We start from the raw sequence: 72,089 nt of genomic DNA on the forward strand, positions 1-72,089 counted from the left end.
ATTCAAGCGGTTACGACTGCAAGAAGAGGATAGGTAGAAGGAGGGATTTGAGAACGTGTTCTCCTTCCGACCGTATTAGGGAATTGCTCTTCTCTGTACTGAATTGCGCTGCATCCAGCGTGAATTAGAATGCTGCGGTGACGCAGCCGTGAATGCGTGTATTACCGGTATTAATGTGTGCCGCACGGTTCGCAACTGGTTAGACCCAATTTAATGCTCTGCTCGCTCTCCTTGGGTTTCAGATTTGGACACGATGCTGTATGGATACACTAACGGCATATATGTGCTGGACCACACGCCTGAATCCTTGCCGGTGAGTACGGTAATTCGGCGCGTAATGAGCCGCTTAGCCACAGCTGTTATTGCGATCCGTTCGTGAGATACGTTAAATAATGTGATTTGCGTTGCAATGATACGTATTGAATCGCTGACCGTCGTCTTTTGAAATTGTGCACATATCGATAAGATAAGTAAAGCTAGCGAAATAAATAAATAATTAATTATATAATATTTAGTTGTTTAATAGTATTATTCTATTATTTTTAAGCCAAATGCCTTTCTTATTTTATGTGAAACGATTGTTACGACTTAACGTACTATATATTTGAGAAAAATTAACTTGGCAAACAAGCTATCGCTAATGCGTGCAATGCAATATACATGTAATCAGATCATTAATCGCAAACATCACAGAATACACCGTTTACCGCGTCTGTTATCGTCATAATCACGTAAAATATCCCATAGTCGAAATAGTAAACAGGTTAAATAACAGTGCAAACATACTATCTAGTTTTGCTGTCGTCAAAATATTACTTTCATCTAATTGTAAGATTAACTACATATAACAATAAAATAAATAATTATTTAAAAATGCAATGATTTACATGTACATACATGTAATTAAGGAAACTCCAATCCTTTTTGTTATTTATCTCTGCAAACTAAGCAATTATTTGATATGTATTATTCTACGTTCTAATGGATATGAGATTCACGATTAGTCTCATCAATTAGTGCCATAATTGCATAACCAAACTATGTGTTGTACTGTGCATAATAACAGAATTTCAATCTCGATAACCGATTAATCGAAGTACAAATAACATAATTAATCAAACAATCGAATAATTGTAATTTTCGAAATTACGCAAGATTTCGTGGATCAACAGGACTATTCTAGTATTCAATTTATTAAATCAAATTATAGTTAAATTATAATTAAATTCGACAAAAAGAAATAGCGTTATTAATTAGATCGAAGTATGTATAGCAAGATTCTATTTTTCAAATTATCCGTGTAATAAGCAACTGCAAATTTTATTTATATTTTTTAAATTTGTCGATAAATATTTATCAAGTAATTATTCTAGAACAGCTTATGCAACTCAATTAGAAATTGTTAGATAGATTTATATTTATATATTTATTCACAGATAATATTAATTACTGTTATTAAGCAAGAATTATTATTATTACTATAATATAAACACATAATTTACTGTTAAGATATAAATTATTATTATTAAATTAAACTACTCATTACATTGGGTAAAAAAGTTTGCGATTATTCGTACAATGAATAAATTTAAATAAATAAATACACACACACACACACATATGTATATATACAAGATGTTTAGAATTTAGATTGACAAATTTTGGAAATAGATCACTTCAAAACAAACATTTTTTATTATTACTATTTTTCTCTATGATTTTTATTTCTCTATTTTTCTCCATTTGTTTAAATACTACATAATAGAATAGAAGTTGTGACTTCAACAAAAAACTCAAAAGCTCTTCCATTAACTTTAATGCAAAAATGAAATATTGATTGTGTCATACGCTCGAAAATTTTAGGAATATTTTGAATCTAATCTACCGCAGCAATTATCCGGGTTAACAAATCTGGTTCTATTTCAATGCGAGTCTCATAAATAAGAATTTTTATACATATTATAAACATGGGAGTTGTAAACATTGAAAGTTTCTTCTCTCTTATAAAATATGTTTTGTTAGCAAACAGAATTGAGAAATCAGAATTTAACTCAACAGACTTTGAAGGAAAAGAGGATTTGAAAATATACAATTTTTATACAAAAAAATGGCCAATTTTTGTCAATAATATTTCTCTCTGCGATGCTTTGTTTTAGTCTTATATTATATTCAAACTTTTAACAAAGTAAAAGTCTTTTTTAGTGTGTTTTGAAAAGTTATTTATGATTTTATAAACGTTTGTTTATAAAATCATAAATAACTTTTCAAAACACACTAAGTTTATGACATTGTAAACAGTTGCGATTTTACTCCCTTATATATTCTATGATTTATAATAAATAATTTTGTCTACTCAAATGTAATTGCTTTTATGCTAAATATTTCTTTTGTATTATTATAATATTGAGAGCCCTTACTTCACTAATTGTTTATGATTTATTCATTATTATGGAGCAATACACTTGAATAGAATTAAACATTTTTATATAATTGTTATATACCTAACCTACGTATAATTGTTATATCATTTAATTGTAATATAACTGAATATTACAACATAATATTATAAAAATGTTACCGGTAAGATACCAGTTTTTTGTAATTTTTCTATTTGTAAATGTAACATGTAATATAATATAACGTATGTTATATTGTTGTTACATCGTAGTTATACTCCATATAGGACTACTAATAGAGTGTGTAATTAAATAAATAAATAAAGTAAACTATATATATTTAATTTATAAAATTTGAAATTTAATTTATATAGAAATTTATATTTTCTTGCTTTAAATAAACTGTAAATGAATTATTTAACCGTCTAGTTTCAAATAATCTAATATTCTAATCTCTTGTTGGGAATGTATGTGGTAATGTGTCAGAAATTAAATTAATAAAAAAGAGATTTTACATTTTATGTTACTACCTGTTATAAGCTTTATATCCATTTCGTTAAAAATTAAATACAAGTCTGATTTCTGCTTAGATTTTTTCTGGTTAAATTTATCGTGGCAAGTAAAAGAACACATATAACAATATTATATTATAATGTTATATTATAACAATAATATTATAATGTTATATTGCAGTAATATTTTCTTACATTATTTTATAATGTTGTAAAATAACATGTATGATGTAGCACAGTTTTTTATATCATATAGCTAATTTGTGTTATATTATTTATTAATTTCACGTTATATTATTGCAACAAACACTGTTTACTAGATAACTAACATGCACCTCATTTATGGAGCAGCTAATTGTAATAGATGAGCAGCACAGAGATAACATATATCAACAATGATATCAACTATATATGTCCTGGTCACATTCCACTTTTGAGTCCATTTTATCGACATTTACGAGAAAAAAGTTCTTTTAAAAGATTGAATGGAGAAGGACGACAATGTTCAATAAGATTCCGATTTGAAGATCGAGTATTAGCACAAATAGAAGAAATTTCACTAGTACACGTGCAATTACATTTAACATTGGAACAAATCACATGTATAGAATTTTTTATTACACAATTATTACATTTATTTCATCGGCAACATGTAAGATTTAAATTTTGAAGTCTATCTATGATGTTTAGAATGTTAATTTGTGCAATCATACACAAATGTAAAACACATCCTAAATGTTGTTCCTTAATATTATTTACTGATAAAGCATATTTTGGAAAAGAAAGTATTTTTAAATCTCACAACTTTCATATTATATTTACACAATCACTATGCTATATTTATTCGATCACATCAGAAGAATAATTCACGTTTAATATGTTATATCATCAATAACTTTCTCATTGGATCATATATTTTGCTTTTATGATTGAATAGCAATTTCTATCGAGGAAATTTTGCCAGAACTTGTGGAAAATGTATTACTTATTACAAGAAGATAAATGTGGTTCGAATACGATGAAACATCTACGCATTTCACTGCCACTATGCACAATTATTTAGATCAAACATTTTAATGAATATTGAATAGATCCAGATGATCTTGTCGCATGGCCTTCCCGATCAAATTTATCTTCATTAGATTTTTTTTTGTAAGAGACATATGAAAACTCTCATTATGAAACTCGCATTGAACCAGAAGCAGAATTATTAGCCCGAATAACTGCTATATCTGCAGATCATATTCAAAATATCCTTAAAGTGTGTGAGATAATTAATGTTTTGACGATGTCATCTTTGTATTGAAATTAATAAAGGAGTTTTAAAATATTAACTGTAAAAAGAGAATCACTATGTTCCATTTTTTGTTTAAAGTTAAAATATAATTTGTACAGTATAATATATTGTAAGTATAAATAATTTGACTTTTTCATTTTTTGTTAAAGTGACGAAACTACTACTTTATGTTTAGTAATCATATATAGTATTAAAACAAAACGTTATAGAGAAAAATAGTATTAACAAAAAAATGTTTGTTTTGAAGTGATCTATTTCCCCTCAAATTTTGTCGGTCTATAATTTTTTTACATCCTGTATGTATATATATATATATATATATATATAATATTACTTTTCATTAGATAGTACTTTATAAATATTATAAAAATTATTTGACTCTAATATATTAGACAATAATTAATATAATTTCTACAAAAAAAATTCTTAGCCAAATACTTAGAAAAGAGAATATATAGATGAAAGAATATTTCTGACGCTTTTCTTTACTTTGTTTTATAATCAATTTTGTGTGTGTGTATGTGTGTGTATGTGCGTGTGTACATAATTAATCTATTGAAATAACATAAAATTCTTTTAAACTGTTTAATATGTATTACGAAGGATGTTATCAAAAAGATTTATGTTTCGTAGCGCATTGTGCGTATTTCTATTCGAAAACAGTCGTAATAAGTGTCACAAAAATAATGTCTATCAGAATCATGTTTACATATAATGACACAAATGTATAAATTGATACGAACTCGATCGTACGCTAATGATATGTGTGTATTATTATTCGAATAATCTATTGGCAACAGCGACATATTAATAAACGTGATTACAATATATTCGGGAATGTTGCAATTCCGCAGATGTTGCAAAAAACTGGCTAAACGTGTTGCTTTTCATAATGGGATAATTAATACGAAAAACATTTTGTTCTCAATCAAAGTTTATTACTTTGGATTCACATAGCTGCTTTAGTAATTTCATTGCATTAGTTAGTGCGAAATCGTTGACGCGATATGGAGATGTAACGCTCGCGCGTAAATTACTGCAGTTATCGAGACACGTATATATGACGGTACAAAAAAAGAAAAAAGAATAAACGATTTGTAATTTTCACAATTTACATCGAAGCACATTTGCTTATTGAAGCGTAGAAAAATGCATTAATTAAACGAATGTCACATCTATATCAATTAAAGTTCTTTTCATATACTGTTACAAATGCGCTATTTTTGCGCGTCCTATAAAAATATATCGAAACAGATTTGTTTCCGCCTTGTTCGTTATCTCATATATATATCCATGTTAGAATGTTTCGTACATGAAATGTTTTATATAAATTTACGATACATATATAGCGTTTTTTTGTTTTTCCCTTGGGAGACAGAGATATATTATCAATTTTATAAATAAATTAATAATTATGATGACGATGATATATTCTAATAAACATATAAATATCTATATCTATATTGTAGGTAGATTTGCTAGAATTCTTTCATAAATTACTGTCAACAATCTAGTGGATAATCATGGATAATACCTCCGTCGTTCGCACGTGACAATTATCGCTTCCGTGGAACACAAAGGAGGCGGATAACCGTCACTATGAACGAGATACGTGCAGACTCAATTTAAGGGAGCTTAATAAAAACCTCCGTGGCAATAAAAACGGATTTGCCACGCGCGAACTTTATTAATTTGATCGCGTAAACGCACAGAATGCCGAGCCGCAGTATTAATCGACTAAAGATTCCGGACCAATAATGTTTTTACCATTACTTGTCCATCGGCGTGATAAAACGAGCGTAATCATCCTGTTTCGCAAATTGTCCTGTATGTCCTTTCCATGTGCGAGCCCTCGTCTCTATCCCTTTATCGAAAGTTTCCCACAGTCCTGTATTAATTAACTTAATTAACTGGATTCTCTTCATTAGCGGCAACTCCCTTTCGATGGTGCCTGTTGACAACGGGGTTACAATGAAGGGTATTAACGAAGGCAGGAGGGAAAGAGAGAAGGCGAACATTGTTCTATGCTGAGCAAGCAAGATGTACTTGTATTATATCATCGTTGATCCTGTAGTAGGAAGTGATAAACGATAATTCTGAAGAAAAGACCGGAAAAGCCTGTACGCGAGCTACGGACAATAAAGGGCATTTGCTATTTAATAATGTTGTATTATTGCGTTGTACTCTGCGGGGCATATTTACTATTGACACAGAAGGGAATAAAATCATAAAATAATGAGACACATTCAAGATACGCTCCATAAATTATATAATTCTGACGAAAGAGATAGCTTCATGCAATATAATGTTAATATAACAGCAGTGATTCGATATTTAGAAAATTGATGTACGTTAATGGAAATACACGAGAGGAAGTTTCAACAAAAAGCTATTTTCGTTAATGTGTACTTATATAGAAGCTATCGCTTTTATTATCACAAAATTAATATTTTATTTTATTATCATAATATTAATCTTTCATTCTTAATACGTTCATTAATTGTAGTATAATATTTTGATTAATTAAGAAATAAAAGTATGAAATCCTATTTTTTTCATTCGCTCTCTTTATAAAATAAGAAACCTTTTTTCTGAATTATAGTAAGTGTATTTGTTAAAATAATTATATAATAATAACTGTAAAATTAATTAATATTTAATTGGTGTATTAAAATAAAAAATTAATTCCGATTTTTGTATATTATCACGCAATAATTTTGGTTCACTTTTCCTGGCTTCTTCGTTTTAATTAAAATTAACATAGTTTTGGATTCATTTATTGTACGTTGGTTGATAGATGCAAGTTATTAGAATGATTCATAAATAATTAAGTTAGCTGGGAATCAGATTGGTCACCGCTATAAACTATCGATTGATTTCTCTTGCAATAGGAACTCTTGCTTTATCTGATTTTCCATCGGTCAACTGTTTACATTTAATCAATACTTGAATTTAATTAACCAAAGTGTATCGGAAATTTACACAAAATTCAATCTCCGAATTGCCAAACATTCAATTCTAGTGAATAATGATTTTTTTTCAATGAGATAAGTAATTAGCATTGGGAAAAGAATGAATAAGAATAATGTTTTGTTCATTGATAAGAGAATTGGAATTTTAAATATTATTAGAAAAAGATTTCTTAAAAAAATACACATTTTTTGAATAATGTGTTATTTGAGGGATTGTATTTCTCTGCTCTTGTAAGAAAAAGTACAGTGAATAATATATCGGATTATCTTGCAGTATATTTTTCAACATCTCTCAAATAAAAATTATTTTGCCGCACACACATAAACTTCTTTCGTAGAATTCGCTTTCTCGTGGCAAAAAGCCTTTGTCAGTAGCTCTATCTAAACTCACCCTTTCGACCGGGCTATCTATCAGCGTCGAAGGATGCGAGGAAAGTTCACGCACGGCTGAAAATACATAGATGGGATATGCGTCCCGAGGGACCAACTTGGGATTCCCTGTCTTCTCCTGTACATTTGGTACATCGAATCAGCTTGGTGCTTGTTATCATCTACCATTTGATCTCTTTGTCATTTGCCATCGACTTCTTTTCTTTTGTCTGCTGTCAACTACCCTAAAGATGACGTTTCCTTTAGGCGTTACCTTGAACATGATAAGATAAAAATTGTGCCGTCGTCGTCGTGAAATGAGAAATGGCTTCACGGTCGAAAAGAAGTTTTTGCTTTCTAGAATATAATACGAGACGGAGACTCGATGACGGTAAAGAGTTAAAGATGCTTTCCAGGGGCGGGAGATGATTTTTTATTTCTTTTTTATGGTAGATAATATTAAGGTGGGTGTGAGAACGTCTCGCGCGACTGTGTAAAAAATGACTGTTATTTTTGTGGTCTTAAATCTCAGTGCAAGAAAATTTGCGGCAGTATTTCGGGTCTCTCTTCATTCGACAAACAAAATTTCTTCAAATATGATAAACTTTGAATAGAGTTGAAATATTTCTCGTAAATCAGTTATACAGACGTTTGTTTTTGTGAAAATTATTATCGGAAATTTACGTCACATTAAACAAATAAATGACAAAATTTTATGTTTTCTATGCTTGAATATACTCAAATGCAAAAATTTATTACTTTGCATAATTATTCCAAGATTAATGAGATATAAATGCTTATCACAGTTATCAGATAAATATGATGTATCTCTCTGTTTTGTTACATTGAAATATTAATATATGTACAAAACAGTGTATTTTACGATAGATTAAATTATAATACATGATAAACAATGCTAAACGATAATTGCATGCTTTTATCGAAGTTCCTAGTGACATTAATATACCGACGACATTTTCGTTAAAGTTGCGCTAACCGCATCTCTCTCAATGGCATACCCATCAAGAAGACAAGATGCATTTCCTGTCGACAAAGGAGTCGCTCGAGTGACTATCTCCTGTGTGTTCTACCGTGAACTTTCTAGCAGGATGCAGTTCGATCCCTATTAACCGTAGCAGTAATTATTAAAAGCTAATTTCTCTCAAAGTTTAGGACATCAAATTTATATTCATATGAATTTAGTGCGATACTTTAACATTTCTTTATAATATTTCTGTAATATATATGTTTGTCATTTTGATAATCTGTATATATATATTTAAAAAAGAATGAGAAGGAAAAAGTATGACATATTTTCTAGGATTGTTTTGTACTTTAAGTTATATGATCTTAATGGTTAAGATTGATGGTGTATCTTTGAGACGATTTGTATAATTAATGGTAATTTTATGTAAACATCTTGCTAGTACTAGGTTTTTTTAAGAATGTATTGCGTTTGCCTGATAGTTATAATACTTTCCACAATCCGGGATAATGCGAGATTATTTGACAAATCCTAGTTGCATCGCATGTGGTATCTCGCTGGCTTTTCCAGGGAGTTCCATTTTGCTCCTTGAAACCTTTCTAAATGTTGGTTGAGATACATTAAGCGTGGAGCTTAAGCGCTCGCCGACGCTCGTAGACGAAGCTTGCTGCACTCGCTAAGAGCACATCTTGCATTTTAGCAAAAGTTTACAGTGTATAGTTGCAGCGTATAGTTTGCGAAGCTGTCAGTCTGCCCTACGGAGAGAGTGCTTTTAAAATCATGTTGCTTCCATTTTGATTTTGCGTATCGCAACTAGTTTGAACGAGATTTTCAGCAAACTTGATAAAAAGTCTTTTTAATATACAAAGTCTTTTTAATAAAATATGACGTAAGCAAATAGAGCTGAACTGGCTAGACAACAGCGGAGAGCGCAAAGCGTATAATTATTGTCTTTTCGACATTTTGATGGTACCGATAAAGCGGAAAATTCACGTGCAAAACGAAAATCGAGATATCTTTATTCGAATTTCCAATTTCTCAAGTTGAATCCAATTATTTGATTCCAATTATTTTCTTTCGGTGAAACGATTTGGGGATCGGTGATATGAAAGCGCGTTTATTACCCGAATGCGCTCATTTTAGCAAGCGATTTTTAATGATCTGCACGCAATTAAGTAAGCTGTTCTTTAAACTTGTCGTCAACTGAATCTGTGGTTGGGTTTTCAATATATTCTTGTCTTGCGTGTGAAAAGTTTTCCTTTATAAAAAGTGATAAAGACTCGTACGTTGTTCCATATTTTTAATGATATGCTTACAATTTGCTTCTGACTGTAAAGAACGGGTTCAGGTTGTGACTAAAATATTTTTTCAAATATGGAAGTTTGATCATTACGAGCAGCTTTACAAAGTAAAATCCACAGACGAGTGGTCTGACGTATAGTTCCACAATTTTAATAACGTATCTACATTCATACTTTGGTTTTGAAATATACTTTATACTGCAAAAAGATGGAAGTGCGATGTAAAATGCCACAAATTGTCCTACATTTCTACGCGGATACATCCGTCAAGAGGAAACTATTAAAAAATAGAACTCCAACACAAGAAATCTGTATAGTCGGGCAACTTTAATAATGCTCTCACGTCTCAAAGATAAAAAAATATGAAAGGATTATCATTATGACATTTTTATTTTATACATATAAAATATTTTCCGCTGTAGAAAATGCGAGGAAATAATGTTCACGAACATCGCGTTTAGAGCGTAACAATTTTAATAACATATGTCATATCCGAGAGCATTTCTACCGTCTCGGAGATATACGGCACGTTTCTCGTTGTCATAATACTCGCGGTGCACTTGCCGTTGTTAGAAAAGTCTTTCGCCCGAAGGGGCGTCATGAATGGGGTTCTCGACGATCCGAAACGGATGAGATTCCAGAAAAGGAGATTCTCGTGAGAGAGTGTTATCTTGTTAGACGGACAGAACCCCTTTGATTCTGTAACAAGCGCCGTTTTTAATATGCTCCGCTGGACATTATCCGGCTAATTCAAAATTATACTCTTCTATAATAAAGCTTAACCGTCTTTTAAGTTTCCGAGAGAGAAACGTAATTATAACAGAATTTTTAAATTATCTACACTATACTAGTGAAAAAAAGACAATGTTACGCTCAAGAAGATGATCTTGCAACTTCAACAAAAATTTTCTAAGTGTAAAAAACTAACTGAAACAGATAAATTATTAGCAAATACTGTGATACTGCATATATTTCGCACTTAATCAATTTAAATGACAGAAACAGAATTTATTTCTGTACTGTTAGTGTAATTTAGACAGAAAATTTTTCTGTCATGCCTATCTTTAAGGGCTATCTTCAAGGACAATTATATTTGTGATTAATATTTGACAATGATCTAAATTTTCTAGAGGTATTGCTACAATATTGCTGTTATAAATTCTATACGTGACAAACAATATTTTAACAAATAGAAAAAGTAGCAATAAATTTTAATTGAGACTAGATCTAGAAATCTATCTACATTAGCAAAATATTTTTGGAGTGTATATTTTTGACATGTAAAATACTTTCTTTAAATGCCATTTTATACAAATGTTATTATAATAAAATATTAATAAGCAATACTTTTATTAACCGCCAACTCTGTATATGTGTGTGTCCTAAATTTAGATAAGTATAAATTATGTGCATATTCATGTACAGCATTTCCACTAATTAACGAATGTATGATCGTAGGACATGGATATGCTGCAACTGTTCGCATCTCCAGCAGGTCGAGCGCTGCTCACGAGTGACAATCGGCCAAGGGGATCGACGTCAACCTCCTCCTTGTCTCGAGATTCATCGTCGAGATTGAAGAGCGGCAGATCATCGGGCAACGGCACAGTTAGCGCACCAACGTCGCCACCAAGACGACGGAAGTCAAGCGCAGAACTCTATAAGGAGGCAGTCGAAATTCTTGGCCTCACTTGCTCACTAACCGATAGTTGCCGATGTATCGATTGCCAGGTAATTATTCACGATTAAAACAATTAATAAGCATATTGTTTTAACTTTTCTTTTTGTATAATACAATAGCTTTATCATTTTTTATAATTTAAATAAATAGTTTTGTTATAAATAAAATGTATTGCAAAGTTGATGCTCAGTTCACGCAGCATCCGCGAAATTTTCCTTATCATTTTTCGTCAGACTTTCGAAAATTTATAATTTAATAAATATACAGATATAACAGATTATTGATTTTGCGCTCTAATTATCCTAATAAATGCCAATTTTATATATATATATATAAAATTTTATATATATATATATATATATATATTTATAATAAAAATACATACAAAATTGACATTTATTAGGATAATTAAAGCGCAAAATCAATAATCTGTTTAATAATTCTATCACATATTGCATGTGTCAAAAATCTTATAATATTTGATGCTTAAAATTAAGGAAATGTATATGATCACTTCGCGGCTCTTTTTTGGAGCCCCATCTTCAGCATTAAGTAATTCCGTACAAAATCAGTATAATGGACGTATATTCAAATTTGTTAAGAGAACAATAGACAGAATAATATTATAATAAAGTCAATTAAGAAAGTCATTAACAGTTATTAACAATATGCAATTAGTCGAAAACAGAGTTCTTGAGGGATGTATAGCGAGCTCTACATAGTTTGCATCCCTTTCTAACTGACCAGTGCAATTTTATTAGCAAAGTGCATATAGTCAACTCGTCTGTATAGCCTCACTTGCTTCTAAATAACTGTATGTAATAATATGATTGACCGGACGAGCCCGAGCCTTCACATCACAAGTGATAGAGTTATACTAGACTAAAACTTTCGAAAATTGACCTCAGAGAGATACGTAATAATATGTTTTTTTCAAATGGAATAAATTATTTCAATACTGTTAATGTGATTAAAACTCTTTAGAATGTAAGGATATACTCAATATTATTTCGAGAACTGTTTTTAGATAAACAGAATTCTTCAAAATTGACTAATTGATTCAAAATAGAAATAAACTAATTTTATAGGAATTATTTAATACTGAACCAAAGAAGGTTTTAAACGTTCATACATATTTTTAGTAGTTTCAAGCTAGATATAGCAGATGTAGATTAAGCAAGATCTTTGATATTTGCACTATATGTAATAGAATTATTGAATAGATTGTTGTTTGCGTTATAATTATCGCGCTAAATGTCAATTTTTTATGCACTTTTATTATTGATTAAAATGAGTTTATATATCTATTATATATACATATATTTATATTTGAGCTTATATGTGAGTTTTAGAAGGAATTCTATCTTTTAAAAACAAAAAACGATTCAAATTAAATAGTCACAAGCGAATGCGTATATTTAGGAGCATCTGGATGAAACTACTAAATTTTGAAGAAATCTGTTTATTTAAAAATAGTTCTCGTATAATATTGAGCATATCCATTTTCTAAAAAGTTTTATCACATTAACAGTATTAAAATAATTTATTTCACCTGAAAAAGATATGCTATTATGTATTTATATGAGACTAGTCGAGAATTTTAGTCTAAAACACCTTTTGTCCATAGTCATATAGTTGTGTGTAGAGTATAGAGTCATGCATTTTCTAAGTTTTTTGTATTAATACGTTCGTGTATGTTTTTATCAAGTATAAATTATAATATGCATTTTAAGAATATCTAAATAATGCTTATAATTACAACTTTTTATAGGACGCATGAATATGATTACAATTAGATTTATATAGAATTATTTTAGAAAAGGCAAAACTTTTGAAAATTATCTGGTATCTCATTTGGATACTTTGTATATATGCGCGTTTATCATGACTATTTTATTGTTTTCTTTTTTTTTAAAAGAATATGTAACACACAGAACTATAAATCTCTTAAAATTTGATGAAAAATTAAATAATAAAGATATTCTCGCAGAACAAAGTGAGACGTTGCTCAAATTTGGTATCTTAATATGTTTTAAAACGTTTCTTTGGTTTAACGGCCAAAATTATTTATTTACACTATCAAAAACTATAAAATTATTGAAAACAAAATTAGAACTCTTAATTATTTATGAATGATACGTCAACTTCGCAACAATGTTTCATTTCAAGAATCTCTCAGAAACTCTTAATTCTTAAATCTTAAATCTTAAGGCTTTTTGAAGTAAAATGTACTTATAGTTGTTGTTATAATGTCGTAACTTTTCATAGTTAAAAAAGTCATAGAACAAACTTGGCACAAAATACTTTAGTAATATATTGTAGTTGTCCTACCTACAAAGTTAGACTTTCTTACATGTTACACGGTTCGTTACATTTGCTTATAAGCAATTTATTATATTTGAGCCATTTTGCAAATTAAACATGACAATTAAAAACTCTCTATTTAAATTTTTAACCGAATATTTTAAATTCAATTAAAATTTAGTTTATTTTTTTAAAGCAATTATACCGTGTACATGATTGCGGCGGACACAACAAAACACGAGAATATTCGTGCAAATAAAGTCGATACTAGCTAGTTTGTGTATTAATTGGATGGCTCTGTTATAGATTTACTCGTCGCGGAACAAAACTTTTTGCTGCTTTATTTTGGCTCGCACTTCTGAGTTTGTCAGTTTGCATCGTTAAAATTGGAAAATTATGATTGTATTAAAATAACAAGGTATTGTTATATTGTTATATGTTCTATTAAAATAGCAAGATTGATATAAATTTGGTCAGTTATGTAAATTTTTTTGTTGAAATTACACAATTAAAATTTTTAATTAATTAGAAGTAATTAATAATATTTCTTCAAGTTCGAGAAAACCATAATACATAAAGAAAACATTGATTTAGTAACATTTTCTACTATATTTTGAAATAAAAGAAAATATGTTATTTATAATATATATTTATATAATAATATTATTGCATTATAAACAAAATAAACATATTATTTAAAAAGCAAAATTAAAAAAAGTATTATATAAAACCTGCTTAAATATCACGTTGCGGTTCGAATCGGTCTTGAATAGGTTAAATTGTAATACTGTAATTCAATGCTGACATTCGATATTTTCTTTGTGCAGAGCAACTATTTCAACTGCGAAGACGATTGTGCCGACGCCGGTACAGAATTGGCTGCAGGTACTCCTATTTTATTGGACCACGCTCTGTCGCATCATCTGACTGTGTGTTCCATACAGTAGCAGGCGACCAGCAGATAAAAGACTTCGAAATCGGCCCTCTATTAATCCGCTCTGCCACATGTTTCACAAGAGGAAGATGACGTTATTGGCGTGTCGACTTCTTCCGGCAATTGCACAACATTCGCGTTAAAATCAGCAGAAATCAGCGAGACTGAGAATAAACAGAGCGGCAACGATATTACACAACAATCGAGCATATAATGGGAAAATAAAGTTATTTATTTTTTTGTTCCGTAGAATTCACGCAAATATACATATACATTCACTTGACCTAATTGTTTATCTAACAATTAAATAATTGGACGATTATTTGCTTAACAGTGTCCATCAAATAAACGCAGAATTGGGTTTTGCAGATAAATTTTATAATCCAAATACGCTCAAATACAATTGTTTCGTAATAATGTACCGTGAATATCGACGAATTCATGATGACATAAATGATAACAGAGTTTATGTTTGGTGTTATTATTTGAAAATGTTTCACGCATATTATTTTAGTGGCACAACGACTTTTGTATATATTTTCGAAAATTCAATTTCCAAAAATTGCATTTAGAAACGACGAGAAAGTACGGTTCAAAATTTAGATAAATAAAACTATGCCAAATAGCGCCAAATTTACGATAGGATACCTTAATTAATAATTAGTCTATGCCGTATTTGGTCATCGGATAATCGTATCGATACTATTTAATCGAATTGCCCACACATGCGCGATATGTGAATTCTACATTATATACATACACGTATGTATATGTGTATACAAACGTGCATATTATATTTACACTATATGTTTTATTATTGATATTTAATTAAGAGTCTAGCAAAATGCGATTGTGGAACAGTAAAATACTCGTAGTTAGATAAAAAAAGAAATGATCTAGGTGATGGATTGGAATAATTTTGCTCGAAATTATGTATAAATTTTACATACGTGTCATGCAGTTGATTATGATTAAGTTTTCTAAAGTACATCTTCTTCTACTGAGAATTTCACGTTGAATTAAGGAGGCACAATATAAGAAGATATGCATATATACGATTAGGTTTCTTCAATCTTCGGATCGTGCATTTCGCAAAAATTACAAAAAATACAATGTAATTGCAATGTACAATAAAACAATGTCTTGTCAGATTTTTCATCGCATCTAGTTATCGTAAAAACAATTAAGTAATCATATACACATAGAAGATTGAGGATACTTATCGTAGCATATAATTGTAATTGTAAGCGATGTAACGATAACCAAAGTGTTAGGCCTGAATTACGTTGTGCATTTCGAGTTGAATTATGCAAATTAAAGAGGTATGAATGAGAGCAAGTGCATCGTTCTTGCCGTGAAGGAATTAGATAAAGCTTAACAATACACGATAACAGGATTTTGAAGAGGGTCAAGTGCCAAATAACTCGTTGCTAAGCTTGCCAGATAAATAATCGAATTGTTAAGGGAACTTTCGCCTGTATGTTGATTAAAACATTGCGCTATATATTCGAACACTCCGATGAAATTTTATACCAAACTGGAATAAAGTATTTATTTCCAGATTTAATCTATAGGAATCCGCGCGCTAAACATTCTGCTCGCAAAACTTTTCGGCTGTGTATTAAATTTTTAGTTTGTTAAATAACATGTGTGTTTTATTGAATCATCGCAATCTGTTCCTCAAATCATATACAATACTATAATTATACAATACTATATCTTTCAAACATTTTGTATCTTATAAGATTTTTAAAAGATAAAAAAAAAATTGAATTCTGAACTTATAAATAAAGGAATACCTATAGAATTTCAATTAAAAGCTTTAATAATTGATGAAGAAGCTACTACAATTTCTATGCATTCGGTCTGATAAAACTTTCATCATGCCTAACTAAACATTTCGCACGGTTCAACATTTCAAACTCCATATTTGAATGTTTCATTATTAATCGCATGCGGTAATTTGATGCGTTAATTATTCTTCACGTAATTCTGTGTTTCTAATTTAATTAAATTTTTATCTTTATTACTTATAAATAGTCCGTGTGGTATTATAAGTTCTAAGTGAGATAAATCTAGTCCTTGCGCGTCCAAAACAAATTGTATGTAAATGGCATGGAACAATGGAATTCTTGCGTAAAAGCGAATGTGAGAAATTTGTCACCGGAATAAAATAGAGTGCAATACTTTAGTTTTCAGAATTTTATAATTTTGCAAAAACCTGTAATTTTATTACTATCATGTTTTGCGACGAAATACGCTGTTGATAGTAGCTGTAGATAATAAATAGTCATGACGACCTACTCAGCGACGTCAAGATTTTTCTGATTCGTTAAATAAGTAGGTTTCGTGTTCTTCTTAAACTATATGCGATTAATTGCCATTGTGGTTAAAATCATGCAAATCTGAAGAGAATTTTCCTAAAAATAATGTAATTTCTTTTCAGACGTGAAAAAAGGCACAACTGTACGAAATTATCATCGGAGATGCAGTAGCTGTCTTTAATGATCGATCTTTTCATTGAAAAAGCACTCTAAAAACAAAGAGATTTTATACAAATATCACGTAAAATTAAAGTAATATATAGTCAAATATATGCGAAATTCATGCATATTATAATTTTCGTCAGCTACAAAGAGGAGGTTAAAAATCTCTCTCTATTCAATGACATGATCAGGAGATTTCTATCATGCTGAAAAGTGTCTAAAATAAATGATCGATTATACCAGATGGGATTTTCTTTTCTGTGCATTAATGGTTGATTGATCAACAGCGCCGGATACCAGATGACATTGATGTACCTTTTTTCACTTCAAGGTGATGATTATTTATCTTCATTATAAGAAGACGCGCTATAACAAAGTGTTGGTATGATTGAGATATTATCACTAATGTTATTAGGTTATATTAGATAAGAAAAAGGAGCAATTTTTAAGTAGACGCGAAGTGGAAGAAAGCCGCGAAATTAAAATCAAATTTTTGCGATTAATGTATCAATTAAGGTATTCTGTGAAATTAAAATGTTTTTTCTAATTTTGCATATAAAAATTTATTATTGTTATACATTTATAGAATATTATTACTGTAAATATGTTTAGTATAAAAAATTATGTTTATACTACAATATTAAATATACATAATATTATTATTATTTGTAGATTGTTAATATATAAGCTAATTAATATTTTATATTTCGGGTTTTCTTCCGTATACATTCGCAGTCAATCAAGTTTTAGAACGCACATCCGTTACGTCGGATTGGCTTCTTCTCATCGACGAAAGTAACAGCGCAATTAATAATAATCTTTTCAAATATATTCGAGAGCCGCGAGAAATTTCGCGAGGGTATGTAATGCAAAAAATCTATGTGGCTTCTAACCATTTTATAGTAATGTAAATTGCGGAGAAAAGTACGGGGAGAAGGAGAGAGCCTCGCGAGCTGCTGCGCGACGTACTCTTGAATAAGACTATTTATTAAAGTACGATACAATATACTTGACTCTCGTTTTAACTGTGCACATTTTTAATTATCCTTTTACTTCCTTCCATCCTTGCAATAAAAAGATTTTAAATTCCTAAAATATATATAAATTTATTAATAAATAAAAATTATTTAGAATTTTTTCCCGGTAGTATAATTATATAGAATAATCAATAGAGACATCAATAAAGACACATTTTTTTATTAATAATAAATAAATCTATAATAAATTTATTATGAATGGAAGCTCTGTTTATATAAAAATATATACAAAATATATTATTACAAATGTGTTATGTTTAAAAGTTGACTTTGGTCAAATATTAACTAAATACAGATTAGTTTTATAAAGCTTTTTTTTACATGTTAGATATTTATTAAAATTTGCAATACTTTTTATTACTTATTTTGCAAACACCTAACATGTTGACAGGTGTTATTATTTATCCTTTTCGTACAATGGAAACTTTTTTCTTCCTTATCATTCGATGATAAAGCTTGGCTGACAACATAGAGAATATAGTGTTCACCAGTCACCAATGTAACTTGCTCTTTTATCGCTGGAGTGATAAAATAGATAATAATTAAAATTGCAATCATACTAATAAAAATAGAAACTTTGGAAAAAATAAACAAATATATAAAAATTTAATTTTTTATCAGTAAATAAGAAATTATTCTGTGAACATTTAACAATTAATTTAAAAAGATTTTCATTTTTATTCTAACAATTATTGTAATAATTATTATAAATTTATTATTAATATAACATTTTTAACAATTTAATATTAAAATATTTAAATTATTTTAAAGATTTTATGACTCAATAATTTGAAGTTCCAATTATATATTTTTAATCTATTGATTTGTGCAACAGTTGTTAAATATATATATTTTTTATATTATTTTTAATCTAATTATTTTATTAGTTTATATAATTAATATTATATGTATATAATATAATTATACATGTGATATAATTAATATATTATATTACATATCTATTTCCTGTTTCAAATAAACATACACATATGTGCTTAGCGATTTATTGTTTGCTAACTTATTTCATATATGTACTTGTTTCAATGTATCAGACAAATTCTTCGAAGTAGGAAAATTCTATATTTATATCATATCAGATATTCTCCGAGGTACTATCTACCAGGAGTCATCAGTCTCCAGTCGATATTTCGTCGCATAATATTAGAAATTTTAGTTTGAGAATATCGTAGTTGACCACGATGCCATTTTGGTGGTCGCTATGCGGCTTTCCATCCATGCAGGATCATAGCAGATGGCACTTTGGCGAAGTCAAGGATCCACCCCCGCGTCTTCAGAATGGGGGTGAAGCAGTCGGGATGTAAATTCGATTGGAGGCACCGGCTACATCGGGATACTCTTATTTCCGAAGATCCAAAGGGGGTGGGCGTGAGCGACACGGTAGGGAGGATCTGGTGTCCTCCAGCTCAGTCCTCCTCGTTTTCCTCGGCGGAAGGATGCCTCTGGGAGCGTCGCTTATATCGAGTTAGAGCCGTTTGAATACAGACACGCTCCTACGGTTGGAAGGGGCCCACCAGGCTGCCGGAGATATCGTAGGATCAAAAGTTGATACTCGACCTTCCTCGCGACTCCAGAGCTATCTTTATATGATTACTCGAGGACCTCCTACCACCGACGACTCCTCTCTCGGCGAAAGGGTATCGGCGCAGCCTCCTACCCCGACGAATCCTCCTCTCTCGCCGCCATCTTAAGACCGATACACTAGTCCCGCACGACGCGTAGAATACTTAAGGATCCGTGTCTTTCGCGGCCCCCTATACCATTCCATCCACGACGACTTCCATCTTTCTGGTCTAGGCAGTTGGAATGACGTGAAGTACGCATAAAGTATTCCTGGGAGACGATCCGTTTGGAAACTGAGTTACAGCTGCTACGTGGTCCAAGCGGCGATACGGTCCGCGACATCGACGCGAGATCGATCGCGGAATTATGCACGGCACCGCGGAGAAGACGAGGGATGATTATATTTCCATTTGCCACCGACGTCGACGGGACGTTACTCGCGGGAGCAATAAATACGAGCGAGTGGGAAAAAACTCGAGGAATGGCGGAGTTGTTCAATTGGATGAATCTTAACTTAATCAAATCTTCAATAATAGTAATGATAACTAACGTAAAGTAAAACGTACAACAGTATAAACTTTATGAAAAAAATATTTTCAACTAATATTAATTAGTATTAAAATTCAATTAGTATCAAAATGTGAGGAATGATTATTGTAATAATTAATGAAATTTCTTTTAGTAACTTATTTTAATTTTTTATTGACATAAAATTATTATAATTTTTTTTGATATCTTTATTTTCTAATTTGATGAATAAACAGCTCTTTAGAATTATCATCAACGATCAAATCACGTTGCAATATAATTTCTTGTTCTATTACCAAAGTTAACTGACCTTAGACATGTTAGTACTTAGATAGAGGCATGATATTTCTTTATGTGTTTCTACTTTTTCCATTTTCTTGAATATAATTTATTTCACATCTCACATTTATATATGTCAAAACATATTTATAAAAAAAAAATAATTTTTATTGATATATTGAATGATCATCTGACTCGTCTCGTAGTGTCAGCGTAACGTTGTCGTCACGTAAAACATCGCACGACGAAACGAGAGTTAAGATGCCGAAGGGGCGTGGAGGACTCGTTGATCCTGCTCATCAATGATGCAACCGAAGGAGATACACGATACTATGGTTGCTTCAGCAAAGGCACGATGCATGTCCTTGGGGGTCGATTTCGCCGAGGACGACATAGAATCGACGAATAATCACTTTTCCAAAGTATTCTCTGGCCAACATTCCCATGAATAGCCATCCGTGTCCGTGGATGATCATTTATTCAGGATAGGTAATGAATCGGACGCCCATGGGAACGTCGTCATCGCCTTCGTGTGGATCACCAAGTCTATTCGTGAATTTCATTGATTTCCGAAGACTTGCTCGGAGACTTTACGACCGGCCGAAAATGGCGTTGTCACGATATATAGTCTGTTCGATTCTTCTCGTTACTTTTATCTGCGGAATCTGCAATCGCAAAATTTCAGATTCATCTTTTTTTCAGCAAAAATATTTTGCTACAAAAAATCTTTCCTTAAACTTTCCTGATTCCTAAACCGACACTAACTTTAATTGTTTGTATTTTACAGATATAAATTTATAAACTGTATCTCTCTCAATTTGATCTATAATCTGATGTTAATCTATAAATTTTCACACAATGATGAAGTATATATAGATGACAAGTTTAACATTTTTTTTTTAAATATTGTGACATTTCGTACACACACAAATAGATCCATTATAAATATTTACAATGTTGTATACAAACCCATGTAAGTCGGAATTCAATCGATCTCTGACTGTATTAAGTCAGTCCGGCTAGAGACGCTTGATTGATCGCCGGGACGCGCGACGTGCTCTTTTCTTCCTCGCAAGCGTAAACGATCATTTGTTTTCCTCTTTCCGCTTTCCATGTCGAGCTATTTGTTTAAAGTCGCACGGTACACGGAAGAAAGAGAGAGTCGCCTCGTTATTAGAGAAGCCTACTGACAAATGACCGCATCTGCGACAGCTCGTCGCCTGATCGATCGAAGGTCATGCTATTTGCAGAAAAAAAAAAAAAGGAGCAGAGAAAGAAATTATCCTACATCTCATTATCGGCAGAATAGAATGCGGATGAGTTTTGCAAATTTGTAAAGGTCTGATAATTTTCGGAAGCCAAGCAGATTAAATCGAATATGCATTGCATCAGTTTATTGACAAGGAAGCTCGCCCGCTTAGTCGAATTAGTTGTTATCCAATCTACGTAACTCTAACTATAAATGATTGTAAGGGAAATTACACTTGTTCCTGTACGTTTCCGTCAACGGAAGGAACATATCTCCGTCACGATCCGCGCGTGGAACGAATTAGCGCGCGGCACGCAACGCACGAAAATTGCATGAATACCGCGCGAGTCCCCTAATCTCCCTCTCAAAAATTCCATTAGCCGCGCGATATCCAACGATAATTGGACATCGACGTTTTTTAATCCGACTGACCCGTGCAAATGCGACTGACATGCAAATCCACGCAGCGTCCGGGACGCATTTGCTCGAAATGAGATTTCGGTATCCGGTCATTCGTTGGCCTGGAAACTCGATGCGTAGAGAAATAACAAACAAAAAAGTGCACAGCGTTGAAGGGTTGCAAAAGTATATAATATTTTGCGAATAATAATAATAATATATTTGTACGCTAGGGGAAAAATTTTGCACATAATGTATAACTGCGTATAAAAATGGAATATGTACAATAGGCATTTTTTTCATGATGTATTAATGATAAGAATAAACAAGTAGAAGAAAATATCATAACAGTATTTTTAAAACAGTTGAAAAAAATTGTTTAACTAAATTAGGAATAGTTACATGTTATGATGTAAATCGGCAAAGCATATTGTTTAAAAATAGTTTATAATTAAATAACGTGTAATTTATTAAATGACATGTAATTTATATAATATTATTAATAAATATTAATCTTAATTTCTTACTTTAGTCTTTTAATATATGTATAAAGTATTAATATGTAAAGTTTAGAAAAATATTATTAAAATATAATTTAAGATTAAAAGAAATTGCGTTTTACTTTTTGTTATTATTCTAATATTGTATATTGTTAAATTGACATATACATATATACAAGGGCGGTCTAATAATAAAGACAGAGGCGTTGATTATAAAATATGATCTGTACATGAAATTCTATAAATATTTATTGATCTAATAATGAATTTTACTCTACTATTTAGGCTTTCTGTTTGCAAAAATCTGATATGCATCTCGAATTTAAAATAATTTTCAATCAAACTGATCATTTTTATTTTCTTGACAAACTCTGAGCGTGAATAAAAGTCAACAACGCTTACACGACTACTAATCTTAAGAAATTTCATTCTGAATAAAAAATTTGCTATAAACAAGGGTCTAAAGATGCTTCTTTAAAAAGTTAGCGTCTAAAAACCTCTAAAATCACGTTTAATAATCATATTATAAAATCACGTTTTTTACTTTTAAAGGTAACTATTTTTTTATGGAAGCATTTTTTGTTCAAAATTAAATTTACAAAGTTTAGCCGTTACGTTTGGCGCCACCATGTATATATATATATATATATATATATATATATAAACTATAAGTCAAGGTTAAACTATAAGAAATTTAATTCTAAACAAAAGAAATTTCCTCCAAGATAATTTCTTCTTATCCTAAAAAAAAATGGCATAAAAGTTATAATAATTTTCTAACTGATTCTCATACGTTGCTCTAAATAAACTTTAAATATCTTGACAAAGAATAACACTTAATCTCTGAATCGGTTTTCCACTGATCGATCATGACACGGGTCTTTGCATGGTGTAGATCAACCTTAAAAAACTATCGAGCAATCATATTTTCCTCCGTTCTCTTCAACATCTGTACGTCGGATCCTCGCGCCGCTATATCACTCAGAGTTGTCACAGACCCGGACAGGTTACGACGTCCTCCAGTTTCCACCAATTTGGCGACACTCTCGCGTGTTCGCGGATCCGGACCGAGTTATTGCGAGGGACAGAGAAGTGGCAACGCGCAGGTTGGGGCTTGTAAATAATATGGAAAACCGCGAGGTGGTATAAGCATGGAGATGCGCGGTTTTCCTTCGCCGAGCCCGTATCCGTGTTCGGTAAGAAAACGGGAAAAGGAATATGAAAAAGGTAATGGTGTCGTGCGATAGAAAGAGGGGATTGGAAAGGAGGAAAGGGGAAGGATATCTCCGACTGACGGTATACACCGGTGCGGCGGTGACCCGAGTTGCCATATTTCAAAGTGGGACGTCCTCCGAGGGGCCGTGAATACCTTAATAGTCATAAGGTGTATCCGCATACGGCGAGTGTATGGAGTTGTCCCCTAAAACGTATTCGAACGTTCCATAACCGGCAGCTATGCGAGACGATGCGATTCTGAACGACTTTTCTGCCTTGTGGATATATAACGAGGATCGCAAGCGATAAGGAAATAGCGCATGACCGCTAAAGCGATAATGCTATCGCAAAAATAGCGATAACCGAGGATCGTCACGATTGATACTGTGCGATAAGGAGATACGAAATATTATGACCGTGCATTACTTTGCAAAATTTTTCCAACAATTTTCAATAGCACACGCGGATCGTTAAGATTGAGTTTGTCGATCCAACTTATTGGCTTTATTGTCGTCTTATCTAGCGTTGTAGAAAAAAGTTTAACATTTGAATAAAATTTTTGGCATTTTTTAAAAAACTTAAATACCTATAATAAACGAAAATTTATACACAGAATATACTTATAAATAATGTGTGATTAAGAATAAGTATATATAATCGCACCAAAAGGCAAGTGTTTGATTTATAACAAGTCTACTCGCGGCCCGGCGCTATTTAATAATGAGAGACTCTCTATTACTCAATGGCTATTAGGAAGAAGGCAGGAAGGGTGGCTTTCGGTTCCACTTGGTTCACGTTGCAATCGGTTAATCACCGCTCTCTCATCCCTAGCCTGAGACAAGGTTTAAGCGCCGACGTAGCCGCGCGCCCTTCGGCCCACCTACCGGTCCCCATATCAATTAATCTTACCCAGAATGCAATAACTGTCCAATCTGCTCCCGTGGCTGCGTCATGGTGTCGTGCAGTCTGTGCTGTAATGTCCTTCCTCTTTCTCTTTCTTTCTTTTTTTCTCGCCATTCTTGTTCGCAGATAAATTTTGCGATGCACTTTATCTTTCTTTTCTTCTTCTGTCGGCTCTTATTCTTTAATTTCTGCACTTTCTACACGGTTGATATAACTGATGGAAGCTGTAAACGAGCCTATGGAAAATCTCATGTTCACCCTAACATCGCACTCGTACGTCCCTGACAAAATAATGAGCGCGAGAATGGGATAGAGAGGGAAAGAGCGGCCGAGTCCAGAGAAACTCGGCAGAAAACATATTGGGCCGTTAAGGGGTTCTTCGGGGTAGTCTGCTTAATTGGCACGGCCGTTTAACCCTGAATTGCAGCGAGTGAAGCTGGAACGATCATGATCCAGCAGTGCCAGATTCAGCGACCTTAATTAATAGAGTTATCGATTCGGATGAAAAACAAACGATTATCTTAATTAAAGTACGCCCTGCGCGCATACATTGTAATGTAATTATTTGACTATTTTTTTTATTTAAATTTTTATTTGTAATAAATTTTCTTTGATCCTCTTTCTTTGATAAAGATGATATATTTAACAAAATTTGTATTTTATTTCGTACTTATATTTTACAATAAAATAAATAATAGAAAGTTAATTTCATAAAAATTTGATATCAAATAATATTGAGGAGAGGGAAAGAAATTGCTAGACAAAGAGAAGCGTTTACAAATGGTAACAGCGTTTATTGTTAATAATAATAATGACAATAATATTAATAGCGAGTCTCTAATTACAATAATTACATAATGATATTAATGGTACAACAATAAAAACTTCGATAGCGAGAAAAAGGGAAGAATATAATAACTTCTTGATGGAGGCCACGACGAGCGAGCCGCCATTAGTCGGAACGACTCTGTGCAGCACACATGTGTGTACGTGTGTGTATGTGTGCCCGTGTCTATTTATAATATTTATAGCTTCGATTCATTCATATTTATATCTATATTTGTATGTATATATTTATACGCTTAAAACTAGCCGTGATACTGTCTACGTGCTATTTACAATTTTTGGTCACAGTTGCAACTTTAGGGGTTGTATTTGACGCCCTTTTTTTCCAACGACAGGTGCGGGAGATATGCAAAATACAGTACGATTCTCGTACTTTGACACCTTACACGCCATTCGACAATCATGCTATTCGGGCAATATGTTTATACTTTGCAAAAAATGCAGCTCTTAAATATTAATCAATTTTCTCGATATCGAAAATAATATATTTGAGTAGATTTTAGATGTTGTTTTATTTATTTATTTTTTTGTTTATTATCTTTTATTATGATATATAACTGTATAGTGTTAAAATGACATACATTTTTGCAAAATTATGCCCGACTAACTTGAAGATTGCACCGCGTGTCGTGAGAATATCTACGTAATAAGACAAGTTACAGTAACAGGTAATCGATTAGCAGTAGGTAGACGTTGATTAAAGTAGAAAGTGCTAACCATCATTCGTAACAAAACAGTCGATCGTCCATTCGCTTATTTTTCCTTTTTTTAATGCGCGCTTACGCATCTTTGTAATTAATAAATTATCGTTTCTCATTGCAGTGGAAAGCTCTCCTGCCCGAATCAAGGAATCGCTGCAGAAACCAATCTCTGGCATCATCTAGGAACGAAATAAATGCAATGCTTTTTCATGGAATGTTTCAATCACAACAAATCGTCAGTATATTTTCTCCATTTTTAGTATATTCTACAAATCAAGAAGATTTAAAGTCGCGAAATATTTGCTTAACGATAACTTCAATGAAACAAATATAATCAAATAAATATCAACTTATATGACCTTTTCGCATCAAAAGATCAATAAAAATTTCTCGATAAAAAAAATTTAGAGTTCCCCACCTTCAGCCAATTTTCATTGTCCCGAGAATTCACTTTCTAATTGCACTGTTCCGATTCTTTCGCATCCGTCATACAATCTGAATTTGCTTGTAATTTTGCATCTTCAATATTATCTGCGGTTGAATGATATTAACGTATGTACATTTTGCTTCCTAATGATTCTTAAAATAAATAACTAATATACTCTCAATTCAAATCGATTACTGCCCTCTAATAACTATATTGCAAATCTTTTTATATAATAGTAATTAAATTAAAATTGTGTAAAAATTTAAGTTAAAATTTTGATTATATCATTTAGGTAGCTTTTTTATTGCTAGAAGAATATGTTAGAGAAAAAAATATAAAAAATAATTCAAGATGCAAAAAGTTGACATCATTCAGCCAGTAATCCATCACGATGCACTCCGCAATCGCTTCACTCATGATTCTATCCATGAGATTAATTTATCCTTCTCGGTCACGTCTCCGTCATCATTGACGATCATCGTTCATGATTTCAGTTCTCGCAGTGGTTACGGCCTCAATCCAATCAGACTGCCTGATTCGCGGAAATGGACCGCTAATCGAAACCATCTGCATCGCCGTTCCGCGCCGGACCGACAGCTTATTTATCAATCGCTGCCTTATCGTAGCTTCACTGCATCATCGGTGGATTTCCACTGGGTAGGGAATTCTGTCCGGGAATCGAACCAATCGGCGGTCGATGCGACGCGTTGAGGTCAGCGTGCTGGGTCTCGCGGTGCCTCCTTAGGTCGACCTTTCGTTGAAAAGCTCGACCGCATAGCTCGCAGGCGAACGGTTTGAAGCCCGTGTGTTTTCTCGAGTGCGTGATCAGGTTGCTGCTCTGCGAAAATGCCTTGCCACACACTTGACACTTGTGAGGTTTTTCTCCTGCAACAAAAAAAAGATAAAAATGTTGAGAGGACAAATTAATTTTTTAGCTTAAATTTTCCGGTGGCTCGATATTCGAGTATATTTATTTGTAAAACAAAAAGTTATTTAATTGTATTTTTTCAACTACTTAAAAAATGATAAAACTGTTTTACTTCAAGTTTTTTGCTCTTTGATAATTAATTTTTAAATAATTTATAGAGACAATAAAATTTTGTAAATAATCTTTACTTATTTAGATAGAATCCAATCGAGTCTGTTCCGCATCGAAAGCTAATATAATGTATTATATAAACAAAAATATATACATAAATAAAATATATAATGGAAATATATTCGAACATATTCGGGAATAAATGAATCTAACGATACTGGAGAACTGTACAAATTTTTTGGAACATTTCTACAAACCGTTTCTTTTTTGAAAATTTATCGATGCTGACACGAGGTGTTACGTTATCTGGACTGTCTACAAAAGATACTGGAGCGCAATGAACTTAAAAGAAAAATCGGAAAACTCCAATAGCATCATTCAGTTTCCCTTTTACGTCGTCTGCCACATTCCAGCGAGCATTTACGTTAATCTCAAAGTACCGATTCTCGGTGCCGCCGGCTTTATTCTGTTCGGTCAAGACTCTTCTCGGGCAAAAGGAGAGACCATAACGGGGAAAAGAGGGTGGAAGACACGGAAGGCTAGCCACCTCGCAAGACGGGTGTAGGTGGCATCAACGATGCGGGGCACGCCCGGTTAAGATTTCCTCCCAAGCGAGAATCTCAGCCACCCCGGCGGCGAGAAAAGGCAGCGAGCGAGACAGACGGAGAGAAGAGCGAATAGTGGAAAGGGGTGCCTATGTGCACCGTTCTAGAGGTTCGTTGTCTCTCAGGGGCGAGGGGAGAATCCCCGGTTGGAAGGGTCGCCACTCGTTTCTCTCATCCTGGCCGCGAGCTCTGATTGGCGGCCAGGGGCGGCTCCAACCCCCGTGTTACCATGACTACCGGTGGGATAACCCGGCTGCTGCTGACTGAGGGTGGTTAGAGAGAGAGAGAGAGAGAGGGAGAGACAAAGAGGTTGCCTGCTGCTGAGGGGTGGTGGTGGCACGACGACGATGCGAACTACGCCGCCGGCAGGTAACGGAGGGCCCTTTAATGGACTCCCCCGTACGTCCATACGTCTGGCCGAGCAACCGGTACACACGTATGTACACTCTCATCCTTCCCGCATCGGCACGACGACGGGCCGGAGGGTGGATCCATAAACAACTCGTTAGCCGAGCCTTCAATCTCGCCCCGCCGATACGGCGAGGCCGTCGATCGCCCTCGCGATTATATCCGGTCCGCGATCTTGATTTCCTATCCGGGAAAAAATATCGGCTGTCCTTTTTCTCGGAGATTTCTCGAGATCGGACGTGCTGATCAGTATCCAAAAAAAAAAATGTAGTTTCTCGAAATATCCTAATCAAAGTAATACAATTATCGTCGTTTATAGTTTGGAATTTTTTTATACAAATTTGCATTTAATAATTTTCACATTTGCATTTTACTGTGTAACAGATAAATTAATATATTAAGTTTGGTTTTCTGTTTCAACTAATATGTTATTTTATTCATCTTTTTAATTTTTTTTTTAATAAGAAGTTCTAATAATCTTCCTTTCTAGAGAATCGATAAAGAGTAAATAAAGAGAAATAAATAGAAAAAAATTTGAATTATTATACATAATAAAAAGTTTTTACCATATACATACATATATTGATATACTATGTATAAATATATTAATTTATTATTTATTAGATATATAAAACATAATATCACATTTTTTTGTTAGGTTTGCCTCAAATCAACGAGAAACATTCGTTTTTACCTAATTTATCAAGTTTGCGTATCGCGCACAAGGCTTTATTGCAGTCATTTTATGTGAACATCAGTCGCATAGTTGCGCTACCCTTCGGATCAAGATTCACGCGCGGATTCAGAGTTAAAGACGCGCTTTCATTGAAGGGAGAAGAGGGGTATTGTAGGAATCCGACGAGTCCGTCGCTCGATGAAATTCCACAGAGTTCTCCGCGGACCCAAGGGGTGGGACGAAACGGATAGAATTTTCGCGGAGTTAAGCGCCGGTGGAAGCCAGGACGGGGGCGAAAGAGCGCAGGGCGGCCGTTTAAAATTTATGAGCTCGTAAAATCAAGAACCGTCCGAGCGCTCGTACCGAGGTTGCCCGTTTCGCGTCTATATCGCAACGACTTTGCCATGGTTACGGAATATCGTTTCTGCCAGACCATCCGAAAATCCGAAGTCTCTCGCTTTCGATACAAACCTTTCGCACTTGACCGACGCGTAAGTGGATTCTGAAAATTCCTTTGCTGCATATCTATAATCATAGAAAAATCGATAGAAAATAAAATTTTATCTTAGATATGTGTACAGATTTAACAAAAAGTAATTTCCCTTCAATTTTTCTGTGAAAAAGAAATCGACTTTATATTCGCAAGAAAAAGAATTTGATATTAATTTTCGAAAATACTTAAATAACTTTTATTATTATAATATATACGTGGACATCGTATTTTATTCAATGATATATTTGCTATTCAGTGATAATGCCACGTTTTGTCTCTTTATATTGTTGATGTAACTAGCGCAAATTGCTGCATTTTTAGCGGCCGGGAGAATATTAGGTTCCATATTTATTTTGCGAAAAAGAAAGAGAGAGAAGGCAGTACTTTAAAATATCATTTTCTTGAGAAAACGAAGGATTAAGAAAATGAAAGAGAGAGAGAGAGAGAGAGAGAGAGAGAGAGAGAGAGAGAGGAAGAGAGAAGAGGAAAAGAAGAAGAGGGTGGATAATGTGTAGAAATGGGACGCCGGGTCTACTGGGATTCTCGTTTCTCGGAAACGAAGTAAAGAAGAGAAAGACAGAGTAGAAAGAAAAGGAGCCACCGGAAATTTACGCGCTCGTAAAAATCAAGAGCCGTCAGAACTCTGTTGGATCCGTCGGGTTTATTTCTTCGGTGGAATTGTCTGTCTCAAAATAACCGCGTTAATAAATTCGTCGATAGCAACGCGTAACCGAGATAATACGTTATTTGCACTTAACAAGATTAAACAATGCAAATATTATTGTTGACTATTCATCGATCAATTTAATAGTTGATCTTTCTTGAGTAAAATTTTTACCGGGTTTTTTGTACAGATTATTTTATTTGTTTACGAAATTTATGAACATCATTTTTTTTGCAAGGGAATAATCAAGGCAATATAGCTAGAAACGTGATCGGGTAAATGATCGATGATCAATAATATTTCAAATATGAGTCTGAAATTCCAACTATGAGCGTGGACGAAAGAATTTCCGAAAGAAGAAATAAAAGGGAAGAGAAAAATAAAGAAAATGGTCGGCGCAAGCAGAACGTGATCGTATATGCTCGTGAAAGGAATGTCAAAATGGATTTTATTATAATTCTTTGGGTATGTCTGCTATAAAATATTTATCAGTTATAATAGATTTTACAATAAATTGTATCTGTGTGCAATATTATAACGTAATTTTTGGAACTCATAAATCTCCTAAATCTTTTAAAATTTTCTTATTGTTAGTTTTATTCACCGATAAAAAAGAAAACTTGGGTTTATATACACAGAATCACATAATGAAAATTAATAATTATATATAAGATGTATTTAAAAATCCTTTTATAATTAATAAGTTAATCGAGGTTTAATGAGTAAAAACTTTATGCAAAAAATAAATTAACTCGGGTAATATTAAAAACTGAAATTCAATAATAATTAGATTTATATTATTATTAATATTTTTAAATATAATGATTCTATTATATTTTTATTGAAATGCTCATTACATTTGACAATTTTGCATTGTAATAACCAAATAATTCAATTTTTATAGACATCATTTTTATAACACGTAAATTTTTAATATGTAATTGAATCTTTGAATATGTAAGTGAATCGTGAATTGTTGGTGCGGATTCGCTGAGAACGGAGAAATTTTCAAAAGAGAAGCATGCACTGGTGTGTGTTGAAAAAAACCAAGCGTTCCTTATGGAATTTACGCGCTCATAAAAATCAAGCACCGTCGGAGCACACCTTATCCGTCCTTATCTCTTATGCGAGAAGCGAACCGGGGTTTCGATCTAAATGCACACGAGATGCATTCTCCGCCGCACACATACATACATGTGACCTTCTAGTAGCGGTGAGATCAAAGATTTAACCGGCGGCGGCAGTTGAGATTCGACGCTCGCGAATTTTTAACAGCGGGAGAATTGGCGAGCTGAGGCCGGCCTGGCTGACTGAGGTCGAGGAGATTCGTGGCTGAGAGCCCCTGAGGTTTAAGACGCCATTACACCCCTCGGGGCTGTCGGCCGACGCCCCTAAAACTATATTAAACTCCCGGAAATCTTACGCGAGCGAGGGTGCTTCGTCTCCGCTAATTCTACCGCCCCGTCGCTCGCACGCTCGTCCCTCGCGAGTGCCACAAGTACGACCATTCCCTTCGCACATCCCTCTTGCGAGCGAACTTACTCTTGAGAACGGGAAACCGAGACGGCATTTTGATCGACTCACTCGACAGAGCTACGTGCTGAGCTGCCATTACGACGACTTTGCTGAAAAGCGTCTTGATCCAGCAATCTGGATTTATGTATTAAGCCTCTCAAATACTTTAATGCTCATTGATTTAATTAGCTATTAATACCTACACGTATTTAAATCGCAAACGTTCTGGTCAGAAATTATGTTAACAAATAACACATTTCAAAAAAAAATTTTTTTAATTCCACAAAAATTTTTAATTTTTTAAGTATTTTCAATCTTTAATTAGAAAGATTTTATAATAAAAAAATTATAAAAAATGAGATTTTTATTAGTTATAAAAATATAACAATTATATCTTTATATATTTTATTAAATTTACGAGGCAAAATATCAAGATACATATGTTTCTTTAAAGCGTCGTGTACAGTATCAAGATTAATTTTAAAAATAAATCTTAATCGCTCAAATATTGATTACAAATTGATTGCTTGTCTTCAAACTTAGAAAATGGAGAGTTGAGCAAATAGTTTGAACAAGAGCGATAAGAAATGCACGGCAAAGACGAAAACTAAAATATAGAAAGAAAGAAACAGCTAGAAAAAGAGCGAAGGAGGATTGTGGTATAAACCGGACGCTGGCCGAGGCATTGATTTCTTCTCGTCTTCATCGACCACGTTCCGAGCCTCTTGGGGCGTCTCTACCCTCTAACTGAAATCCTCGCAAGAGACGAAAGCGGGAGGATAGAATCGAAGAAGAGCGCGCCACATCTCATATTTCATATCGAGGACAGCATGGATTTTCTTCCGTATCTTCAAAGCTCGTGCAAGGATTACCCGAGGATATCAATCAGACTACTGCTTCTGTAGTACGGTGTATGTCTCAACGGTGGACCATAAAAAAAATATTAGAAGGACATGATTGGAGAACTGACATTACATATTTCTGATATTCTGTTAAAAGATATTGCCTTGTCTTTTTTTTCTCATTTATTTTTAGAGAAACAATATAAATCCTCTCTCCTCTAAGATATGCGAATCATGGATAAAACTGAAATGCGATTTGTATAGAATTTAGAAAAGCTAAATAATGTAATTTCTTTATTAATAAAAATTAAGATAATTAAATATATTTATTTATTCCAAATTCTACGAGCTATGAAGAGATATAATGTTTCTATAACAAGACTAAATTAAATGAAGCTACTATTTTACTAATTTTTTTTTTTTTTTTTTTTGTTACATTTGAACTTAATTAAAGCAATGTTACAAGCAGATATAACCGTACCAGATTATTGATGAAGATATCTAGCGAAAAACGAAGCTGGAAAAAAATCTATTTTCGGCGAATTCCCACTGCACCGCCGATATTTTGTTGTCGCACAAAATACAAAACGCGAACACCAATACGATCTTGTTAGCTATATACAGGTATAGCGATTTACAAGCGGCCGTTACTGGTCTCCAATTTCGTACTGAGTCACGTTTGTGTTTACCAGTTTACGCCCACGTCAGCCATGATTTTACGCCCCATCCCGGCGAAACACGGGAATCCCTCAGTGCAAAAGTAAGTGAGACGATCAATCGCAAAAAGATGTCGATTACAAGCAATCTCCATGTGTTCACCGATTTGTAAATAAATCTCTGTGAGTAATATATCAAATTTAATTTTTACAAACTAATTATCGAAAAAAATTAATAAATTCAGAGAATGCCACAACTCGAAGAATTCTTTCTCTACAATTACAGTTTATAACTTAACATAATGTTGAGATTGCAAGTATTTAAATATACGTTTCTTTATGTGTAATAATTGATATAGAAAGCATAAAAGTTTCGCGCAGGACACATTGTATGTAACATTTTTCGTTCCAATTCACAAATTTCCACAGTGCTTTTGTCTAATTGTAAGATAACATTTATGTCGACAATATAAACAATAATCCAGCGAATACAGTTACATGCATACGTTTGCAACATTTTAATTGTATCTGAGTTCTGCATCGAAAAAAAAGATTACGCAAGCTACCGCGCTATTCGTGAAATAATAAATATTGCACATGTATTCATATCTTTTTATCTTTGATTTTACATTTTCTAACTTCAAGCAAGCAAAAACTTTATAAAAACAAATTTATTTGGTTAAATATAATTTATATACACACACGATGTATTATTTTAGACACGATTATTAACGATCATTATATTTAAAATATTAAAAAATTTAATCAGATTGTGTATGAAATCATGCAATAATTAAAAATAATACATTAATATCATATAAATTATGCGACCAAGTCTAATTCTATCGTTGCATAATTTAATCATAAATCGACAGCGAATGGCATTTTGGAACAATAATTCGGCAGGGGTCGGGCAACAGAAGAAAGAAGGAAACACGATACTAGGACTAAGTCCGTTAGCTCCTTAGTGCTTTCGGTATACCGCCGGGATCCGCGATAATAATCCTCTCCCGGACGATCATGGCGGATGTATGGCTATTAAATTATTATAGCGTCGATCAAACATTAGGAATCGTGACAAATCCGATCTGTGCCATCCGCGCTAAGACTCGTCTTACCACATCGCTCATGTGCGCGTGACTTAATTGCCAATTGTGTCTCGAAACTGCTTCGTCTTTATCCCTCGTGTTTCCTCCTCTCCGTCTAGTTTATTAATAAATGACCCATTGATACGAAAGCAATTGTTTCAACCAACACAAAGCGATACCGAGAATACGAGAAAAACCTACTAGTTGATACAGCATTTCAAATTGATCGCAAGAGGTAAAATTAAAAAAAAAAAAAAAAAAAAGAAAAAAATAATATTTTACATTTTTTTCCTTCTTTCAATCTGCAATGTTTAATTAATCTGTTCGGCAGTTCCATTCCATTATTCTCTGCAACACGAAATCGCAAACGATACTTGGACGCCAATGACGCTGCTAAACTCACATAACTCTAAAATATAATGCAGTCGATGTATTCGGGATAACGTTAAAACAAATTGATTGCATCGGCTACGTCTGCCGCCGCAACCAGCTTTCACAATAAATAACAATACTAACGACCGAGCCCCTGATCGCCAGTGAACATCGTGCGCCTGCCTCCCTCCCCCCCGACTTTCCACCCCCCCTCCCGTTTCCTCTCCTCGTACACGGCATATCAAACTCATCCCGGCTGGTATACGCGCGGCCTCAAGTGTCAGTGACGAGTCGAGGGGAGAGAGTCGGGGATGCACGGACGCGTCGATGCTGCTGCGCGCTTCGGGTGCAGTTAATTTCAACCACCCGTGCTCGGGCTGGTTGTTCGAGTGGGTGGTTACGCGGATAGGCCGAAGAGAGAAAAAGGGGGTGGTGATGGTTTCGAGGGGTTTTAGGGACGCCGGGGAGGGACCGGGGGAACGGTGAGATATATGTATCGGGTGGTAAAAGGGCCGGAGGGTGGCAGGAGGGGGTGTGGAACGGAAGTGGCGAACGAACGAGTGGCAGGAGCGACCGAGGGGGAGGGCAGGAGGAGGAGAGGAGAGGGGGATAGGTTGACGTGCTCCCGGCATGTCGATATCCCTGGAAATTTAATCATGCCGTTCCACTATGAACATCGCGCGCCGCGCCACTCGACGAACGCTATATGGATGACGCCTCGGTCCTGTGGAACGTTATACCGGCGAATTTGCATGTTTAATACGGTATCGGTTGCTTGCGCGCCGCGCCCGCGCTCGTTTCTGTCTCACCGAGGCGCGACATTAAATACAACATCACACTCTGCGCCGTCGACGTCGGCGCCTTGTGTAAGGGGCACGCTTTTATCGTCATCCGCCGATGACGAGAGCCCTTCGTCGACGCTAAAATCTTACACGGACGCGAGTTTCTCTCAGAGATAACAAGGCATTGGATATATTATGCTTATCGTTAATTCAACAGATGAATATATTACAGATATTGGTCTCTTGTTGCAACTTGTAATTAAAATAAAAATATCATAAATATGTTTAGTTTTATTAGAAAGAGTGTTAATAAGTATAGTTATTCTCTTTTTAATTTAATTAAGCCTTTTATCTTTATGACTAGATTAAATACTCTATGACTTTATCTTTATGACTTGATTAAGCACTCTATAAATTCTCCTAGCGTTTTAATTTAAAAAATATGTATATGTGTTCGTCCTTCCAAATCAAGAAAGCTGACCACGCCTAGCGATAAGAGGCTCGAAAACTGCCCTAAATAATAGCATCCAATTAGCCCGCACCCCAATCCGGAAGAACATCCTTTAAGAATCGCAAACAACGATACAATCGCGCGATTAATACAACTAACAGCTGCTTTACAAACTGACGTGCCAATCCTATGTGTAAATACGCTTTTTACCGCATGTAGTTCGATATGCGGGGACACGACGGTGCGTCGTCGCTAACGAGCCGTAAAAATGGCAGAGAGAAAGAGCGAGAAAGAGGAGAGAGGCAAGAAAGACCGGACTGAGGTCCCTTGCACAAAGGGGCTGAAGGGCGGATGGCAGACGGCCCTCCGACCATGTCGCGAAGTTTAAACAGCTTAGAGGGATGTTGCGGCGCTCCCGATGCTTGGGGCGCCAAGTCAGCTGGAAACCTCTAATAGCTTCGTCTGGAAAGGAGAGAGAGTAAAATACAGAAAGAGAGGGAGAGAGAGAGAGAGAGAGAAAGAGAAGGATGTCGTAGCCGAGAATGGAGTCCGCACTATGAATGTGGCCGCAAAGGTGCTCGTACAGGTTGTATCTCCGCGAGTATACGATAACCGCACCCTCGAGGCGACCCCGAGGGAAACGCGTTCGACCAGGTATCCGCGTACGTCGTAGCCGCAACTGAATTCATAATTTGAAAGGGGCGAGGACGGCGCGTGCTCGTGCCTGCGGCCTGGTAATTATTAATCGTGTTACGAACGCAATATGTGTATTTATCGAAAATTACGCAGCTATATTAATGCATTAACAATATTTTTCGAGTGTTTTTCTTCTGCAATAGAGTCCTACGTAAATAATCATGCAAATAATGTAACGTTTTTCGAAATATGTACGAAATTCTGTCTAAATATAATTGCGTACATAATAATATCAAGACAATTTCTCTTCTTAGAAAGAATCATGGAGTTTGTGATAATATAAATAAAAATAATATAAAGGAAATAATATCAAGAAAAATATTAATTAAAATACTTTAGTTATTATACAGAAAATTGGCGAAAAATAATGAATGATTAATAATATTATATAAAAGATAAACGCAGGGTTTTGTTGCAATGATTAATATTTATGTGTAACCAACGTCGTAGCTAATAAAGTAATGGATGACCTCGGCGATTCCAATTAATCGTTCCAGTTATTGCGAGTGTTTTAATGGATATCGTATTACGGAGTCTCATAAAGCTTTAATTTCCTTCACGATAACGTATATGGATATTGTTTGATTTGTATGGCGCATATTAGATGTATTTTTTTACATTATATAAAGATGTAAACGTTCTTCAAAATATATAACTCATTTATTGTTTATTTCAATTTTTATGCAAATATATATTTTTTATTATATTTTGATATTGCAAGGAAATATGACATAAAATAATTTTTTAGATTACTTAATAATTATTATTTTCATATCGTGAAATTCAATATCTAGATAAATAATACAAAATGTAAATAATTGCATTGAGATGAAAAAAAAATCAACTATCATTCCACTGTCAAAAAGTTGCCCATTTGCAACAAACATCTCAAACGTCACCGAAAATGCGGCCGAAAATAGAAACATTCAATGAAAAGATCGAAAAGTACACAGAATGCACTCATTCCTCCCCATCCCTCTCTCTTGGCTTCGATCCATCGACTTTACTTTGCACCAACAGCGCGGACAGGTTGTGTTTATTGTGAAAACATAAAGGGCACGATCACGCGTGTATAGATAAGGTCGCGTACACACTGCAAGTTGATCATTCTGATGACAGAGCGACGATGATTTTGATCGATAATGTTCCTCTGTAATCACATGTGTCAGCGCCGAGGCAAATCGGGGATCGGTGGTTTTTATTTTTCACTTAAAATGCTAAGAATGATATAATCTTGTGCGAAAGAACGCACATTTGCTGGCCATTAAAACTAATATATTAAGAAAATTCTCTATATATAATATTTATTTTTATCAATAAAAAATATATATGAAATTATTTTAAAAAATATACGATATGAAAAATTGAACAGTAATTTTAATGTAATGCATTCGAACAATATTAGTACGATTTATCAAAACGGGCAGTATGTCGCATGAAATCGTTGATGCCATCAAAACTCATCACCCGCTAGTCTCCCTCTTCCCAAGAAGCTCTGAAAATATTCTGCCATCTCTCTCAAAGACATTCTGTCAGTGTTTTCTCATTGAAGAGGCTCGTGACCACTTGTCAGTCTGTCACTTCGCTCGTCAACCCCTTGCAACCACCGTGCACTTGACTCGTCGCTCTCTCCCCTCCCCCCTCTCCCATACCTCCCGTTGCGTTTCAACGCCGTCCCCGAAAACGTTCGCCTAACTGCGAAGGTAACGCGAAGTAACGCTCCGACCCCTCGTAGCCTATTCCGGGTTGCCGGCTCGCGCACGAACAATATTTGCAGAGCTCTTATTCTCAACCCCCGTGAGCGGTGGCGGCGCTTCGAACCACCCCGCTCGCCCGAACCACCCGTTTCTCTTTCCACCCCTCGTGTGCACCAGCAACCACCTACCTACCTACCTACCTAATAATGATTTTACGTTACGCCACGCCGTTTTCCCCGGGGAATCCGACGGTGCCGCACCCTTATTGCACATGGCCTGTGCTCGGTACGTGGGGTACGTAGGCAGTCGGTCGAAGGGGGGGTTGGAAAAAGAGAGAATGGACTGATTATCATTAGCAACAAAGTCCCAGAACACCCTTGGCGCACGTACGCACGCAGCCGACTCGTCGTTCGAGGTCGTGGGAGCAACGAGATTTGTACGTGCGCATGATAAAAAAAAAAAGGGAAAGAGAAAGTGCTATCGCGTCAAGGGTAAAAACAGTCGAATTGATCTAGTGAGCGTATACAAGTTACCAGAGGTATATAGTTTATCAAAAATCGATGGAATAGATTTTTAATAAAATTTTGTGATAAGAAAATATTGCATTAAAAATTAATAATTGATTTAAATTAATTAAAATTGAAATAATAATTAATTTAAATTACTTTAATTTTTGTCGCACAAAAGCGCGATGAAAAGTTAATATTAAATTTACAAATCACGTATCAGAAGACGTTTTTATAAAAAAAATTTTTAAATATGTACCAAACATCTTTCAATTTTTTTTTCATCACAAAAAAAAAAAAAGAGAATATTATTTCTTAAAAATGGAGAATTCCTATGAAAAAAGAATTCTGACTTTTACGGTGTAATTGCTGCAAACAGACCATGAACATCATTGGTCGGCGCTCTCACAGAGCTTCTGAATTTTTCATACTCCTGAATAATAAATTAAATGTTTCATGGCGACCCTCCACGCGGAACACAACAGTGCGTGTAGGTGGACGCAAGTGCGTGCAACACAAGGAGATTCATGGTTTCCGCCGGTTGTTAGAAAAGTTCGCGGAAGTGACCATCGCTTTGTATATCCTGTTACATTGCCGGCCATTCCTCCGGCTGTTTTGGGGTGCTATAGAACGAAAGTCGTGGGGGCGGAGGACCTCGGAGTGACGGCAGGATGAAGTGGCGTGGGGAGGACAAGGTGATAATTTGATAAGACATCGGGAGGGGTTGCCATGGAGACGATACAAAACCCAGAGCCTCAACTAGAACCCTCTAGCAAGCGCTTACTCTCTCCTTCGTCGCTCTCTACCCTTGAGAAACCTGCTCCTTCAAGACTTCGCTCCATCAGCCCGGAGACACCGAAGTGTCAAGTGTCCTGCCGCCACCATCGCTTCGCGAGTTTCTCGACTTTTTCCCTCGAGCTTCTCAGTCGCACGTAGAACTTCGACGCGTTCGACATTGATACGTGCTGTCAAAGATAAACACGCATCGCACAGATATAAAAGAAAAAAAAAACGACAAATACTGTGAACGAGGATTATACTTGCCATTAATAATAATTAAAATTGCTATTAAAATGCAAATAACGTTTTAACAAGATATATTATAAAATAATATAACGCTCGCACAAAATATAAATAATTTGTAATTCTTGACAATTTTTTTCAAATGAATGTAATATTAAATATCTAAGAAGGATTTTATTAAAAGTTAATAATAGATTTAGTGAATAATAGATTCTAATTACTTCTATTGCAACCGGAAAAATAGAGACTTTTATCATTCTAAAGATAATCAATAGTCGAAATGCCCACTTTATGAGACAAGATTATCCGCTCGTGTATCTTGCACAGACTCTACGTTGCGTCACAGCAAAGTTCCATTCCAAGATTGGGAAGGCCATGATACTACCCCAAATCGTGGGAGCAAAGGACGAGAAGGCTAAATACAGAAGAGAGACAGGGGATAGGGAAGCACCCCGAAAGACATTACGATTATTACCGAGCGAAACTCGCAATGTGGGACTCGACATCCCTGAAATGCATTGGCCACATGTGCCGTATTCAACTGGATCCTTTCGCAAGGACTCGGTCCAGACGGTTGACTGCATTATTTATCGCACGAACTTGCCGGACTAATTGATCCCTCACATCCCTTCGATAACGATACCCATCGGAATCACGAGCACGATTTTCGTATAACGTCCGAAAGTTGGTGAGCTGTCTGAACATGAGATAATTGCGTACCGAGCAAATTCAATCCGAGTTTCCAACTTTAGCATTTTCTATTTGATTAAATAGAGTAAAGTGTAAGAATATCGATAGATTAAACGTTAAGTTTATAATCATATTTCTATGAAACAGACAAACTTTTATTAGAAATCTATAATAGATACATATTGGAATCATTTATGAAACTAAAATCCACTGATGCAATTATTTTTGTAGAATATATTTTTAATTGATAATAATTAAATGTAATATGTAATAACCATTAATATAACCATTAATTTTAAGTCTGTTAAATATTTTTTATTAATTATATAAAATAAAATATCGTTAACCTAAGCGCGAGAAGTAAATCTTTTCAACTTTCGCTCTCTTTCAAAACCATAGATTGCTAGCTTACTCACCAGTGTGTATGTAGGTGTGCTTCTTCATGTCGCTCTTCTGATGGAATCGTTTGCCGCAGAACTGGCAGGGATACGGTCTCGTGTCCGAGTGGATTAGAAGGTGAGTGCTGAGCGTGCTGGATCTCTTGAAGGCTTTACCGCATTGCTTGCACTCAAACACCTTCTCCGCCGAGTGCACGGCCCTGTGCTGCGTGAGACTGATCTCGTGGCCGAAGGTTTTGTTGCACAATTCGCAGGCGAATGGCCGTTTACCGTTGTGTGACCGCCTCGCATGCACCTTTGTAAATTGCAATATCTTTAAATATCAAAAATAAAAAATTAAATTATAAAAAAGACAAATAAGAAGCGCTGCTTCTTATTTGTCTTTTTTATAATTTAATTTTTAAAGTAGGTTGAACATATTTTATTCGACTGAATTTTAATCAATCTAGAAAGTTAATTTTTAATATGTTTCTTATGATCATCTTACGAAATTTGATGTACAATTTCAGTAGGTTAACTGTCTTTTGTTCAAAATAGTAATTAATACTATGAAAAAATGAATATTAAATTAAAAAGAACGCATGTTTCAGGTATAAAATAATTAATTACAAAATAATGACTTTTTAGAATACAATTACAAAAAATTAAATTAGAAAAAAGACAAATAAGAGCCAGCACGATAGCTGAAGCGCATATTTTATTTAATTAAATTTTACTCAATCTAAAAAAACTGAAGAAAAAAATTATGTATAAAAAGCATAAATGTGCAGAACGCAGAATATTATTTCAACAATAGAAGATTACATGTATGCACGTAAGCATAAAATTAATTCTATAAGAAAAAGTTCTATGAGAAAAAAATTATAATATTTTTTACATAAAAATCTATTGTTAAGTGTAAAAAATGTAAAAAAAAGACAAGAACTCTTAAAATAAGAATGATATTTATCGCAGCGATAAAGTCATTAAAACGTATGTAGACGAACGTCACCGAGGACAGCAAATCAGAAATAAATCAAAACAACTGGTACAATCTTAAGTGTGGTCTAAAAAAACACGCATATACATACTTCAAGCCCATGCGGCGTGCTGAACATCTTGTCGCACTTGACGCAGCTGTAGACGTCGCCGAGCGGATGGGGATGATGCAGACCGTGCGCCGTGTGGGTCGAATGCAATCCGGGATGACCCGGATGAACGCCGCGTAACAGCGGGTGCAGGTGCGGAGGCAGAAGATGATGCGGCAACAGTTGAGGATGCAGGTACGAGAGGGGATGATGCGGATGAGGCGGCAAAAGGCCGCTCTGGAGATGCAGCGGCGGATACAGAATAGACGAGCCGGGTGGTGGCGGATGAGTTCCCATGGTCTCCCGGTGCGGAGACGCGTTCTGCAGGTGAGCGGAGGGCGGATCTGGCCTCAGGAGAGCCGAAACGCTAAAACTGTCGCCGGATTTCTTCGGCGGATGCGAGACCGGTGACGTCGCGACGCTGATGGGCGACGGCGACGGCGTCGACGACGATCGCGGCGGACTCGAGGTACCTTCGTGATCATCATCGTCACCGACCTCCTCGACGTCCACGTCGACTTCTTCCTCACCTACGTCGACGTCCACCTCGGCGTCCCGGTGCTCGGGTGGAGGTGAATCCGGACAGGGAGATTGCGACGGCGAGGGACTCCTCGTCGCTGGAGATCCCACCAGACGACCCACTCCGAACGATAGCCGTTCTGTAAAATATATCATTTATAATGATATTATTATATCGAGCTGTTTTTGTTTAAACATGATCAATTAATTTATACAATTAAATTAAAAAATCAATATTAAGTTTAATTGTGCAAAAAATAAATCGGCGATTATGTCGCATTCATGGATTTCGCACCTTTGAGCAGGTATAGACAATCCATAATCGATAAACCAGAGTTCATACACTAGTCACGAGACCAAGATGGCCAATGACTGGACGGACGGCGACTACGTCACGTATAAGATACATGTGGGACGCTAGATGCAGGGAATCCGAAAAAGGAAAGCCACGGGTAAATACAGTTTTCTTCTGGCGAAAGGACTCGGCTGGAATAAGATTTGAGTCACGTACTGGACCTCTTTTTCCTAGCGTACAGGCGTGAGGGTGTTTAAGGGACGAGCAGGGCACGGGGAGGTCACGACAGGGTCTCATGTTGCGCTAACGAGACATCTCAAGGAGAGAACCGAATAGTGAGTTGCCGAGAGCGAAATGTATTTCTGCGACGTTACGTGAAGCAGTGTCCTTAATAAAATCTTTCGCGCACTCTTTTGCAATTTTTTATACGACATAATATCACAAGGCGTGTATGTATGTATATGTGGTTAATTCCCTTTAATAAAATTACATTTGGATGATAAAAGGCAATATGTCTATTTGAATTTTAAATAAACCTTTTGTAGCGTAACAGCAGTAGAACATATCAAAATTTTGACATTTCTATTTGTTAATTATTAACACGATTGTCTATTAGATAATATGACATGTAATTATAACTTTAACCCATAGCTAGTTAATTTATAACGAGGAGCTTAAGCTTTTATTATTATTGAAATATTAAATTAATGTTTTTACAATGTGTACGCGTGTGTGATATGACAGTTGCAAATTGCATCAGGTATCGCAATTTCGGTATCTCGTGTCAATCGGAATTTACTGTACTCTCTAATTATCGAATCGATGATTTTCGACGCAGCTTTGATTTGCACGTCGCGTCATTTTATCTGTCGACCGTTTCAAACGAAACATGATTCAATTATCAATTTTATTTGTTAGATTAAGCACGCAGAATGTATTTATTTCGTTTCTTGTTATCTGTTTCCTGACATAGATTTAACGAGAAATTTGAGAGATTTAGATTCCATTTTAAGATATGATTAACGGAATACAGAATTACTTGTCGATTGCATTATTTTAGAGAATTATCTGTAAATGTTTTAAATTGTTTGCATTGTGAATTGAACTGTTGTAATTAATATTAATAACTTGCTAGCTTGAAATGCAATAACTTTATTATTATACATACATATACAAATAAAAATATATTCTCTAAAATTGAGAAAAAAAAAAGAAATTAATTATCTTTGTAAAATTCGAAATTCAAGTAGATTAGAAGCATTCACAAACCGATGCAATCTGAAGTTGAATTTTGTTCAAAAATTATTTGTGACATTTTTAATAATCACGCCTTGCTTAGATCGTCGTGATTTACGGCATCAGAGTGAATCGGAAATCAGGCACGCGTGTCTCGCCACAGCAGAAGAAGGGCAGACGCAGGCTCTATTTCACGGCCCCTTCTCCGGTGCACGGCAATTTCGACGTCGAATCACTCATATTGTGCGTTTCCAACACACAACCGGTATATTATATTTATAATCCGTACGCGCGACACGCGGTCACGTGCCGGCGCGTATGATGCACCGGTGTCGGTTAATCGCATTTAAAGCTCTACGCGAGCCCCGTCGTTGGGGTCGATTATTATCGTGTCTCATGGTGGCTTTGCAATCGAATCATCAAATACGGCTCGAGTCAGAATGGTCTAATGTAATGAGAAAAGCGCTTTGCGCCTGCGGGGATTTGTCCGAGAAGACAGATAGATGCTTTATTACACCGATCGAAAAGACAAAGAAAGACACAACAAGATAATGAAATTAGGAACTACATATGTGACATTTTTTTATAATAATGCATATTTAAAACTATGTCTAAATATAGGATTTGTATAACCTTTTATGTATCTTAATTATGTATCTTGGTAAAATAAAAGATAACTTATATATATATATAATAATATTATAATAATATTAATATAATAATTATAATATTAATAATATATAATATAAATAATTTATATTATTTAATATACATGATTGAGTTGGCTACTTAAAAATCAATATTTTATAATTTTTTTAGAAATCTGTTTTATTAACGGAATGTGTAGTAAAACAAGATTTGCAGACAAAAATATATTGTGTAAAATTTTTATAATTAGTTTATTTTTTTTAATTTATTATTAAGTAAAGAGTTGATCAAACATTAATTGCATTGATTGTTTTTTTATACAGTTAGAGTTGACTTTTAGGTACAATTGCGAGAACAATTTTGTCGCTTCGTTCTCGTATCATTGCAAGAAAGATAAAGGAAGATCGAGACAAGAATGAACAAAAAGAAGGAGGAAGTTCAAACAGATGTGATTCGCAGCGTGATAGAAAGAACTGCTTACGCAAATGCTGCATCTGGATGCAACTGGAATGCGCTAAAAACTGACGGTGCAAACTGGCGAGAAAAACGGTTTGCGACCGTCCGGCAGATGGGTTAACTTCGGTCTGAGTTTGACGGGATCTGCGTGCTTGTAGCACATATATATGCACACGTGACGTTGCATCGAAATACATCTCACGTGGTCCGTAGTCACTTGCAGGCTCGATACGGTGAATGAAACTTTTTGAATCGACTTCAGAATCGTTTTTGTCATGGCACCAACCCGCGTCGTAGCTCATCATGTTTGCGCAAAGTGTTTCGAGTTGCTTATGGGGCAAAGTTTTAGAGTTACCATATAAAGGATTAATAATATGAGGTGCATTTATCGCCAATTTTTTATTTATTAAATATTACGCAATTGGGTGTTTGTGTATAAAATAATATAAAAATAAAAAATGTAAATAAAAATATAAAAATAAATATAAATAAAAATATAAATAATACAAAAATAAAAAATAAATTATAAAATAAAAAATTAAATTATTTTATTTGTATACAAAATAAAATAAAATATTTTATTTTAGTTTCTAGTATTTCTTTAGTATTATAACAATTTATTATAACAATTATACAATCTCTTTTTTTTTTAGAAGAGAAAAGTTAATATAGTTATAGATAGGATATTAAAAAATGTGATTGTTATAAATATTTTTAAAATATTTAGAATATAATATATAAACACTTCACTTGTGAAAAAAACACATTAAAACTCAAATTTTTATATATATTTTTGTTTAATATTTTTATAATATATATATATAAAACGAGCATTCTCTCTCGATCGAGATAATATCAAATTATATTAATAAAAATATCAATTTCTAAAAATCTTTTGCGGCAAATCGACAAATCGATTTGTGACAAGGGGATGACGATGATGCCGAAGATGGTTGCAGACGTGGATTAATAAAGAAAAGGCCAAACCGGGGGGACAATTAGATCGAGTTAACGGCCAACTTTAATCTTCTGTCGTCCGTCAGTCGTTTACTGCGTAGCGATCTGTCGCTATTAAAGCCGTTACACACTTTAAACCCCTTCCGTGCTAGTTCATGGAAAGAAATACGCATGATCTTTGCCATATAATCGACATCAATAAAGACGAGTGACAGAACAATGTGGGTTTTCAAGAACGGATTTTTCATCCAACCACGCGCGTCATAAGCTATTAAAAATTAAACTCATCACGAGAGAGAGAGAGAGAGAGAGAGAGAGAGAGAGAGAGAGAGAGAGAGAGAGAGAAAGAGAGAAAGAGAGACAGAGGCGATATCAGGGTGCATCTATATAAAAAATGTATAATTCAAGAAAACATTTTAATTCTGTTAGACTTAAAGATAAAATTATATCTTTAAATAAAAAATTGAATTAAGTATTATGTTCAGATATAAAAATATACACTGCCCTTTTTATTTATATAATTTTTAATTGTTTTTATTATTTATTTTACTTTTGTAATTCTTGATATTCGTTTATTTTAGAATAAAATAAAGAAAAAAATTGATTATATATAGCAATTTTTCTACGAAAAATGTTAAAATCTTTTATCAATTCAAGATCGCTAAAGATTCCGAATTCATTATCGCGATACTTCAATAATGATAAATCACAGAGTTTATTTCCGCTTTCTCGCTTTAAAATAGCTTTTGTGGTTTTCTGATAATCTTATATGCATATCTTGTATACAATGTGAAGATAGCAGTGATAATCGATGTAAATAATAATACGATATTGCTCAACGAGCATCATGTTTGCGCGACGCAAATCTTCGGCGAAGTAGTAGCAGCGCGATGATAAAAGTATTGCGACCGATCTTATCAAGAATGAACGAGGCAAATGAATGGCCACGTGCACGCGCGCGCGCGCGCGGACGCAGAAGGAGTAGGAAGAGAGTATGCACGGGCATTTAACATGACAAGACGTCACTAATTCAGGGTAGGTACGAGCACAAAGGGGCCGACGGCCCGAATCCCTGTGCAACCCGCGCTTCTAATCCGCTCCAATTGGGCCGGTAGGAGTCAGAAAGGCCCATGTCCGTTCGCGGTATGACGCGTGCTACCATTTATCCCAATCGTGTCGACAATGACCGGTCGTTCTTAATGATCGGTAAATAAAAACTCGCCGTCATCCGGGCTGAGGAAGGAGCCATCGAGGCGAAAGGTCGGCGCTACACCCGCGCGTCTGCACCTTTCAAATAAGAATTAATGAGCAAAAATATATTAAAATAATTGCAATTTTTTAAGTGCAGCTTCCCGAAATATTTAACGTTGCCACTAAAAAGAATTCATATCATCCTATTCAGAAAAAATAATAAACAATAATATAATAAGTAATAATAGGTAAAAAGTAATTCTTAATGCAGAAATAATAAATATAAGTTAAATCTATGTATCATAATTTTTTATGCTTATTCTTTAATATTATTATAATATATCAAATTTTTAATTAGAATATGTCTCGTATCATATTTAAAATTTTTCATTTGTTTAAGTATTGTATAATATATTATCTTTGGACTAAGAACATGAAAAATAATAAACGTCGAATCAAATAATACATATATTGACTGTTTAATGATATTATAATAGACTTATTTCATGCGATTTGTGTTCTGATATTTTATAATAATTTATTGGATTGGACTTCTATCGTGAAAGTATTCAAAAAAGCGATAATATAGGTTCGAATATTTGCATTCTGCAGAATTTTATATAATTTTAATTTGTACATTTATTCTCCCATCGTAATATAATTTGCGTCCTATGCGATCAACTTCAAAAATATCATGCGATGGCTGTATTCTGCTTATTAATACACAACGATCATAATTAATATTTGTTTTTGTGAATGTTATATAAATGCAATAAATAGAATAACAAAAAAGACGATGAAAATACGATAAAAAGACATTGAGTGACATTGAGTAACTTTGAAACAAGCATGATTTATTATTTTTTATATTGCAAATAAAAAGGTATTTTTTTGTAATATTAACTTTAGAGGTATGTACAATTAAATATGTAATTTATTTTAACTTTAACATTACCGCAAAGGATTATTACTCTTATATATTTCTGTCTATATATATTACTAATAATATATATATATATAAATGTTATTGTTTCATAATGAAAACGAAATCATCAAAATTATATAATTTAAAAAAAATTTTTTTTGTATTATAAAAAATGGCTCGCATCGTTATTTCTCCCTCAAATTTCATCAAGTAATACTAAGATAATATTATTATGTTAACAATAATATATTATCAATAATACTTCATACGCAGTCAAGAAAAACAAAGACCGAATTTATAATTAATTTATACTTTACTCTATACTGTTGTTTTTGGCCCCTTCTAACCGTACAGGTGAGTTAGCGTATTTTCGACAAATTTATAAATATATAATATAAAAATGTTTTGAAAAAATCTGAAAAAATTTGTATACCTTCTCTCTTTGAACCTTCTAAATAAAGACTAAAATAATAAATTTGAAAAATAATTTATTTAACGATATTATTTTATGATTATTCGATTTTGAGAAATTGATGTTGTTAGAAAAATCATGGACAAAAAGTAACCCACCAGTATGGAATAAGTGTTATTATTATCATAAAATGTTTAATGCAGTGCAAAATAAATTTATTTACTCTCTAACTTTTTTAGACTGAAATATAACTCCAAAAGAGTGAATATTCACTTTAAGCGATAGTAAAAATACTGTCACTCGTAAGTGTGTAGTAAAAATTCACTTTTTACAAAAGTAACTGTTAACTCTGAACGTAGAGTGAAAGTGTTACTTGTTTTAAAGTGAATAATTTTTAAACACCATTCTTTATATACATATACAGGGTGTCCCATAAAGATTGAATTAACGTTTGTGAGCAGGTAGAGCGCATTAAACTGAACAGAAAAGTCTTATACCATTTTGCGATTTTTGCAATAATTATTAAAATATTAATTAAAAACGCTTAGCAAACAATATTATACATATCTACAAGATGTCCGGTAATAATCGCCTCAACTCTCTAGGACAGATAGAGCAGGTCAAACTGAACATAAAAGTCCTGTATCATTTTGCAATTAGCGCGATAATTATTAAAATATTAATTAAAAACGCTCAGCGTATAAGCGCGCGCCGCATATAGCGCTCAGCATACCCTGAGCGTTTTTAATTAATAGTTCAATAATTATCGCGCTAATTGCAAAATGATACAGGACTTTTATGTTCAATTTGACCTGCTCTATCTGCCCTAGAGAGTTGGGGCGATTATTACCGGACATTTTGTAGATATGTATAATATTGTTTGCTAGGCGTTTTTAATTAATATTTTAATAATTATTGCGAAAATCGCAAAATGGTATAAGACTTTTCTGTTCAGTTTAATGCGCTCTACCTGCTCACGAACGTTGATTCAATCTTTATGGGACACAATGTATATATGTATATATATATATATATATATATATATATATATATATATATATATATATAGTGTGTGTGTGTGTGTGTGTGTGTGTGTGTGTATGTATAAAGCTTATAAAGATGTATATAGGTATGTAAAGAATAATTATAATTGACATATAGAATGTCACTTGTAATCTTTATAGATATCCTTATCAAGAAAGGATCTGTCTCGTAATACACATCAAGTAACGAATAATGACAACATTAAGAGACTGCGAAGCAATATATTTATTAATGGCGAACTCATGTACACCTTATGTGCGCTTCATTCATTCTTCGTGAATGAAAATATTCACTGCACACTACATAGAGAAAATATTTCATACATAGAGTAAAAATTCTAAAATAAAGTATTCATTTTCACTCCATTTTGCAGACTGAAAATTTACTCTAGAACAAAAAATGAAGAATTCACTCCATATGAGTGAAAAGTTATTCCAACTCGAGGGATTCGACTAGTTACTCAAGTTTACGATTGTATTATCACTATATATCGATATGTCGTTTATTAATAATTAATTTGAAATTTAAAGAACAGAATGTATATATATATATATGGGTTTCCATAAAGTCTCGTCCCACCCCTATATTTCGGAAACGGCTCAAAATTTTGAAAAATCGCAAAACACGTGTTCAATCATTTCGAGGAGCTTCTTTTTTAAGGGGATCGGGAGAGTCGCCCCCTTAAAGGGATACAAGGCCTCTTACTTTAAAATTTTAAATGAAACCCCTATTTTTGATTGTATATTCTTAAAACTGATCTCGAAAGCTTTTCAAAATACTATAAGAAAATATTTTTTCATTAAGTATTTCTTGAGTTATGAGACTTGAAAGTTATTACAATATTTTGACAAAAAATACAAAATATTTTGTAAAACATTCAGTTTTCGATAATCTTATCTTAATACTCTCTCTTTTATGCACAGAATAATGAGAGTTAATTGGTATAATAAAGTAAAAGAAATAACAAAGTAAAAGAAAACACACAGTTGTTCTAAAGAAAAAAATATGAATTTGCAACGAACACCTAATTCTTTATCATTTTTTCTATTATGTAGATAAATTTGAAATAAATTATCTTATCTGATATAAACTATTATCATATTTTATCTTTATCTAGATCACTTTAATATTATCTACATAAAACACTGATTATATATCATATAACATATGATTTAATTGAACATAATTTAGTCCAAAGTAGTCCCCGAAGTGATGACATATTTTCAAATATTGTAATGTATTCTATAGAAATAATTATTGTTTATTTGTTATAATGACTGACAAAAATAAAAAATCACTCATCTATAAAACTATATATAATATGTTTCATAAAAATAAAAAAATATATTATAAATTTTTTACTAGTAACATCAAGGAGTCAGACAATAGGAGCCATCGCAGGGTATGAAGGCGCAAATAAAATTATTAGTTATTTACTAGTTACTTTGCATTTGTCAATGATTAATATTCAAAATCGTTCACAGGTTTTTTATTGGATTCAAATCTGAAGACTGTGGAAGCCATTCAAGCTGTTTTATTCGACCAGGAACAACAAAAAACTTAACTTTATCTTTGCTGTGTGTTTTGGATCTTATTTAGCTGTAAAAAATGTTATATAATAAAATTATGTTCTAGTCTTTTAACAATGACTCCTTTAAATTTTTATTAATTATGTTCATGTAGACTGCCGTCATAATTTCAACAATTTTGACAAGGTTTCTTATTCCTGCCCATGAGAATCCCAGATTATATTTTCATCACCATTTACACTTTTTAAATATCATGCTCCTGATTTGTAATTTTTACTTTTTTTGTCTAAAAAACTTTGTTTAAAAACTTTTTAGATAAGAAGAAAATTACTTTTTTGTGTTCTTATTGAATGAAAGAGTTCGAATTTCGAATGACCTACACAAAAGTCTCTAAATTTGAATCCAATTGAAAATCTGTGGACGATCCTGAATAATAAGATTACAGGAGAAGTAAAAATTCTTATTTAGAATATTCATATTACGACTAGCGTGAAAAAATTTGTACTCACAACATTTGTAAAATTTAATTGAAAGTATATCAAAAAACTTCAAATTATTATTAAAAGAAATCATTAATTATTAATTAAATTATTAATTATTAATAAAATAACATAGTTATTTCTTTAAATTAAAAGTCTATATTGTCTTTATTTTGTCACTTTTAAAAACATTTAATTAATAAATAAAATTGTTAATTTTAGTTGTAAAAAAATGTATAACATATTTATAATATATTTTTTTATTTTTATGAAACAAATCAGTCTTATAGATAAACTGACTTTACTGCCAATCACACTGAGGTGTATGTATTACTTCATTTGCGAAGGTAACATTGTTCCAATGAGCAGTAGTCTACGTAATTTTTTTTTCGAATACTGAGAGGATCGTAGTCACTTTTACGTTGTTCTTTAAATCACAAACTAATAAAAAATTCACGTCGTATGCGATTAATGTCAAGCGCGTGCAAAATGTCAAACAATCGTTTATATATTTTATGATAAGTGCGTGTGCGATATCTACGCAAGTGAGTGTCATACGAGTGTAATAAAACAACGTTGAAGAAAAAAGAAAGTAGAAGATCCGGAAAGATATCCGCTGATAGCGGAGCAATCATGAGGTAAGCAATTAATAATTGATTTAGTTGTTGTATCATGATCTCTATGTTATTATGTAGTAGAATTTTTTGTATATAAAGATATTCAAAATTTTTTAATTTTAAAATATTCTTAATTTTGCTTTTTATATTTATAATACAATACTCATAATAATTAATATTTTTTATATAAATATATATAAAATATTTTAATATCATCTTTAAAATTTAATTATCTGTATCATAAAAATTCAATATATATTATATTTTTATAAAAGAGAGAATTTAGAAAGAATCTTTTTTCGGTATAAATGTCAAAAAGTGTAAGGATGCATTTAAGTTCAACGGTAAGAATATTTTATGCAATTTAATTTGATTCAACACATAAATTCGTCTATTAAGTAAATTATTAGTTTGTTGTAGGACACATACCTGAATGACTTTTTGGTAGAGGTGGCAGATTCGTAATCTCCGTAGCATTTCCGAAAGGTGCCCAGAGTCTAGGAAACATTAAACGAACATTGCATCCTCCTGAAAGAAATAATGCCATAACATTAAATTAAAACAGTTACAATAAACAAATAAATAATTAAATTTATTTATATTAAAAAAATTAATTAACTATATAGTGATTATTAATAAAATATATTAATTAAAATAATACTTTTTCATTAAATTTTAAATATTAATTTTTATTTTATAGATTTGTTAATTTCTATTAAATGTAGGTCCTACTTTAAAAGTAAATGAATAAATAAATAAATCATCGCTTTCTTTTGTATTAAGATAAAAAGTTATTAAGATAAAAAGTAATTTAAATGTTACATAAACATTGTACGAACATATTACATTTAGATTTATTATAATTGGACATCTCTGAGATATAATGGTATGCGAAATCCCCGATATGAAAAAATGGTTATTCAAGCGGCAAAACGATTGAGTATTTTTCCTGATCGTTTATGCATCGTTACTTCGCCAACCACCACGCTGCAACGACGTCTCAAGTCTTGACAAATTTAGTATTCCTAGCTCGTAGAAAAGATCAACCCCTCGACAAGAGCGTCTTTATTAGAAAGGAGGAGAAACCCTCCTCTATTTATCAACCTTGCCCCGGCCATTACTCGCTCTCTTTCTCCCCGAAACCTGCATTCCTATCCTCGAACGTTCGCCATTCATCCTGGTTGGTTTCTTTGATCGTTCTGGTGGAGCATCAAAGTTCTAACTTCACGCCAATTCGCCATCCTGATGATTAATCAAACAAACTAAATCCTCGTTCTTCGGTTCTTCCACGGAATGTGGCATCTAATTAATATCGACAATTATATTGCTCTGTTTTAAGATTTATAATAAATTTAATCCATTTATAGAGAGAGCAACTTTTTCACGAATAATTGACGAATTAATTAAATGTAGATTTTTTGCAATCAATAAAACCGACAAGTTGATAAAATCAATGTTTGAACGTATATTACATCTAGTTGATAATTTTTATATTAATTTTATATTATTAACATGGATAAAAATACATGAATATTTATTTTGTTGTTTAATAATTTGAGAAAAAAGATTGGCAATTTTTGATATATTTAACAAAAACAAAGAAATCTACACACATATAACTGGCAAAGGGAAATTAATCACGACAATTGAGGAAAGTTATCGACAAATGTAATTGTGCTGTAATCTATATTTTTACATAAGCACGATAAAATATTAAATCCGAAACTTTATGATGAGTGTAATCGAGCCTATCTAATCATTCAATGTAATCGCACTAAATCAGATTTATCTTTTTCTATATCAATATTGTATGTGTTACTCAATATCACTTCATTTCACTATTAAAAAGATATAAAAAAAAATCTATTAATCAAAAGTAAAATGTAAATTAAAATTTTTAGTGATAAATATGGTTATTAATATAAGGCAAAATGTAACATATACTAGAAATATTTATTTTGATAATAATAAGAGTTTTTATTTTAAGTATATTTAAATTGCAAACGTCTAACTTTAAATTAATATATAAGAAAATTGTAATTATAATTTTAATTATATTTTATATAATTAAAAGTTGACAAATTTTATATGTTTTACAACTATAAAATAATTAATATTTGATAATAGTTCTATGTTAAATAGTAGAATAACAATACGATTAAATAATTACGCAAAAAAGAAGGATATTTTGATATAATAAAAGTTGAAAGCAATACACGCAATAAAAATATTTTTCTATTTAGTTATAGTAAATATTTACAAAATAAACATCTTTTCCAAGTAATTCTCAATAATCGGAAAGATCAATCGATCGATCAGTTATATCAAGAATTGACGAAAAAAGAAAAAGAGAGAGAAAAAAACGATAGAAATCCATAATCCAGGCAATATATGACCAATTGGGATAATCTGAGATATACATAAAAAGATTAGATGCTTCACGCCGCAAAGGCTATTTTATTTTCGCAGGATTATCAGAAATAAATCATATTTTCCTATACAACGGGCGCTTGAGATAAGATGGTCGAGTGTAACATTGATACGCGTGTATACACAATGCAGGTAACGTCAAGTAATGCGTGTTTGTCAGCCAGAGAAAGCATCGGCGATATCGGTACGAGCGTTTGCTCGTGCAACGCTTATCCTGCGTAACCTGTCTTGCGTGCTATCGTCCCGTCATAAATTTTTAAAACCAACGTGATTCTTTGTCAGCAACTAAAACAACTTAGGTTTATTGACAGATTTTAAAAATTTAGAAAATTGATTTTTGAGTAAAAAGGATATTTGTACTAAAAGATTTCTACGTAATAAAATACAAAAGAAGACAAAAATAGAATATATGTTGTATTGAAGAAAATATACGTAAACAGAGTTGTAAATTTTAAAATCGCTATACAAAATAATGAGAGAATGTAATTTTTCAATAAATAAAAATTTACACAAATACATAGATTTAATATTTTTATTAAAAAATTTTTTCAAGGTTGATCTGTTAAAGATGTCAAGAAAAAATAAATAAATGTGCTAAGTTTATGAAGAGAAGCATTCAACCCTTCTCGATGAGCTGCCTATCACCTGGCAATTATCGCTTAAACCGCTTAGCTCGAGGTCTGTAGCTCAATATTATTGCGTTTAGCCTTGTTACCGCGATTAGTAGCGGGATATTAGGGTATAGGCAGCCGTCTAATGCCAGCCATCCCCTCTCACCTGTTGAACAGACGTTGTGCACAACGACGGCCCCTACGTACGCACCTGCACGCGCGTGTGTTCGTGCGTGCGCCACTCGCTCCGAAACCGCGCGCGATTCACACGCGGGTTGTGTGTGGCACAAGCTCAAATGTTGACGCGAGCTACCGCTTAAACGTCACATTGCAGGGGTAATAGACAGATAATAGATAGAATGATGACAGGCGGGTGATAGGCACGGGAGAGGGTGATTGTCCGGGGTATCAGTGAGACGGAAAACGTCAAAGGCTTGAGTGTGATGTAGGCTGGTTATTTTGAATATAGGTTTTCTCCGCGGGGAATGTTGTCAGTACATATATATCGCGTTTCCGAGCTTGATTGGTTTGCGGGGGTGTTCTGGTTAGAATAATTGATGGCACTGGCTTTTCAATTGCCATAATGCCCCGTCCATAAGTACGCGAGTATAACTGAATGAAAAATAAACAATTTTAAAAGTCGATTTTTTTCTACCTTTTAATTTTTCTGATAAAAATTTCGGTGTTTTTAAAAATATTTTATTTAACTTGAAATTATTTTTTTGTACATTGTGCATCATGTATTTTATTACATTACTATATATCTGTACGTAATAAAATCAATGTAATTAAAGAAAAAAATTGCTCGATTTGTTTATAACAATATTAATTGTAAAAGTATTATGTTATATAAAGCTTTATTACGACAAAAATATTTTAATTAAAGGTTTAAAATTGTATTAAAAAATAATATTTCATATTATATTGCATATTTATTGCAATCATTAATATTTTAAGCTTAACGGATATTAAAAAGAAATATCTTACCTTCGCTATCGAGTGGAATTTGTGGGTTTTCCTGAAGATTCTCATTGTTGTTGGTTTCCGGCGGCAGCGGTTGCTGATGTACGAGTGACGAAGCCGGTTGTTTGGGTTTGACAACTCGAAAAGCCGATGCCTCGGCAACCCCTCGTCTCGAAAAGTCTAGCGGACCCACCCCGACAGGTGAGTGTTGCTGCTGCACTTCCATCATCCTGGACCTCGAGTCCGTTCACTCTCTTATAACTTTCGCGTCACTGCACACGATATTCGCATTCTCCTCCACCACGCTGACAATTCTGTAATATTTTTTCCAGCAATAAACAATACACAATATCGTTTAATCTTTTCAACAAAACTACTACTCGAAAAGTCCTTTCAAGGCCGTCGGCGGATCTGTCTTTCAAGCTCCGAGGGAATAACGCGTTTTCAGGAGATGAGTGTTACCTGAACTATTTTTTTTTTGATGATTTTTCAAAAAAGAAAATTTTCCTTTTAAATAATTAAATGCGTTCAGTAAAATTCTTTCTCAGAACTATATCTATTTTCGGATTTCATTCTTCGAAGAATTATCAACGCCAATCTCATAATAACGTATTCAGCACAAGCACCAAGAGTTTTTTTTTTTTTTTTTTTCGTTTACGTCTTTTCGCGGGCACAGTCAGGACACTCGAAACCGTCCGCGATTCATCAACACCTGAATGGGTCCTTGTAGGACAGCCTCTACCGACTTCGCGATAGTAAATACGTATGGCACAGAAGACGCAGCTTCCGGTTGTCAGCGACACTGATTTCCGTGCAGTCCATCGGCCGGATAGGACAGATCGAGAACGGCGGAGCACCGGCTGAAGCCCGGGGATGTGAGAGACGTTAGCCGTTAGAGCGGGTGCCTCGACGCCGACTGCTGTTAACGGGTCTGATAGTGGAGAGACTCCCATGCGATGACGGCCGCGAGAACGGCAGATATCAAGATGGAGAGAGACGGAGAGAGTCACACGAACGACACACACATCGTCACCGTCCATATGGAGAGGGAGAACACCCACACACAAGTGTCCGATGCACATCAAGATTTTGGTCCCGGGCTCCGCCCCCGGGACACGCCCTCTCAGTTCCTCCCTCATCCACACACAAACATGTACATCGGGTCGTCTACGTGTACTCATGGTGATGCACGCACAAACCAACACGCCGAAGATGGTCGATCCATGAAAGCGAGTGGGGTAGCGCGACGCTACCGAACGCTACCAGGAGTCGCTGCTCTGATGCCGCGCGAGGGGGTTGCTGATGGGGTTCTTCATGCTCGTGCGCGCGTATGTGTGTGTGTGTGCGTGCGTGTGTGTGTGTGTGTGTGTGTGGAGGGGTATATCTCTGGTTAGGTGCGCTACTGGATTCGCGCGCGTGTTCACCCGAATTGCACGGCCACCGAACACGAGAGATACACGTTGCACGCTACGTTCTCTCACCTCCGGTTGCAGCATTATGTGGAACCACTCGGCCACCCTGATTCCACTCTTGACTCCACTGATTGATATTTGCGCGCTGCCCTCGCACACTTCAACGTACGTGCACGTACGGCGCTCATCCTTCAACATCCATCGTAAAGGTAGATGCTGGATGCAAAGAGCGAACTTGGAAAATTTAGGCTACGGGGAGGCGAGAGGTTGCGCTTTTATGGCCGGAAGGGTGATCTTCGATATTTCTTGGAAGATGAGATTTCGAAGGAGATGAAATCTTCTGGTTGGTTGAGAAGTTTCTACATCACGTCTATCGTTCTTTCAGAAAATTGTGTTCTTAGATGATATTGATTTAGGAAAGCAAAGGGGGTTTGAGAAATGCGCTTCGGAGAATTAATTGTATGTGAAGTTTGCAGGATCTAATACATGTGCAATGTCGTAGTAATTAATTTATGTAGAGAGAGAGAGAGAGAAAAGCATATTTTAGATAGTTTCTCATAATTGTATTCAGACTCGATAAATTACAAGTTTGGATATATTAAAAAAATTATTCGATTATTTTGATTGCTAAATATCTTCTTGCTTATAACAGTTTTTTTTTTCTCGTAGATATGAAGTTACTATAACCTTAACTTTCAGAAAAGTAAGCGTGTGCCCGATAGGAACGTCGAAAATCTTTTATGATACGCTTTGAAGAAATAAATCCGACACGATATCGGACGGCAATAAAGTTTATCAAGCTTCAAACAGTTTTAACGTTTAATCGCTTGCCGAAATAGCGAGTTGACGTGACTTCCGTCTGATAATACAGAAAAGTTTTCGGTGCAACGACACTTCAGATATTTCGATAAGGTATTGTGTTCAATTTTTTCTTACCATAAATACTCGTCGTGTCATTGCATCTATGATTCTTTTCTTGTGCGTTTAATATTATGCGCGTACAAAACGCATATAAAATAAATAAAAATGCATTAATCACAATATCGATTAACTTAATTCGTTTCTCCTACCTACGATCTTTCGGCTCGATAAGAGACAAGATTATGCGTTTCCATTTTTTGCTTATCTATCATGATAATGATTGCGAAATTATCGAACGGGATTTTTGTACATTTATTTATTTTAAAATATCAAGTTTATGTATTCTTATCATTTATCATTTTAGTAATTTTTTTTTTAAGTTAGAGCTATAGATGCAGTTTCAGCAGTAGAGTTTTAGAATGAATTAATAGAATTAAAATAGTTGTTTATAGACATTTTCCCTGAGGAGTTATAGCATGGATACAATATAACATCCCAACTCTTGTATCCATAAATTAATATGATTCATGGACACAATTTAATTATCGTGCTACATGCTTGTTTGCTTTAACGCGACATTGCAATGAAACGAATCGGATGTGAAAGCCAGACATAACAGAATTCAGACATCAGCTTGTTAAAGTTATATTTCTATAGAATGTCACGTATTTCACAATAATAAGATACCGGCAATGTATTTTAAAAATTACTCATAGTAACTTAATATCTACGCTTCGCAGACACTTTTTATAATCAATTCAACAAAAATGTAACGACCAATAAAGAAGTTAACAGTGTAATCGCTTAAGCCGTAATACTTAGATTGCATGAAGTAGATTACGATATCCCGTCTTTGTGGCATTTCAATTTTGTCATAAAATTTAAATTGATGCGAAAATGATGTATAATTTCAACAACGTCGAATTCGTTACACGCTACGAATATATTTTGTATATAATCGTAGATATAAATAATACAATTTACCTCTAATTCTATCTATAATTTGATACAAATAATCACTAGTTAATTATTATTTCACATGAGTGTGATTATAAATTGTATAACTATTTAATATAAATAAACTATTTTTTTATAATAATTTACAATATAAGTAAGAGCTTTAAACAATAAACAATTAATATCAAACAAAATTGCCATAAAGAGCATAAAAAACTAATGATAGTAATGTATTTTAAAAAATCGCTAATGACATGTATAGTAAAGTCAAGCAAACATTTCGGTCAGATTTTTCCGATCTTCTTTAGCGCAGAAAATAATATAAGTAATAAAATAAATAAAATATTTTATAAGATGTTATTAATTAGAACAGTATAATATAAAATGTCTGTGCTATAAAAATAGCCATGCCACCATTTTAATATGACGATTGTTTATCGTCCTGTTTGATAAATGTTTAAGCTATTTATAATTTTCGATAATTGTTTTTCATATTTATTTTATTTTTATACTTTGACTGACAATTGTAACCGTACTTTGTTTATTTTATTACTCGTGTTATTTTCTGCATTGAAGAAGATCGGAAAAATCTGATCGAAACGTTCGCTTCACTTTGCTATACATGTTGCTATACAATGCTACACATTAGCGATTTTTTAAAATTACATTACCATTCTTATTAAGAACGTTAGTGTTTTATGTTCTTTATGTCAATTTTGTTTAATATTAATTTTTCATAATTATAAAAAATATATAATAATTATTATATAAAATCCGAGATGAAGATTCTAGTTAACATAAAAAGCGACTCAACTAAATATATTATCCCGAAAAAAGAAATATTTGGCATTCCTCGGTGGATCATTCTTCTCGCGTACGCTGGAAAATCGAGGCGCAGCGGTTGTAACTTGTAACCGTAGTTCAGTCATATGGCCGAATGCGCAAGATGTAGCCGCATGTGACACCGAGAGTGTCGTCGTCGTCGTCGTCGTCATCGTCGTCGTCGTCGTCGTCGTCGTCGTCGTCGTCGTCATCGTCGTCGTCGTCGTCGTCGGGGGCGTAAGTATCCGCGAGCGTGACGCGAGACGAGATGTTGGATGTCAGGCGAGACCGACAAACCGCATCAATCATACTCACTCACTCGCTCGCTCGCATCGTCGTACGCTCTCCCTGGAGCACCGGCGACGTCCCAGGGCCGCTCTATCTTCGGGAGAAAATTGCTTACTCTCATACCGCGAATGCGAGAACGTTCCCGGCAGAGACGCAAGCGTGCGAAAAGCCGTGCGGCACCCTCGACGTTTGGCCTGCCGAAAAAAAAGGTATAGAGAAAAAAAATACGACGCTCGAAGGAGGTTCGAAGACGCGAGAGAATAAGAGCATGATGGCGAAATTACGAGGTCATGACGATGAAATCGATTGCGCAAGGGTCTTTTTATGTGTAATCGGAACAAATGGAAACTTTATGGTATAAAAAATAAGCGACTCTTTTTGTTTTATTACACATATACATTTGCTAGCGTTGAATATAATTATTTGTTATCGAAATCTTTTATTAGATAAAAGATCTGTAATATTTGAAAAAAATTTATTATTAAATTTAAATTTATTTATTTCTTTAAACATACAGATTTTATGTATTTTTTAAGTATATAGAATGTCTGATTTTCAACGATTATACAATATTATAATGAGAAACATGAAAATTGTAAATCACGCAATATACATATATTAAAATCAGAAACCAAAAAATATTTGCGAATGATAAAGGTGTGCGATTATATATAAATCAGATATATTAATTTTTAGTTTAAAGATAGATTTTATTAATTTTTGCTTTTTTTTTATTTAGCAATTTTACTATTATCGTTGCGCATCCGAGTCTGTTTACGCAAGTAAATATATACCGAATATGATTTAGCCAAAAGATAGTCAAAACTGCATCCGTCAACACACAAATGGACATTCAATGATGTAACAAGTTAAGTACTAATATAATATATTATAATATGTTATTAAAAAAATATTATATATATGTACATATATATATAGAATTATTACATATAAACATCTTCCCTGCGTCAAGCAATTTTCTATATAATGTAAATTTTTGTAATTTTCATGATATTGCAATTTTTCTCATATAAAAGATTAATAATCATATAATTTTCTTTATGTAAAAAATTGCAATAAAATGTTGCGTTCGCAGTTAATTATATTTGACTCGTTGGCCGTATATGAGAAATTACCAGTATTTTGATACAAACACGAGATGTGACATCATTGATCTATTAATCAAACGTCAATACGAATATTACCGCAATGAACGACCACATGTGTAGCTGGCATTACCTTGGCAAACTAGTTCAACAACGCCGGATATACAGCGGGCGGCCGGCTGGCGCCACGAATTTAGTACTTGATTGTCCCGTCGAACAATTGTTTCGCCGGTGGTAAATGCGAAAGAAGAGACCGCGGGTGTCTCTGTCATCTTCTGTCTCTCCCTCTCATTCTCTCGTTGGAACGGACGCGAGACGCCTCGCCGAGTACACAGCATGACTCACTCTCAATCAAGGAGAGAAACATATTAGCGATTGTCTTTACCAATTGGGGATATGTGGGTGATGGTTATCGCCACAACGCGGAGAGAATGATACGTGTATATAAATAAAATATACGTGTATTTCGTAAAGAAAGAAAGAGAGAGAGAGAGAGAGACTGACGCTTATAATCATCACGCGTGTGCGCGAACGCGTATGTGGGCATGATCGCGCTTTCACACGGCGAAACGCAGATGGACCCCTGCGGGTAGACGAACGATGGTTTGGTTTTACCGTAAGCATGCGCTATCTGGAAACTAAAACGTAATTGGCAGAAATTGGTTCAATTTAAACCGATTAATCCGGTTCCAGAGGAAGAATCCCGACGCGAATATCGACCGATCGGTGATTCAATCAAGCGAGCGTTTCTAGATCACGAAATATTTTTTTAATAATATTTTTATTAATTATATAATTATATTATATAATACTTTTTAATAATATAACATACATTTTCTTTATTATATTAATCGTATTAATTTCAGATATTTTTCAAGGAAAATTCTGATTCTTACAACATGTAGTATATACAATTTTTTAATAATAATTTAATTCAATATATATACATTGACGTAAATGTATAATATTTTTAATCCTTACTTTTAAACCCCTGTTATTGAAAAACGCGTGCAGAATTTTGCAATCGGCAATCTATATAACGTAGAATGATTTCGACATTGTGGTGCTATAGATCTCAAACTGACAAACAACAGCAATGATACTAATGTGCTGATATTAAATAAGCTTTCCCGAATTGCTGTCGGTTATCTAATCGGCCACGATCATCATACGCGATTTAAATTCGCGAAGATCGATGGATTGTCGCGCGAGAAATTCTGGCAACGAAAGCACGCTGGATCGATTAAGCCGCTATTGATTGTGGCAAGACTGCGGTTGAGTTCACCTTATGAAAACAGTTCAGGTCGATTTTGGGCGTTCGCGATGAAAACAAAGCTTTCGCTGAGTCACGCATTAAAATAACGTCTCTCACCTCGCGATTTATCGCCTCATTAGGTTACTGTACCATATAAACAATCGGGATATTATCGTTAATCCAGATTACTGTATCCAGCCAGACATTTTCTTGACACTGTATTACGTTGAATATCATTCGCAGAACAATATGTTCTTCCGCGAATGTAAAAATACATTTTATTCCAAAAATTTGCTTGTATCAAAGATCTCCGAAACACAAAATAATAATTGCTTGCAACAAAGATTTATTATCGCGATAAATTTTTTAACTCTATATTTACAGGGAACAGTGACACATTTTACAAAAAATATAAAACTTTTGATACGCCGGAACAGACGTTTACAACAGTTGTTGTTTCCGTGCTTGCGAGCATCTTCACGCTCGTAATTTTCGTGGACCGTCGACGTCAACTCCCGGAAGGATTTGTAGCAAGAGTCGGGAGTTTCCGCCGGATTCGCGATTAGATTTTCATGCGAGGGGATGTCGCGCACGCCTTGACTCCGGGATGATGGGAGCAGACATATGGTGTGTCGCGCGAGGAGTTTCCATCGAGAAAACGGTAGCGCGGGAGAGATAAAGGGAAGGCAGTTACACGAGAGACAAGGTAGTACGAGAAAGACGAAGAATTAACGCGGGACAAACGAGCGTGACCATGTACACGTACGGGGCGTGGAGAGGGGCCCCTCGTACGAGGTTACCACGAGGGGAATCGGGGTGTGTAAACCCCGGTAATATACGGACATATGCACCGACGAGCACCGACGAACCCTCGCCGGATCCCCGTGGACTGATATTTAGGACCGATATTCATTAGCAGTTTCGCGCGGGGTGAAAAGCGCGAGACCGAAAGGGGATCGGAGAGAACGAGAAAGAGACAGAGAGGAATAGGATGAAATGAATGGATACGGTGATCTGCCTGACGTTGTAGATGATAACTGTTCCAAAGGGTACTTCGATATCCCATAACGTCACTCCCCTCGCCAATGATCTATGGTTGCGTTTTGATACGCAGGCAGAGAACGGTCCAGATTGAGATATTAAGTATGCGGCACGCTCGTGATAATGCGGGTGACACTGAGATGAGAGTTTAGTTTATTGCTCGGACAGCTGTAGTTCTAACGACGATTTAAATGGCCAATAAATTGTCTACTTTGAAAATAACAAAATTTATTAGTAATTTCTTCATTTGAGTAAAATAATGATTTCCTAGAAATGTAATTATAAAAAAAATAATATATACATATATATATATATATACATGGATATATATATGTAAACTGATATTGAATAATTAATAAGTTGCAATTATATATATTATTAATACATGGAGAAATATATTAATCGACAAAAGCAATTCCTCGAGCTTTTAAAACAAAACTCATATCTGGATTGTAATGCGACTCGCTGTAATTTATTATAACAAATTAATTCCCGATTAATGACAATCAATGAAATCAACCGCGTAATTTGTTTTAGCGCATAAAATATGCTTCGATGTTACACATTTAAATCTTTCCCGTTGATAATAGAACAGATAAACTGTTATTTGATAAATTTTAATGATGCTCGAATCCGCGGAATTGTAAATTGTCGACAAAACAAAACAGATTATTCACGAGCTCGCGCAATCAGCTATATTTTCGAAAGTGAGCTGGCATACACAAGACCAGCAAATTTTTATGTCGAGACCAATCTTGATGAGCGACGCGTATCTTCCCTCCCCCGTCTAATCTAAACTTTGGGATTACGTCAGTGGCTGAACGAGGCAGACGAGAGAGGCATATCCGGTTGGCTTAGATTGACTTGGCGCCAAGCGCTGCGCGTACGACCGCCGGAATTAAATGATTATTGCGTTATACACGTCGGTCCGAAGAGAAGGACGGCGAAGGACATAGGACGTATTAGTGAAAGGAAGCCTAAGAAAAATATAACACACTGCGGTCGCATTAGAAAGATCAGAAACTTCAGCACCATCAATTGTGTAAGGATGAGTTGTTGATCGTTCGAGTTTATTAACGAATTATTTATAAATTTTTGAACGTTTATTTTTCGCAGCATAGAAGAGTAAATGATAAAATTGTAAATAAAGTTGCCTAATTTTATAATTAAATTATAAAATATTCTTATGATCAAAAACTTGATTTTTAATTTTTTATAAAAAATATAGTTTACATATAAAAAATAAAAAGAATATTACACACATATCATTATAAATCGACACGATCTATCTCGTTGATGAAGAAGGCATGATCGAAGCCCGCATATGTCGGTTTATGATTCAAAGGGGTCCGTCAGTGGGACATATGCCCATACAAATTAATTTAAGACACTCGTGTCCTCTCCTCCCTCCCGTTGTTGCAGGAATTAGGAAACCGAGCAAAACGATTAATTTCAATAAATGTACGCGTCGCGACGCGACCGGCGCGGCGCGGCGCGGCGCGACGATGCCGCGGGGTGATTCACGGAAACTTGGCGCCCGGAAAAACTCATTCTTAACTTAAGGAAAATAAATGAGGATAATTAAAAGCGAGCCAATGAGAGCAATTAAGCTGGCGGGATCTACTATTGTAGAAGTAAGATCAGAAATTTTTTTATACCAGACAATTACTTCTGCAACAAAAATTACTGTAGAATGTTAATGACGTAGGAAGATGTAGCATGTAAGAGAATAAACAAGAAGAAGAATAAAAAAATATAATTGTATATACAGCTGTTATATGTTACATAGTTGCAGAGAGAAAGAGAGAGGGAGAGGATATTATAATTTTATTTCCTAAATAGATTTAACCAATCAAACGCAACCAGTCCAACTCGTTAAATTATATTTGTTCAATCTGTTTTCATTTATTCTAAAACTTCTTAGATTTGGTTTTTATTTGTCTGCTTTATTTTTTCTTTTCCAACGCGCGTGTCTTCGCAACGGAAGCTGGATTTTGGAATCGAGCGAAAACGCGATAGTAAAAGCTGGTATGGTAATTTCACATCCCCGTTGGCGTTCGAATTTTCTCTCTTTCTTTCTCTCTCTCTCTTTCTCTCTCTCTCTCTCTCTCTCTCTCTCTCTCTCTTTCTCTCTTTCCAAGAGAATTGACGTGAAATGCCTAGGGCTACCGCTCACATGAATGTGTGCGTCCAGCTCTCTATCTACCTACCTACGTACCTAGCTACGTATCTACAGGGTGAGCCAGATCAAACGCAGTTTTGCCAAACGACCGAGCCGCCCTATCTCATCTGAATTGATAATAGCGACGTCAGCATATCAAAGACCGCGCGATTCAGACTCGTCGACACAGTCGCCCCTCTTCCTCACATGTTCGCAAAGCTTACGCAAAGGTTGCGCGGTGTAAGTAGTGTATTTAAAGAGAAAAAGAGAGAGAAAGAGATGAGAGGCAGACAGATTCAAATGTGCTTCTCCGAGAATAACCGGACTCGTGGGAACAGGACATCCCGCTAGGAGAAACTGCCTCGAAGCAGGCACCCGAATTTTGATATCAGCCACTTTGACTTCGTCAAAGAAACGAATTTTTAGTAAAAGGGATGAAGGAAAGAAAAATGCATAATAAGTATTTCTTAAAGAGTATGTTTGCGGGATTTTACAAAGCGACGTAATCTCTAAGATATGAATGCAAATTCTTTTGAATAGACCAAACAAACTTATTATTGATACATAAAATTAATACATAAAAAGAAGACTTGTAAGTTAGCAATATATACGTAATTGTTAATTTATCTCCAAGTTGCGTAAAAGAAATATATTTTAAATAAGCCAGGTTGTGAGAAAGAAAATTATATTTAAACAGCAGAAATATTGTTCATTAATTTGAAGTATTTTTAGAAGGATTTTTATATTATTTAAAATTTTTTTTATATAAGAGAAAGAGATAAAAGAATATATTTCAAGAGCTTTTAAAGCAGCATTTCAAAGAGTTTCGGATACGAAAAGCGTATAATCGATGAGACTTTGTATGAATTAAAAACTTTTTCAATTATTTCCGACGCGTACAGAGATTCCCCGGGTCCAGCAAAACACTCTGCTGCGGCTCCCCCATTGCCTCACTGTCCCTTCGTCCACCCTCTCCGCGCCTCGGATAAGAAATTTAATTAAAACCATGGAAAAACAAGAGAAGTACCACGGGGAGTTAAATGAATTCGAGCGGATGACAGAGGAAGGAGCACATGAACAAGGTGAAACGTCGCCGCAGCACGGTCAAAGTACAGGCGCTTCCTTCACATCGGGCGGAAGGACACCCCCGCCTTCTTCTAGACTAATCAGAGACCGAGGGCTAATTAAATTAGCGATCATGACGTTGGATGGGGCAGACTTCGTGGATAAACGAGCCCCCGCCTCGTCTTCGCCGCCGTTACAGCTCGGCGATCCGGCTCGAATCCCTGGTGTAATGCAGTAGATACGTTGGGCATAACCGCGCCCCTGTTTGCCACTCACTACCCCTGATTAGGTGGACTTCCTGTCCACGAGTCGTCGCGACGAGCCGTATACCACGTGATCGTGTACACCGTCGATCGTCGCGTACACAGAGGCGTTTATTCATATATATAACGCGCGTTCGATCTGTCTTTCATCCGGGGGTTAATGATTGGGCTTGATTGCTTGGTAAACATGGGCGAGTCTCGTATCCCCCGTCCAACCCCCCCCCCTCCGGCCCACCCCCGTCGTCGCGACGGCTTCCTCCGCGATGCTTCACGTTGTGTTCCTGAGAAGTGTTTGGACTTTAGCGGATTTGGAGATAAAATTATTTTCGACAAATCTTAATGAGAAAAATTGTCAACGTGTTTTACTATCTCTCTAATTTTGAGACAACATTATCTCTACGCTTATTTTTAAAGGTATATAATAATATCGAAATGTAAATTATTTCCCTGAAAATAAATTTAATTGTAATAAAATGATTATATAATTCTTGTATCTATTTAAAATTTTGTCATTGTCAACAATAAAATCGAGCGAATACGACGCCATACTAAACATGATCTCTTCCTAAGCGAGATTCAACCGATCTCAAGTGTAGTCGATGGAGAAGGAGATACGACAATGACGACGATGACGCTGATGACGACGATGAGTCAGAGTCGAGATTGAGAATAGCGCCGGGGTCAACTGGCGAAGGAAGTCCGACTTGACCGGCATCGTTTGACCCTCGAGATTAGTCGATCGTGCGGCGGCAACGACCCATTGATCTGCGATCAATCGGATTCATTGATGCGACGCGAAACGCGACGAAAATGAAGATTTCAAAGACACTAAGATACTAGTTAGAATAATAATAATTTAATTTCTAGAGCAAAGCCTCCAGTACACACACGTACTCGTAATCTCTTGAAACTGACATAACTATTTAATTCTTAGATTATATGGCGAGCATGGGAGAAGGAATATGTAAATTTCAATATAATTTAATATTATTTCTATCAAATATTAATTTAAATTTTAGACGCGTCATACATAATGTACAATAAACTTTTTGAAGTTACAAATTCTGTACTACATAGAAAAAGTATTACATTATAATAAAAATTGCATAATTATGTTGTAATCATGCACTTGGAGAAATTATGATATTTTTATTTAATATTATACATATATTACATTTTACAAAAGAGTATTGTAATTATTTAAATATTTTGATGCACAAAAAATGCATAATTGTTAACAAACAATAAAATAAATGCATGATTTGTACAATTTTTAGAATAATAAATATTCTAATGTTATTATATTCCAGCTTTACAATAAATTTAGTTAAAGAAAATATAATTTGAACCGTAAAATTTTCTCGGTGTATGCAAGGTGTCCGGTAATTGATGAAAAACCTATTAATAGCAGATTCTTGAGATCATTTGGAGTCGATTTTTCCTCAGCGAAAATATCAAGAGACATCATCATTTTTTGCAAGGCTCCAATTTTTGTCATTATATAGGTATCTTTGTATATAATTAACCCCTAAATTAAAATTCTATTAGAACAATTACTCTATTTGAAATTAACTGAAAAAATATAGTTTTGGCAATTTTTTAACTTTAAACAGTTTAATTTGCGAAAAACGCCTTTTTTCAATCGCTTATAACTCGGAAATTATTGATGCCTCGACATTTTCGCTAAGGAAAAATCGTCTCCAAATGATCTCAAGATTCTGCCATTAGTAGGTTTCTCACCAAATACCGGACACCCTGTATGTAACGTATAATATTTACGCGCATATTATTTTATAACTGATTAAAGAAAACCATTTTTGGCGATTCTTAAATCGGAGAACCAATGTCGAGAAATCCAAGTAAACCCGCGTCGCTAAGAATCAGCGATTTTGCACGTGAAGTAAATCTCGAATCTCCAGGTTGCGTTATGGCCGCGTCGGGACCAAAGCTTTTAGCGGCTCAGGTGGCACCATGTCGTCCAATAATATAACATTATTTTAGTAAAGGCGTTCTGCTAGAAACCCAGCAGAGATTGTAACTAGCCGGATTCTGGATCCGACGGACAGCAGTAATGATAAACAACGACCCTCTTACCAACGAGTCGGTATAAGTACATTCATAGAGTTCTTTTGAATTTTTTATCGCCATTGTGTAAATCATGTCGGTTCTTTGAGTACTTTCAACATAGGTTTTGCAACATTTTATTTCATTATAATATTACAATTTTATAATGAATAAGAGAATGTCATGATTATTTGGAATAAAGTTTCGGATTAAGTCATCTTCGATTCGAAAAGTTTATACAATTTGTATATAAAATAAAATATATATAAAATATATGTACATAAACAGTCTCTAGAAATTATCTTAAAAATAAAAAAATTTAAAAAAAGGGAAAAATAAATTTTGCTAATTTTTTTTTCCTGAAGTAAATGGCAATTTTTTATTTAAGAAACTGACTTATTATAAAAGTTTTTAGTTTTAATTAAAAATATATAATAATATGTCTTTAATTTAAAAATAAATAAATATATTAATATTTGCTAAACATATATAAATGCTGCTATTAAAAAAAAAGCTTTATGTGTGTGTTAAAAAAAATACCTTTCTCCGAAAAACAGTTTGTAACAAGCTTCCTCTGGTAATTGTTGCGCGATTTTCTTTTTTTTTTCTCACAGCCCCTTAACCCGACTCGATGTCTTTTCACCCTCGCTGTCCAGGTGCTTGCTTTTTAATTGGATATCTCGGATACGCTGGGGAGACATCCAAGAGACGATAAAGAAAACTCGAAAAGTGAGGTCGGGCGGCTCGCGAGGGCTCGTCAAACTGCGAATTACCAGCCTTATTATTATCGTCCGTGGTTCTAACGCGCCACTTTTTTTTCCTTAGAGCCTTCTTACGTCTCACTCCCTCAAACGATGATAAAAAAAAAGAAAGAACGTGAAAAGCGAAGTCCTCCCTCCAGATAATAACTCGCGCCGCATTCAGTTTTTCAACGAAAAGTAGCAGTTATGAAGAGTCGGTATTATTTATCGCACTAAACCGCCGCACTCAAAGAAACATCCCGCCTTCGCTCACAGCGAGACAACGGGGGATGCTTTAAACTAGCAAAACAGAATACGAAAATACTCGCGAAACGTGATATCAACGGATCGTAAAGTAAGTAAATGTACGCAAAGTGTAAACAAATAACAACGCAGATAAGGTTGAAGACAAATTAAGTTTTGCTTGTGTAAGTATTAAGGACGCATTTGTATGACATATATTCATATCCAAGTTATAGCACTTGAATTTATTCAACATATTTTTCATTTTACCATTTTTTCATGTTATAATATAATATTATTCTTTATAATTACTGAAATATTCAAAAGAAAAATATCACACAATATGAAAGAAAAAAAATGCAAAAAAAAGAATTGTTTTGTTTTCTTAAATTTGAGAAAAAAATTACGTATATATTGTTGCGGGAAATGTGATAATCCTAGATACGATTTCTACACATTCTTTATATATCGTGCTTTATTTATAACTAGCTTAATCTACTCGACGTTATTCGGGCTTTTTATATATAGAATATTAACATTTGTGAAAATGTGAAAATTGAACAATGAAATTAATTTAGTGATATAATTTACAAATTTATTTAGTGTATTACTTTCTGCTATATTAAAAGTACATATATGTATTATTGCACTATAGTTAATTAATTATTCTAATCCTTTCCGATATACAATATTTTTGGTTTTCCTTTCCGAGACAAAAATGAATAAATGTTTTGACTGCTCTACAAGCAAACAACATACAACAGTTGATCCGGAGAAAAGCATGGACTTTCTTTTTATTATCACAAAGTGTCGAGGAGATAAAATCAGGGAGAGAGGGTGACATGTCTGAATTTTATGGTAGTCTATATTTTCCACAAAGTTCTAGAGAGTTACTATTGTACATGCAAAATTTGGTCTACATCAGTCCA

The 72,089-nt window shown here is 34.1% G+C and overlaps 2 protein-coding genes across 4 annotated transcripts in view; one reads left to right on the forward strand and one right to left on the reverse strand.

The window, feature by feature from the left end:
* Positions 1 to 18,252, forward strand: part of LOC140663358 (uncharacterized) — a 146,878-nt gene extending 128,626 nt beyond the window's left edge. For both annotated transcript variants that reach the window (XM_072887448.1, XM_072887438.1), the window contains exons 4-6: positions 243 to 313; positions 11,291 to 11,563; positions 14,645 to 18,252. In XM_072887448.1, coding sequence (XP_072743549.1) covers positions 243 to 313; positions 11,291 to 11,563; positions 14,645 to 14,764 — 464 coding nt within the window. In that variant the 3' untranslated portion in view covers positions 14,765 to 18,252. The remainder of the gene's footprint in view (positions 1 to 242; positions 314 to 11,290; positions 11,564 to 14,644) is intronic.
* A 7,470-nt stretch (positions 18,253 to 25,722) lies between these two features.
* On the reverse strand, positions 25,723 to 57,978 carry LOC140673594 (uncharacterized). 2 transcript variants are annotated; one of them, XM_072906655.1, is made up of 5 exons: positions 56,907 to 57,978; positions 53,308 to 53,406; positions 42,574 to 43,229; positions 41,522 to 41,816; positions 25,723 to 27,787 (listed from the first exon to the last, which is right to left on the reverse strand). In XM_072906655.1, the coding sequence occupies exons 1-5, from the start codon at positions 57,109 to 57,111 to the stop codon at positions 27,531 to 27,533; spliced, it is 1,512 nt and encodes a 503-aa protein (XP_072762756.1). In that variant the 5' UTR covers positions 57,112 to 57,978; the 3' UTR covers positions 25,723 to 27,530. The 2 variants fall into 2 exon arrangements, with proteins under 2 accessions (XP_072762756.1, XP_072762763.1); XM_072906662.1 differs by having other exon boundaries at positions 41,522 to 41,798; positions 56,907 to 57,959.
* Positions 57,979 to 72,089: the final 14,111 nt, after the last annotated feature.

This window comes from Anoplolepis gracilipes, chromosome 1, assembly GCF_047496725.1.
Source record: "Anoplolepis gracilipes chromosome 1, ASM4749672v1, whole genome shotgun sequence".
NCBI classification, from domain to species: Eukaryota; Metazoa; Arthropoda; class Insecta; order Hymenoptera; family Formicidae; genus Anoplolepis; species Anoplolepis gracilipes.

Bases quoted from the DNA above. Each gene is read 5' to 3' on its own strand.
- LOC140673594 (XM_072906655.1), bottom strand. From the start codon at position 57,111: ATGATGGAAGTGCAGCAGCAACACTCACCTGTCGGGGTGGGTCCGCTA. The intron at 43,230-53,307 runs GTATGTGTCCTA...TATATTTTACAG, and splicing joins TCTACCAAAAAGTCATTCAG to AACGGCTATCGTTCGGAGTG. The intron at 41,817-42,573 runs GTATGTATATGC...TGATATTTAAAG, and splicing joins GCACGCCGCATGGGCTTGAA to ATATTGCAATTTACAAAGGT.